The 71,887-nt window shown below is 39.4% G+C and overlaps 2 protein-coding genes across 2 annotated transcripts; one reads left to right on the forward strand and one right to left on the reverse strand.

Annotated features, from left to right (window-relative positions):
* Positions 1-7,029: 7,029 nt before the first annotated feature.
* Positions 7,030-16,102, forward strand: TTC14 (tetratricopeptide repeat domain 14). The gene is made up of 12 exons (XM_050977931.1): positions 7,030-7,232; positions 7,310-7,431; positions 7,650-7,849; positions 8,217-8,301; positions 8,391-8,520; positions 9,096-9,248; positions 9,926-9,997; positions 11,039-11,158; positions 11,240-11,362; positions 12,085-12,202; positions 14,143-14,252; positions 14,678-16,102. Exons 1-12 carry the CDS (start codon positions 7,075-7,077, stop codon positions 15,633-15,635), a joined length of 2,349 nt encoding a protein of 782 aa, XP_050833888.1. The 5' UTR covers positions 7,030-7,074; the 3' UTR covers positions 15,636-16,102.
* Positions 16,103-16,253: 151 nt separating this feature from the next.
* On the reverse strand, positions 16,254-34,515 carry CCDC39 (coiled-coil domain containing 39). Its single transcript, XM_009089055.4, has 20 exons — positions 34,350-34,515; positions 33,901-34,020; positions 32,735-32,881; positions 31,569-31,727; positions 30,534-30,626; positions 30,319-30,447; positions 29,575-29,766; positions 27,890-27,993; positions 27,458-27,590; positions 24,318-24,512; positions 23,488-23,652; positions 22,787-22,924; positions 22,019-22,227; positions 20,688-20,811; positions 19,794-19,953; positions 19,383-19,489; positions 17,951-18,091; positions 17,620-17,799; positions 17,322-17,404; positions 16,254-16,699 (listed from the first exon to the last, which is right to left on the reverse strand). The coding sequence occupies exons 1-20, from the start codon at positions 34,458-34,460 to the stop codon at positions 16,540-16,542; spliced, it is 2,850 nt and encodes a 949-aa protein (XP_009087303.2). The 5' UTR covers positions 34,461-34,515; the 3' UTR covers positions 16,254-16,539.
* Positions 34,516-71,887: the final 37,372 nt, after the last annotated feature.

Below are 71,887 nucleotides of genomic sequence, written 5' to 3' on the forward strand. Positions count from 1 at the left end.
TCGAGTAGCCTGAATTGCGTTTACCAGGCTTTTGTTGATGCCTTTTTATAGAGAGTATGTTGACATTTTGTACAGATGGAAAAATCTGGATTTCTTTCTCCCACTTACTGTTCTCCTACGCACGTACACACAGTCTCCCATGTATATATTTACCAGCTGTAGGAGGATCAGATCATCACAATTACAAGAGGGGAGTTTTAAACACCAGTGGTTTAGATTTGTATGTTTATTTCTCACTCCCAATCAAATCAGCACAGAGCTACTTCTGTAATTAGTTGCGACAGCAAACAATTCCATTTGCATATGTAAAAACTTCATTTGTGCTATACTAATTATCATCCATTCTTAGGCCAGAATCACAAAGATATTTAGATGCCTACTATGTTTTTTTGACTTCTTCTTAGGTACATTCTGTGATTTTAGCTGCCAATATCTTTAAAAACACAATTTGGTATCAGTGTCCTAAAATGTGCTACAAAAAGGGAGACGCATGGAATGCATAACTTGTATTTCAGTTGTCTCTGCATGTGATTTGGGACACAGTATTGAAGGCTGGGCTTTTTGGTTTGGTTTGGGGTTTTTTGTGAGAGAGCAGTTCTGGCCTTTGCTGTACTTTTGGCAGAGGTCCCTTTCTTCTGCTCTAAGCCATGGTCATTACCTGCACACATACACATCTTTATTTCACACTGGTATTTCTTTTTTTTCACATTTCAAGCTACCTCCTCCCATTTCTGCTTTAGATTTTCATCTGTTTGGGAGCCTCTATTCCCTGTAATTATGTATTTTGTTCAACTGCCCTAATAAGACAAGAATCAAGAGGAAATCAACAGCTGTATATTTCTTATATTCCAGAAGCACCAGCCAAACCATGTCTGGATTTGACACTTGATTGCTCTGATTAAATCATAATTATAGACAGCAGGGAAAGAAAAGAAAGTTTAGTTACCAATTTCTGTCTTTCATGCTTGACCTGAAACCTGCTGAAGTCAGTGGGAGTCCACAAAGTCTCCTTCCAAAATCCCCCAGAGGCACAAAACTGCCCATTAAACCAGGGGCAGTTGTTTTTGTCTCAGCATTTGTAGTTTCTTCACTGGGCCAAAAGGCAGACTGGAACAGCAGGCAACAGGTTTTACTTACAGTTTTAGAAGTTTTATGATAGAAACAGGAGGCTTCTAATAATAAATTACAAACCTAAAGATAATTATTAAATTCAAAGCAGATTGGTTTTTTCCACATCTTGCTAATTTACTTGCAAGTAATTTCAGCTTTCTGGATTTAACACAGTGAGGAATTCACCAAATGTTTAAACAAATAAATATCACATCCATACATCAGTTTGGCATTCCACTGTTCCATCTGGCCTCTGCTTTTTGTTGATAGGAAAAACAAACCTGATTTATTGAGAGACTAATGAATATCTACTTATGGCTGTTACTTACTGGAATTATATCGAACTGATAATTCTGTAATTAACTTCTCTTTCTGTTTCTAAAAGTATTCCTTAATCACTGTATCTCCAAAAAATTCTTATTGAGATAAAAATTAATTGGAAATCATATCACACCAATTCAGCTTATCATTTTTAATGAGAGATACACCTGCTAAAGACAACAATAATTTCGGTATATTTTATTTATTTTCAAGGTATGCTCATGCATTAAATTGGAGCAAACATGAAGATAATTAATCTGTATTGGGAATTTTTATTGCCAGCTGTTTAGCTCTTCATAAGTTAATTAAAGCAGTTTCAACTTTCTAGTTTTAGTGTAGTTTAAATAGTGACAAATTTAAAAGAAATTAGGAGGCTGCTAGTTAGTTTGTGAAGATGGTTACATGCCTGGTTCATTGCAAGCCATTGAGAAAAAAACTTTTGATTTTTTTACATTGCTATTTAGGCAGTATTTATTGCTCATGTTGCACGAATTGAATGTTAGAGCAACTGACCATGAGATACATTAATAAGTAGGTTGTTTTACCAGAAATAGAATAACTCCAACTGGTATAGATCTTCAAAATATTTTTAGAGACTCCTTTGGACAACTTTTGAAAGTTCATGCATGTTATATGACAGTTATAAAGATGCAAATTTCTGGAAAAAGAATTTTATACAGAACATGTGAACATTGCTCTACTACAAATGAGAGACTCAATAACTGAGAGAAGTTGCATTCTTAAAGATCTCCCTGGAGTGCTTGCAGCCTTGAGGTCAAACATCCACACTGTATTTTTCTACACCCTGGAAATGTAATTTTAAGCTCTAGGTAGTGATCTACTCTGCTGACAGGAAAGTTTTGATGCTGCTTTAAGGTGCAATCACTCTAAAACTGGAAAACCAGGATGATTCTCCCTTGCTATAAAGCAGGGATACTGCCAGTCTGTGGCATATTAGAAGCTGAAAATCCATGAAAACCTCACAAAAACCTGTCTGCTCAGCATACCTGCTGCTGAGCCCCCATGTATCACAGGAATTTGCTCTGCAGGCAGGATTTCTAGATGTATTGCAAGCTGTACAGGTGGGTGGGTACATATTGTCTGTGTCATGATTGCTGCTAAGTTGCCTGACTGGGGTTCCTGCCAAATAAGCAAACTTTCATTCAACACAGTCTGGTTTTCATATTTAGGGTAAAAAAATGTCGAGGGTGATGTTTCCTCCAGTAACTTTTTCAGTTTCACCTGGAACCTCTAAGCCCTTGTCACTTCTGTGCAGGCACAGAACGCTCCACTGAGTGCACAAGCTGAATTCCCAGCGTACAAAGGCTCAGCAGTGCCTCTGCCTGCAGCCTGACAGAGATCCACAGGACTCCCAGGGGGGTCTCCACTGACATTTCTGAACCATTATTCCTGTTGGACTCCAGCAGGCTCTAACTGTCAATTCAGAGCCCAGGCAGTTCCCACACTCTGTCTCTGTATATTTATAACATGCAACTGACTATTCTTTGTCCACATGTTTCTAGAAATCTGAGAAGTGCAAAGGTCCTTAACACCAAAAACAGGTGCTGAGCACACTCCAGGTAAGTCTACATCACTGAAACTGTACGCTCTTACAGACCATGCCAAAGCTGGTCTGAACAATGAACTCATTACAAAGGGAAATGCTTGAATGGCCATGGCTTGGGTTGCTCCATCACTCAGAATTTGGGGTTGTCTCCACATTTCCTCCATCATATTTGGTGATTATACCTGCAGATATCTTGTTTTGCTCACAGTAGGGCTATTAACTGGCTAACAGTCATTCTGTGCTGAAGGCCCCTTCATCAGTCTTGATATGAAATCATATTTTAGCTATTGGACAGTCTCTTTGCTGCTTCATAAATTAGCAACTCTAGGCAGCAGGACTGCTTTTGGCAGAATTTTCCATAAGTATAACACAGCTGGAAGCTCAACTCTTCATGTTCCTTCTCATTACTACTATTAGCTTCCTCTTTCTTAGCCCAAAGGACATATTTCCTTGAATATTCCACTCCTATTTGCATCAGGCTAAAACTTATCTTCAAGTGTGCCCAACATTTACAGAGAATAATACTTTGACGTGTATGATCTTAGAGAATCTAATCTTTTTGTCAGTCATGGCTCTTTTTGTCAAAATGTGGCTCTGGGCACAAAGTTCTTTCCTGCAATGGGATTTTCTTGTAAGCTTCACCAGTGATATTGGATCCTTGGAAACATTTGAGAAGCAGCTTGACCTTGTTGCATTCAAGCTGTGCTCACTGGATTTGGATGAAAATCTGCTTAGTATTTCACATACCCCCTTTGAAGTTCTATCATGCCTGTTTGGCGTTGTTCAGGGGCAATATCACTGTGAGTTTGACCCTGGGTCCAAAGCTGGTGTGGTGTAAATTCATCATGGTTTTACTGTGGGAGCTGCAGGATGGATTTTGTGAGCTGCCTTTTCACATGCACCGACCGGAGCCGTCAGAAGATCCACACCGAGCGTGCTCAGACACGTCTGGTTTCAAAGTATCCCGAGTGTTCCTCCTCCAGCAGGGTGAGATGTAGATTGCAGCGCTTTCTCCTGCAGAATCAGGACACTCCTGCCGACCCTGTGTTTACTCAGCAGATGGGATCAGGCACTACGCATCCAGGCAGTTCCTAAATCAATGGAACAGAGGATTAACAGCATATGGAGCATGCCCCATCCTCAGGCCTGGCATCTCCTGAGCAGTGTATATAGCCCTGGCTTTATTCCAAACTCTTGCATTTATCATTTTTCCTGTCTGAACTGTGGTGGCTGCTATTCTCTTTTATCAAAAGCATTTTCTGTTGAGCAACTGAAGCAAAGCAAGCAAAGAATGAAAAGAAAAGCAGGAAACTTCCACCACTGAAAAGATGGAGAGCTGTTTTTAAAATCAGAGTGAATATCCAGGAATTATCCTGGGAGAGAAAAGGATGTAAAAGCTTGTGTGTGCCCTGGATGAGGTGGAACAACAGCATGTCACAGTCTGACATTACTTCTCAGTTCATGACTAAACCCTGAAAAATAGGAATAAAAATTACAAGTTCAAGCACATACTCTGCTCTGGCAAAGCGGTTTCTGAAGCTGGAATTATTTGGGGTAATTTAGTTTGATTGATTAAGATAATTCTGGGATGTGTTTGGCCCTGATAAAAAATGGATAAACAGGAAGTTAGCTCTCATGTTCAGGGGCAACTAATCTACCTTCTGTAGAGGTAGATTAGTGTATATAAATTATGTGCTCAAATTACTGAATTTCCTGAAATGGAATTGATTTTATTCAAAGAAGAAAATGTCTGTAAGAAGAATCTGCTGTTGTAGGTGGTTGTGCTTTCACAGTGACTTTTGGCTGCTGTTTTAAGTCCAGAAGTTGTAACACACGGGAAGTCTATTCATAATGCCTAATTTCTTGTACATTATGTGTGTGTGTGTGTGTGTGTGTGTATCTCCATATGAGGCTGGGGAAATGCTTACACAAGCAGAGTTCATGCTTCAAACAACTTTTTTTTAGATCTTGTATTTGCTAAGCAACACCAATTAAGTCTTACTCAAAATACCATTGCCTCAAATAAAACTGTCACTATTTGCAGTTGTGCCACACTGCTCAGGACACTGCACTTGCCACAAAACTCACCCAGGAAAGGCTCCTGTTTGCACTGCATCCATGCAGGTGCATTAACCTTCCCGTGTCAACCTGTGTCTAATCACTCTTAATGTCTAGAAATTTCCATCTGGTGTTAATGGTGTTTCCCCACCAGCAATCTAAGAGCACACCTGGTCTCATACAGATCAGGAAGACTCTAAATCAAAATCTTGGCAGCTGTTTGGTACATAGTAAGTGTTGTGCCTCCTTTATTTTCTTTTATATTAAAACAAGGGGACGTGAAATGAAACTAAAATATAAATTTGCCCTTCCGGTGTCTTCCCCAAGTCTGCTACACCAGTGATATTCCTTTTGGCTTTGAACTGAGCTTCTGAGACCAGAGTCTTTGATATGATCCTTGCCCTCTCAGTCATGCTACTTCCTAGAGGAGTCTGTGTCCCTGATCTGCTGACAGCCAGATTGCTATTTTTTCTTCAGCATTGTACTGAGGGGAGAAGTGACATTATGTGGTTTGCAGTGGGTTCCCTCTCGCACCCACCCCCCCTTTTAAAATTAAATTATTAAATGTGATGCCAGGGACAAATTATTCTTGGGAGCTGAAAAACTGCGATCCTTCTAATAGGCTTGGATTATTTCCAGCTGGTTTTAAGCACCTTTCTCCATTAGCTGGAGAGGTGATTAGCATGAAGAGCCTCCTGAGTGAAGTGTCTTTTTAGCATCTAAAGTTAGCTCTGGGGAGCAGGGCGGCTGAGCCTGGCGCCAGGCCCGCGGCAGCAGCTTGGTCGTGCCCTCAGCCCATCGCCTTCTGCCGAGGGAATCGCCTGCGCTCCCTGCTTCAGTAAAGCCAGGACGTGTCACCTGTGGGCTGTGCCAGGGGACCCTGGCAGGGACAGCACAAGGAACGGGCATTAGGAACACTGTGGAGCTGAGCCCAGCCCCGCGCTACTGCACTGGCTCACACTCTCTCCTTTTGCCACAGAATCACGGAACCGTGTTGGAAAAGACTTCTGAGATTATCGAGTCCAACTTGTGGCCCAACACCATCTTGTTAATTAGGCCATGGAACCAAGCGCCACATCCAATCTTTCCGTAAATGCCTCCAGGAACGGCGACTCCAGAACCTCTCTGGACAGCTCGTTGCGATGTCTAATCACCCTTTGAATGAAGAAATTCTGCCAAGTGTCCAACCTACACATCACCTGGAGCAGTTTGAGGCCGTTTCCCCTCGTCCTGTGGGTGGTTCCCGGGCAGCAGAGCCTGACCGCACCTGGCTGCACCCTCCTGTCAGGGAGCTGCAGAGTGACAATGACCCCTCTGAGCCTCCTTTCCTCCAGCTGCGCTCCCGCAGCTCCCTCAGCAGCTCCTCACTGCACTGCGCTCCAGCCTCTTCCCCAGCTCCGTGGGCTTTCCCTGCGCTCCACTGCCGTAGCTAGGGCCCGTCACGGCAGCGCTGGCCGAGGCCTGACCGAGAGCCGCCAGTGCGGCTCCAGGCTCGCTCCCTCGGAAGCGAACACGCTCCAGGCAGCGCCCGGAGAACGCAGCGGTGCCACGGCTGCGCCTCCTCGAGCGGCCCTGCGACACGCCCAGTTCGGGCCCGCGACACGCCCGGTTCGGGCCGTGACACCGCCGGTTCGGGTATGTGACACCGCCTGTTCGGGTATGTGACACCGGCGGTGTCACCCGCTCTGTGCGCTCCGGGCCGGGGCTGGCGGGGGCGCAGCGCCCCCTTCCGGCAGCACCGCCGCGGGCGCTACCTGCACGGGCCGCCGCTGCCGAACCGGGCAGGATTCCCGCGGGGAAAACCTGTGAAATTTGCGCCGCGTGTTTTAACTGCTCTCTCTTTAATTACTGTCTGTTTATAAACTAGAGACGGGCCCGCGAACAGGGCGGGCAGCGCCGCCGCCGCTCAGCGCGGTCCTCCCGCCCGCCGGGGGCGCTGCGGCCGCCCGGTCCCGCCCCGTCGCCGTTGCCCGAGCGGCGGTTCCCGTTCCGGGCGAGACGGCGGCGTTGGCGCCGGGATGGATCGGGAGCTGCTCCGGCAGGCGCTGAACCACCACGGCCCCGCGCTGCTGTCGCTGCTCCGCGCCGAGCAGCACGACAACCCCGACTTCCGCGGGCTGCTGCCGCCGCCCGGGGCCGCCCCGGAGCCGCCTCGCGGGGCCCCGCCGGCCGCCTGGTGAGGGGCGCCGGGGCAGCGGCCGGGCGGGCGTGAGGGGCCGCGGGGCGCGACTCACCGCGTTCTCCTTCCCCCAGGAAAGAGAGGGCCAGCATCGACACCGAGATAAAGCGCTTCATCGCCAAGAAGGCGGATCTGCTGTTCGCGCACTCGTGGAAACCCAACGGGCCGATCGAGGACAGCATCGAGGAGAATGAGGGTGTGTGAGTTGGGGGCGGTCACTCTGTAAGGACAGCGCTTGAATTTGCGGTGTCTTTAAAAAGAGGCTTAAAATTTTTCCTGTTGATTGTTATAGGCTATGCGTGAGCTTCCTGTTAGCACAGGAAATCATATTTTCACGTGTTTTGCTGTCGTCAAATGTTTTGTGGTCTCGGGGTGCAGCTTGGCCCTTTGTAACTGGCTGTGCCCTTGTTGCAGAGTGTTACGCTGTCATGCCACCCCTGGAGAGGTTCTTGGAGGTGCCCAGGGAGGAGAGAAGAGAGCTGTTCTTCCGTGACATCGAGCGGGGAGATATCGTGATTGGGAGGATTACATCTATCCGTGAATTTGGCTTTTTCATGGTGTTGATTTGTCTGGGAAGTGGTGTCATACGGGAAATTGCAGATTTGGAAATCACTGTAAGATACAGCTTTGGTCAATAGTTTATTTTTGACACTTATTTGTTGCCTCTTGCATCTCTTAATGGAGTGGAGTGTGTAAAGGTGTAACAGCTTTGGGGTGATGGGTAGTGCCTGACTTTGTGGGCAGCTTGTGATACTTTGCTCAGCCATTGAACGTCTTTCACAGCAGTGACCCACATTACTGGGTTGAAAAGTTCATCATTTGTGGATGCATTAATTTTTACTTGAACCAAGCCATATTTTAAGAATTGCAGTTCTGATGTGTGTTAAGCTTAAAGTAATCTTTTTTTGGCATGCTCTTGGGGAGGAAAAATCCCCAACCCTATGTCTTCATTTATGACATTCCTGCTCTGTTCTGTTGCAGGCCCTGTGTCCTGTGAGGGATGTGCCTCCTCAAAGCAACCATGGAGATCCTCTGTCATATTATCAAACTGGAGACCTTATTCGAGGTGAGTAGCTGCAGAAGTTGTCAGGAATGGGTTTGTCTTGGGTTTGAGCCATTTCTGTGAATTTATCCCTCCCTGTGTTATTTCTGCAGCTGCGCTCAAGGACGTTGACCGTTACCACGAGAAGCTGGCAGTGTCACTTTACAGCTCAGCTCTTCCACCCAAGCTTTCCAGTACAAAGCTGGGCGTGATCACCTCTGATGACTTCCCACTGCATTATAAGTAAGGATGTGCTGTTTGGCTGCACTGGCTGGGTGCAGTCAGGGTGTCTGAAGAGCATCTCTGACAGGATGGCTGTCCCTTAAATTCCTCAGTGGGCTTTCTGATTTAATTGGCTGATGACATCCCCTTGTTCCTCTCTTTAGCATACTTGTGTCTGGATATGTAGGTGTGGTTGGCCTTTTAGCTTCTTTCCAAAAATATAAGGAAAGCAAAAGGCAGGGTGAGATATCTGTTGCTTTTGGACTGTGTTAACAAACAAATACAAAAACTGGAATGTTAATTCTTAGCATTTTAAAATTCCCCTAAGAAGATGGGGACACAGCTGTCTGTGATATTTGTCATCTGTTTGTGTGTCCTGGCAGTAGGGGGTGGGTGCCCAAACAGGTTTCAGAAGCTCACTTGGGGTAAAGGACATAAGGGTCTGCAAATAGCAAGAAAATACAGGCCTGTAGAAGAGAGCAGTTTGTGAGCAGTAATACAGATACCATATGGGCCTTTTTATTGTAAACATAAGTGTGATGAAATATTCACAGAGCCTGAGGTCTCATTTGTGTACATTGGTGCTGTTTTTGAAGGCGAAGCCTGGAAGTTGCCAACACAGGAGAGACATTTGAAGAGGTTTTGCATCGTTCCCCAGGATTTGCTAATCCATCATTAGTTGAATATTTAGCAGAAAAACTGGGACTAAGTGAGTCAAATCCACCGTCTTTGCTGAGAAGTCTTCAAATGTAAGTGATTTTTACATTGTTCCTCTCCTGCAGCTCTGTGGAGATTATTCTAATCCACTGAAATAGACTAGTGAGTGGGAGTCCTAGATCACTTAAACCTTTTACATTTTGACTTGCATGACTGCAGCGTACACGTCCTTAAATATTTAAAAGCAAACTCCTCTAGAGTAAAAAATTTGCATTTGAAATCCTATTGCTCTGAATAAGCAAGACACCTTACCACACACAATGTTTAATGTCAGATACGGAATTTATTGTGTAGCTGTTGTCAGTATCTGTGGATTGAAATGCAGGATATTTAGGTTTTAATGTCTTCTGACCGATGTTTATTCAAAATGTTTATTTTAGTAATAAATTTGACCCCTTTTGTAAAATAAGAGTCAAATATATGCAATGACTGATACTGTGACCCCTATGTATATTAGGCTCAAAGCAGGTGTGGACTTTGTATGTTTTTGTTAAATGTACTGCAGTCATACTGGTTCAGTTCAACACTCCTAGAATGGTTTGGGAAAAACTGGTTTCAGAAATATGAAAGAACAGACCTGACTGAGGGAGAGCAGTAAGGCATGGACAAATAATATTTTAGCTTATTTCAACTCCATTGCATACAGTAATCTTAACTTTGTAGACTCAGACAGCCAGCTTGATGTTTTTATTTGTTTGTTCCTTAACAGTAAAAATTTCAGTGAAGAAGATTTTGCCCCTGCATTGAGGAAAAAGCAGTCAGCATCTTGGGCCTTGAAATGGTATGTGATACTTCTTGTCAAAGCTTGTTGTTAGTTTGGGTTGCAGATTATATTTCTGCAAAAAGAACACACATTGAAACAGTTTTCCACTGCATGTGTAGCAATATAACCAGGATCTTATTGAGAATAAACCTATCTGCCAAGTGGGAGTGTGACAGATAAAGTCCTGAGATTCAGTTCCAAAATGTGTGTCACGCTTAAGGGAGTTGTTCTTAGAATACTTTTAATATCCTGAGCCATTCTAGAGTTGAGAGCAAGATTTGTGATAACACCAAGCACACAATTTTCTCTTTTATAATTGAGTGTTGAATGACCTCATACTTGTCAAGCCATGTGAGCCTCAGACTGTAGATGTAACAAGTGTAACAAGTGCACTTGCTGTCTTTGGAAAGTTAAATGGAGCAGCAGCCCTGGATATTTACTTTTGCTTTTACACTGTGCTGTGCATTTGCCATGTTACTTGCAGAAAAGGTTGCACATAATGTTAAATTAAATTTTAATTTTTAAGAAAAGTCTGTAATAAATTGTTTTAAAAATTAACTTATATAAATTCTCTTCTTCTAAGTTAATCTCTTGGAAAATGTGCAGGAAATGTTCAGGGAATATGAAATGTAAAGCCTGAAGATATTTGTGTTAGGTGAGCTGGTTTGAGCGTGTACCATCTGCCCATGCCACCTTGTGCCATTGCTCTAATGGGGATTTTTAGCTTTGGATATAGTTAAGCCTGTTCAAGGTTAATAGTGATAGGTCACACATAGTTTTGTGCAAAAAACTGCTTAAACAATAATTCCATCAATAAAAAACAATGTAATATAGTAGCCCTGTCTGCATAAATGCTCTCGAATGCCTTAAGACATGGGATGAAAATCAATACATTTTTGTGGAATTAGGTCAGTATCACCTAACTGAAATGCCAGTGTAAAGTACACAATAACAAGGCCAGGTTTTAACTGTTCCTTGTTTGGAATCACAATTTGTGAGTAACAAAACAATCTGCATAGACTAATTGTACATACCATTTTCTAACTATTTTTTCTCCAGTGTAAAGGCTGGGGTGGATTATTTTAAGGTTGGGCGCCACGTGGAAGCCATGAATGAGTACAACAAGGCTTTGGAAATTGATCCACAAAATGTTGAAGCTTTGGTAGCACGTGGAGCTCTGTAAGTCTGCTTGTTTCACTTTTTTCCCCTTTTGTGAAAGAGAAGCATCATTGTTTCATATGCAACTTTCTGTTGTTCTAGGTATGCAACCAAAGGAAGTCTGAACAAAGCCATAGGGGATTTTGAAGTTGCTTTAGAAAATTGTCCTACCCATAGAAATGCAAGGAAATATCTGTGTCAGACCCTTGTGGAAAGAGGCGGGCAGTAAGTGTTGGGGTTATGAGTTTGGTTGGCTGTTAACAAGTTTTCCCAAAATATTTCTTTTCATACCATTCTAGTGAGGACACAAAATGGCATCTTTCCTTCCTGGCTATGTGTTTAAAGAAAAATTAAAGTCCTTGGAAATATCTGTCCTTGTGTAATTTGTTTACACTTTGTTCTCTGTCCCAGTTAAAATCCTGGCAAAATATTTGAGGTTTAATCCTCGATATCCTTTTAAATCCTGGATACCCTTTCACTGGTAGGATACCAGGCTTGCATGAAGTCCTGTGAATTGTTTGAATATATTCCAAAAGGTTGAGGGTTGTTTGGTTATTTTTTTAAAAAAGTTTTGTAACAAAATTCCATTCTGTTACTCTGCTGAAGTATTAGTGACCCGCTCAAAGGCAAAATTTTAGTTTTGAATATTCAGGAAATAGGTTTCTTTTAATCCCTGTGATAAGAAGAGAGAGAAGCAGTATTTTTTAAAGTGGAATTGGTACTTCAAAGAATAGTGTTACAGGTCAGAATTAGGAGTGATAAGGTCAGAAATATGGTTTTGTGTTGTTAGTGAGGTGAGCTGAGATGATAGAGGGGGTCTCAGAGGGATGCAGTGGTAGTATCAGAGTGATAAGAAGGAATAATTGCAGATAAGAAAGCCCTGAAAAAAAGAAATAGCTGTCAAAATCTGTGTCCTAACTGCATATGAATTATCACTTGAATTTCAGGTTGGAAGAGGAAGAGAAACTGCTAAATGCTGAAAGTTACTATAAAAAAGCCTTGAGCTTGGATGAGACTTTTCAGGAAGCAGAAGAGGCCTTGACAAAACTCCGTAAGCACATGCAGGTGATTCTTTACTTTCTTTTCATATGGTGCTCTCAGTGACAATAAATGAACATCAAAAATCATATTAAATCCTTTGAACAGGGAGGGGTTAAATTGATGGTTTGTCTTATTCTCTGCTTCCCTACTCCACAGTAAATGTTTTCTAGTGAGCATTATGGCTGTACCTACCAGAAGAAAGGTACCTCTTGGTGACCCCACTGTTTTGGGATAGTAAAGAAATGCCAGACAGTGGAGACAGGGAAAGAGCAAAGCAGGGATAAGAATATCCCATCACAGAGCATGTTTAATGAGCTTTATTTAAAACATTCTCCAAATACAAATGTTCAAACTCTAAAACACTCCACAAGCCAAATAAACATTGTTACCATCGTCTGGCCAGACGTTTGGTCCATGGGTAATTAGAGAGAGTAACACCAGGGAAAGCTGAGGCACAGGGAGCTCACATGAGAGGGAAATTAAAAGGTAATTTGAAGGAAAACAGCAGGAGGTGGAGGGTGGGCGGGCAGACAGTTTGAATATCTCAGCTCTCTCCTCTGTTGTCTGGTGGGTTTTTTTCTCTCTTCCCTTGCACGCAGCATGTTTCCCAGGTGAGCCTGCTGGGTCTCTGTGCTAATCTGAGTTGTCATCTTTTCCCTTTTATTTACCTCCTTTGCTTGTGTTGTCTTCCAGAGTGGGTCAAAGAGTAAAATAGAACACTGAGGAACAGGCTTGTGTTGTTCTGTGCTTCTGCATGTGAGGATGTACACAGGCTGGGGTAGATGGCCTTAGTCAGCAGTTCTTCAGTTGGTGGAGCCATAATGCTGACAGGATGTGTGGAAACAAGGGGGAAGAGGAGATAGGACAATCTGATAAAACTGAGCTACACCAGAGATAAAGAGGTGTAATTTGAGCAGTACCTGCATTTGGCTGCTTTAGAAAGAGGTGTCAATTGAAATGATGAAGAATATTCTCAGCAAGTAGGAGATAAATGTTACTCCTTGGACATTCTCCTGTGGTCACTGATGCAGCAGATAAAGAATATGACAGCTGTTATTTGTTGCTATGCATGGCCTTGGCTGCAGTGAAGGGTTTCCTTTAATATAGCTGTTAAGGCAGTTGCTGAGCTTTGAAAAAAGCTATAAATCAGACTTCCTGCTCAGTCTAAACAGAGTGACTCTGTAGGGCTGTAAGTGGCAGAAGGCTGATCTCTTATGGACTTAAGTAGTTTGAGGATTATTTATCTACTTAGATGCTCTCCTGCATTTACCTGTAACTTAGTACATAAGTCTGATGCTGTCCTTGCTGTGTAGAATGGCTGAAATAACTGCAGTGTGTTTTCCTGTAATTCTGATTATGTGTTTTTCTCCAATGCATTTCCCTCTGAACGGAACTGTTGTTGCTGTGCCTGCGTCTGGTGCTGCTCATCACCACCCAACCCCTGGAACTTGATTTCTTACGTAAACTATGCATCAAACTGCTCTGTGAAATTGTTACCAAATGGTTTGTATTTAAACATGGCCAACTTGAATTCATCTTCAACTGGGTTCTGCCGTGTTTCTGTTGTAAACTACAATAATGATGACACTTTCCCTCAAACTCTTCTCTCTGTTTTGGTTGGTTGGGGGTTTTGTCCTTATTTTTCTACATGTTGGTAATGTTTGGGTTTTTTGCATATTCTATCTATAACCTTTGGGCTCTATGCTTCCTGGTGTGCTGGATCATGGGTACCACTGCAATGACTGGTCAAATATATTTTTAATGGAATAAAAAATGCAATATGGTCCTTAAATATAAACCTGTCACAATGGCCAATACCAAATTCCTGAACAATATTCATTTTTGGTCTGGGAATCCTGGTTAAAAATTCCTGGTGTATACATTTGGATGGGGTTGAATGGGGGTTAATACCCGTGTTTACACTACTAATGTAATCTTTTTTATGATGCTTGGGTTCAAAAAAGAAATCTTTGGAAATGAGGGAGAAACAAGCTGCCAAAGAAGAGAGACAGAAAGCAAAGAAAATAGAAACAAGTGCAGAAAAATTGCGTAAGCTCTTAAAAGAAGAAAAGAGGTAACTGTTTCATTCAGTGTACTGGTTATGTGGCAATAAGTGCAGATGAGACTGTGAGCAATCCATCTCAACAAACAGCAGGCTGGGGAGAACTTCTCCCTGGGTAAGCTGCTTTTCCCTCAGAATGTTTTTGTGGATAGTTTCCTTTAGTGCATAGAATCTTTAATGGAGATGTGTGGAGGAGAAGTTGTTTAAGGAATACTTTGCAATGTGACATATTTGCAAAGCGTAATGCCACATGAAATTGGGGAAGTCTTTTTGTGGGTTTAATTTGTTGATGAAGAAATGACATGTGAAATTGTCATGTCAGTCAGGCTCAGTTTCTCTTCCCACCTTACAGTCCAAGCTGGGGTATGCAGATTAACTTTCTATGTGTAGTTTTTGCCTGACGCTGAAGGTTATCTCACAGGTTCATTATTTTTTAGGTTGAAGAAGAAAAGGAAAGTATCGACTTCCTCCTCCTCTTCTTCTTCTTCATCCTCCTCCTCCTCCTCATCATCAAGCGATTCATCATCAGACGTATCAGCTTCTTCCTCCTCCTCTTCCTCTGTTCACAAGAAATGTAGGAAAAAGCGTCGGCATAGATCTGAGTCTGCTCGCAGCTCCAAAAAAAGCTCATCTAGAGCTTCTTCCCATTATAAAGATCAGAATAGGAAAGAGGAGTGGTATTCCCCTCCAGCTGATACCTCTGCTTCCTTTCTTAACCAAAGTTTTGAAGTGGAAAAGCTGCTGGAAAGGCAGGACAGCGTAGCGTGCCCAAAAATGGAGGTAAAAGAGAAAGACAGACACTGTTCTTTTTCGAGGACTTCAGGTGATGATGAAGACACTTTTGGAGGTAGGTCTGAAGATTCAAGAGATTCTTACAGTAGCTCCAGAAGTCAGCCAAGTCATAGCAAAATTGAAAAATACAGTAAACCAGAGAGATTTTTCTCCAGTTGGAGGGGTCCTTCAGGTTCGTATCATAAATCAGATTATAAACCCAGGATGCATTATCACAGAAGATTTGAAAGGGATGGAGAGTGGAGAAGGGAGCAGTTTAAGAGACATGGCTCAGGTCAAGACAGGTATTACATGTCGCCAGGGTCTGACTATTATGGCAGGTCAGGGGGGAAGTACAGGCCATATTCTGGCAGCTGCTCACATGAAGGTGACAAAGGTTATGATAGTGACAGGCAGCATAAAAATGAAAGTGAGTCTAAGAATAGAAAAATAAGTTATGAAGAGACTGATAAAACAAAGGAACCAGATGAAGAAGTGTCATTAAATGGTACAGAAGAAGCAGAAAGTGGTGGTAAAAGAAACCTGCCCCAGAACTTAGTTAACATTTTCAATCAGATAGCTGAGTTTGAGAGGGAAAAAGGAAGTAAGCAGAAGAAACAGTGAAGTACCTGAGAATACACTACTTGGATGAGTGTAGTTGTGTCAGCTTTCAACTTAGTATCTTGTGAGGAAAGACACACAACATGTGAGAGAAAGGCAGAATTTTTTCTGCATTTCAGATTGTCAAAGAATTCTAAAAGATCATATGGTCGAAAGAGATGGAAGAATATCTTACATAAAATATCAGTTATTTAAAATACAAGTTTCCTGTGCTCTTAATTTGAGGTGTTCCTATACAATATTCTGATGGGCTAAAATCCCTTGATAACCCTGGGTGTAGTTAGCTGTGCTCACATCAAATATGCACTTTAACAACAGCTGGGCTTGGTTTTCCTTGTCCCTGGGGTACTATTGACTGTTGATATTCTTCTATCAAACTTAACTTCCAGCTCTAGAAAAGGGATAACAGAATGAAGTCACGTGCCATCAATGTATAGAGCCCATTTGATCATTAAATTTTCTTAATTTTTTGTGTCTGGGTTTATCTGAATGTTGCTGGGATGTTTCATCCTTGTGCACTGTTACATTTGCTGTCTACTCCAGGGAACCCTGCTGTGTCTTTGAAGGCAAGTGTATTGCATGTTTTCTGAGACTAATGTAAAAAAAAACCAAAACCCCAACTTGAAGCAAAAGAGCAAGTTTTGCAACACCATTTATTTCTAGATAAGCTCAAGCCTGAACCCTTGGTTTGAGCAGTGGGGGGGGGATTTGCTTACAAGTGCTTGGAGGCAGCAATTGTGTTGCTGAAGAAAAGGTTACATAGTTTTCAGGGAAATCTGCAAAGGTGAGTGGCAGAACCACACAATGACAATTATACTTCAGCTGCGAGTCTTCCAGGTAACTCCATGGATATAAGTTTGTTGCAGAAATTAAGAAATCTCAACTACTGTGGCCTTCAAAAAATGACTTAAGTCTTCCTGCGTTCAGAAATTCCAGAGGTGCTGCCCCTGCTGGCTGACTGTGAGCCAAGAGCTGCTGCTTCCTCAGGGGTGGGCATGGGCAGGGTCAGCTCCACCACTTTGGCTGGTGAAACCTCACTAGAGGCTGAAGTTCTTCTGCTAGGACCTCTGAAAGACAAAAATTTACTAATTAGGATACAGAAATCCCTGCCTCTAAAGTAGTGCTGCCAAGGGTGGCTCACAATGAAGCCACCCAGTAGCCGTGTTCATTCCAGAAACCCCCTAAAAAGGTCTCTGTAGCCACCACCACTAAATGGCTTCAGTAACCCCTGGGAATGTTGGATCATAACTTGTCAGCATGACACAGGTTCTATTTGAGCATACATTGAACAGGGGAAAAAGGTACCAGTAAAAGCATCAATATCTTCTCTATTTAATTAGGAAGGAATGTTCACACTACCAAGTGTGAAATGTGGCTCAAAATTGTCCTTTTATAACATCAAACCACTTTTTTTTTAGTTAGAGCACAGTAAAGAAAAGTAAATGCAATTATTCTGTAATTATTGGGTTTTCTAAAATGTGATGGATGCTGAAGTAAACTTCCTCATGCTAGAAGAATGTAGTAAACTTGAAGGACAGAATATGGAGAAAGTTTTTACAGAGTCTTCCGCAAAAAGAAAATTGAGATGACCTTCAAGAGTAAAGAATTCTTTCAGTTATGAACTAATTTTGCTGGTTTAAACTTTATCTTATAAAAACCTGAAAGCAACCCAGGAGTGTTAGAACTTACCTGGTAGAAGGTAGTGAGCTCTGTGGGGTCTGAGAAATCTGACTGCCGCTGGGAGAAAGAGCCACAGGAAGCTCTAAGTTGTACTAGAAAATTTGGAAAGAAAAAACAAGTTGACCTGATGGATGTATAAAAGGATTGGGATATCAGGAGCATTTATAGTGCTTGGCATTGGAAGAGATGTTGGAAGCAGGTGAACACTTCCCTGCTTTCCCATATTCTGAGCTGTCCTTGAAAGACACTCAGTAATAGGCTAGAGCTCTCACTCAAGATTTTGGTGGCAGTTAAGTGGAAAGCTCACCTTGTCAAAGTACATTTGAAAGGCTTCAAATAAATCAGGGTTTGCTTCTAGAACATCAGCTATCACTTGGTTAACGGTTTTGTTGAAGGCTTTCAGTTCCCGAAGATGAATGTCTTTCTCTTCCAGTGTTTCTGGTCCACCTTCCCTCTGAGACTCAATTTCTCTGGATAGTTTGGAACACTTAACACAAATATTTTTACAGCATTATTCTTAAGAAAATACAACACTTTTTCAGAAACCTGCTAAGTTAAAACCACAGAGTTTAACCCAGCGCGCTTAACCCACACTACTGCCTATAAAGTTAGAAGTTCTCATCAATAAACACACAAACCTGTTTGATAACCCTGTTTAGTTTTGGCTTCTGTTCTTCAATGTCTTTCTTCAGCTGGAAAATAAGAGCTTGTTTTTCCTTCTTTTGCTCTTTGAGGAGGGCTTGCTGCGTCTGTATCACATTAAAGTGTTGTTGCATGCTCTGCAAATCCATTTGAACAGTAATATTAGTTTATAAAGCAGGTTTGGTATCCTTTCACTTTTTGTATTTGTGGAAGGGTCTGTTGTCATTACTACTTGTTTTTAAAAGTAGCTCAAGCAATTAGTGCTAATGTTAACTCGAAACTTTATGCCAGTCCAACTGTTTGGTGGATACAGACCTGGACAAAGAAATTCCCAGGTAATTTACATCTCTTTTAAATGCACTGGTAATGAAGTTACAGGTATGTCTTTTACTATATATCTCATAGTGGCCACAAACTATTTACTTTGCACCCTACCAATTTACCAACCTATCCTGAAAAAAACCCAACATTTTTTCCTGTAGAAGAGGGATAGAGGGATACCTTTGACTGGAATTAATAAAATCAGTTCCATAAGGGCAATTGGATTTTTTATTAAATAAATAAATGGAACTTTAAAAAATTAAAAGTCAGGAATGGATTTGCTGTAACACCTTATTATATACCTCATTATATACCAGGACCTGCTCCCTGGTGAAGATCTCTGTCCCTTTTCTTTACCTTAAGAAATAACATCTCTGAAATGAGAGCTGTGTCCTGTGGTGGTAGAATAAGCAATAGGAATGATTATTGACTGTAGGCAGTGACTCAAGCCTTAGAACAATCATGTGGAATATGACCGTGTGCCTTTGCTTTTTCTGCCTAATAAGATTATAACTGAAATGTCACACACCAGAATTAAGTGTTGGTCTTTCCTAAGGTCCAAGTGACTTTTTGATAACCAGGGGAACCATGAGTGATTCCTTGCTATGGAGCCTGAGACCAAAAGCTCTCATTTGCCTGCATTCAGTCCTCAGCCTGCTAAGTTGCAAGTCAGCTAATTTAATCCTGTTGCACTGAGGCACCCACAGTGCTAATAAAACTTTTCCAGAAAAATCCCAGGGTGTAGATGCCAGAGTCCCAAGCTGTGTGGAATTTTATCTGTGGTGCTGGGCAGGAGGGTACCATGGTGCTGTGTGCTGCACATGTGGCTGCTTTAGTGGCTGCCAGAACAGCAGCTGTCAGTGCTGTCAGTGTGGGATTCTGAAACTTCTAGCTGAAAGTAACTAAACCCCTGAAATTTTGGTGTGCTTCAAGGAAATTCAAATAATCACTTTTTGAAAGGGGATGTAGAACCTTTTAAAATTAATATCTTAATAAAAGAGCAGAAAAAAAATTGTACCACAATTTCCTATTCTTCCTCTAGGATGACTTGCATGGATTTAGCTACATGTTGCAGTCTTGTCTGACTTAACTTTACTTGTATTTTACCTGGATCTTTTCTTGAAGTTCCTTGATCTTTCTTTTTTTGTATTTGTATTTTTCATCAGCATCCTTTTTGTCCTTTTCTAGTTTCAATTTTTCGTCAAGTTCCTCACCTGCAATCCAAAACAATGAAGCAGCATTATTGCTGTGCATACAACTCAATTTTCACTTGAAAATAACTGCATCTCAGAATATTATTACTACATTGGTGTTGGCAGTATTTCAGTGCATCAAGGTTTAAGGAGTTTTTAAGTACTCTCCTACTAATTCTAAATCACTGTGAAAAAGTAACTGACTTCATAAGGGAGAATGATTTTAGAGCTACTGGTTACAGAGCCAGCAGAGGGCACAAAAGTTAAATAATAAGTATTATTTAGAATTAAGTTATATTTTCTATCTAATTTCTATTTCACATACTTGTCTCAGGGACTGCCTTTAAAGAGTTTTTGTAGTGTCTGTTCCAGTTTTTAAGTACACACAAACTGTTTTCCATAGCCATGATTTCTTTTTCAGCTTTGCAGATCTTTGCATCCAAATCATCCCCTTCTTGCTGAAGTGCTTCCTTTTCCTGTGCAGCCTGAAAGCAAACCCACTATTTTAGGTGACTGCAGACATACTGAAAATATTAAGATAATTATACAGAAAATATTTATTAAACAGCAATAGTTTAGGGTTAAAACCACTTGAACTGAGATCTGGGTGCCCAGGGAACTAGAAGGAGGAGTTATTTACAGTATTGAAGTTCTTTGAGGTGTTTCATTATGGATACCTGCTTCTCTGCCTGAGCTCACTTAGTTCTGCCAGCAGCATCTATATTTTGTGGAGATCAAAATAAACAGATTTTTGTTCAAGAACCAGGGTATTGCATTTTGGATACAGACAGACTTTTCTCTTTTTTTCCAGTGAAAAGCTGAAGTATACATAGGTGATTGGTAAGTGAAAGGGGAAAGGAGATATTCTTCAAGGTATAACCCCATATGGTAAAATGAATACCTGGAAATAACTGACAAGTAGAAGAACTTAAGGTCCTGTGAGATTCCAATAAAGTTCTTTCCAGTTCCTAGTGGATTATTACCTGACCTCTAATTCTTCTGTATTTGTAAAATATTGAGCATTGAAGTGAAGTTTTCAAAGTGCTCAGAATTAAAGCTCCACATAAATTCTTGTGAAATTACTGTATCATTTAAATAACCAGTGGTGTCAGATAACATGAAACAATTAGGCTCAAAGTAGGCAAGGAGGTTGTCTAAGATCCCAGGGAAATCTACAGCTTAAATAATTGAATTATAATGAATGATGTTGATAAAATACCTTAATTGCATAGTAGGCCTGGCTTTTCATCTCCTCTCCTTCAGGTGGCATCATGGAAAGAGTAAAAATTTCATATTTGCGTTTCAGTTTATCAATTTTCCATAGGCGTTCTTGAAATTCAGCACTGATTTGTTTGGGGAGAAAACAAATGGGTTGAGAAAATGTTTGTCTGGTAGTGTTTTGTGGGCAGTTCTTGATGCAGCAGTTTAAATTCCTGATGTCATTCCAGCAGCCTGTGCCAGGAATTGTGCTGCACCAGGTCTTGGTTGTTTTCTGTGCTCTCCAAGCCACAAACATCCCTTGTTCTGGTTACCTATGTGCCTTTTGAAGTTCTAAATGGAGTCAAATCTGTTTTCACATCCCACATCACTGCATCCCAGGAGGCTGTGCCACAGTCCTTCCCCAGATTTACAGGTTTGGCAATGCACTCCCAGAAATGCCCCAGCAGCCCTTGCTGATGGTACCTTAACATTCCCACTGCAGGATGAGTGTGAGAACAGCCAGGAACAGCCCCAGATCAGACTCTGGAAACCTCCAACAGCTAGGTGACACCAAAGGAAGAGGGCCACAGTCTGTGGCTCTCAGTCACACTAAATCACTCTAATTACCACTGTGAGGGGTGTGGTCAGCAGGGCAGCTCAGCTGCTGAGGTGTTCATTTTTGGCTGAATCTAAATACTGGGATTTCAGGGCCAAAACCATGCCAGATACTTTGGATTGATTATTACAGGAGGGAAATGATGTCTCTATGTCATTGCTTTATAAGAGGGTGCAAATGTATTTAATAAGATTTAATTTGTTGTATAGGACACATAATGGAAAGTTCATTAGTTAAGAAAAAGCCCAATCAAACAAAATACACCACAAATGAAACCAGTCTTACTGTTTGAATCAGAGAAATTACACTTTTTTCAAGCAGCTGGGAGCAAACCCTCTTGAAAAGCAACTTTTCTGTTTCAAGTATTTTGGCATACCTCCAGACACATGGTTTCACATGTCCAGACTGCTTTGAAAAAGGCAGAGTCACACACAGTGTTAACTGTAAAAAGATGTCTGTGACTGAGGTTTCCTCTCACTTCTGCTGAGGCTCCTCACTCCCAGCAAAGCCACTGATCTCCTGTTCACCAAAGGGTTAAAGCTGCAGCCTGGGGGGGTCACAGATGGGATCTCTTGTTGGCCTCAGCTGTCTTGGTAGATAACTTAGAGCAAGATTTATTTACTCTTCAATTTCTCTAATGGTGAAGCTGGGTGAAATGCTTCTCTTTTTAGTAAGTCTCCATAAAAAATGCACTTGGTCCAAGTTATAATTTGAATTTCTGTAAGAACAGTTACCTCAGGTGATGCCGTTCCTGATCCAGAAGCCTTATCTGGGAATCCAGCATTGCCTTATGGATCCTGATTTCCTCAGTTCTTTCTGCTATGACTTTCTTTAACTCCAACTGTTGTTTTTCCAGTGTTAGAACTTTCTCTGCTTTATTACACAGAGTATTTCGAAGGCGCTTCAGTTCTAGTTTTAAGAGGTTATCTTCAACCATCATCTCCTAATCAGTGCCAAATGGTATCAAAATAAGAAATCGTTTTAATTTAAATTATTTACAATTTATTAAGTTAATATTTACTCATTGTTTTACCTTTCATTTATGCACAACTTGAAAACTCTTTTTGCTCTGCATTTAAAAGTTTTGTCATTTTCTCATTTGCCAACAGTCTAACATGGTGACTATGACAGGGGTAGATTGTTTCCTGAATGGTTTTATACAAATTCATCAGACTTTCTAATTCAGGGTGAGTTTTGGATTACTAGACTTTTCCTTCCACAACTTTTTCAGTTTAGGTGGTTTCAAATAAGAGATCTTACAAGGAGCTTTCTGGAGCAGTTAATATCTCACTTGAACCATTAAAACTGTCTTGGAGTATATTCTAGATTCTGTAGGCCTGAAAATCATGTTGTTACATGAACAAACACATGAAAGAAGTGTAAATTAGAAAATTAGAGAAGGTGTACTAATGTTTGTAATGATGCAACACTGTGGAAGGCAGATGACACCCCAAACAAACAAGAGTGTCCTGTATTAGTAAAGCTGCAAAATAATACTGTACCTGCTTAATGTGTTTTGCTTTTTTTAACTCCTGAAGTGATCTCTCATTGAAAAGAGTTAGTTCTTCTATCTTATCTATCAAACCACTTGTTTCTTCTCTTGTCTTATCAATTGTTCTCTTGGTGATTTGGACATCATTCTGTTTCAAAATAAGTTTTATTGAGCTTATTTCAGTGAATGTAAATTGCAACAAAAGCTACCAGTTAATTTTAAATGAGAGGAGATCCTGGAACCAGGAACCATCACCATGATGTGTCCAAGATGCTGCTCTGCATCTGCATGGCAAACTGCAAACTGCATGGCATGACCTCATTCAGAGTGCTGCATGGGGAATCTGGACAACTCTAAATGTAACAGTACTTAAGAATTTATGAAAACTATAAAAGTAATAGGTTTACAAAACAGCATTCTCCTATTTCTGCATGGGCCTAATGATAGACATTTGCAAGCAGTCAGTCACGTTGATGAAAGCTTGTCTTTCAACAGTCAAGGCTTGTCTTCATGCTAAGGTGTCTCACTTGGGCAGTAATGATGTATTTTTCTGGAAGTTATAGGGAATTTATGAAATTTTCCACGTGGGCTACACAAAGTTCTGATACCTTTTAATCTAATACCAACTTCTTAATTACTAAGACCCAATCTCCTTAATTTGCTGAGGTTTCTAAATGATACACAGTCAAAATGATATTCTGAGGAAGTTACCTGAAGTTTCCTGTACAGTGACTGCAGAGCATCATATGCCTTTTTCTTTTCTTCTAAAGTTTTCTTAAGTTCGGCAACTTTTCCTTCCAAAACTTCTTTTTCATCTGAATTAACCTCCCCTTCTAACCGTGACAGCCGTCTCTGTATTTGCTGAATATAAAAATCCTGTTAAAATAAATTTGAAGAGAATTAATAGTCTGAGATAAGCAATAAACTTGGATCTAAATGTTGGCTTTAAGACAGTCACCCAATTAAGCTATTGTTCTCTGGCTTTTAGACCTCATTAGCAAAATATCTCAGATGACTGATGAGCAGTGATGGTTTGGGGTAATCTTCTAGAAGAGTAACAAAGCACACTCAGCACAGGCAGCTGTAGGGAGGCTTACAATGGAGTTGCCATCTTGTTGCTACCAGTGGATGCTGATGTAAAAGCAAATTTTCAAAGCGGTGCATAGGAAATATGCACATAATCCAATTAGTAAATAACAGGATTTTGGCATGTACCTCTTGTATTGCTTTAAAAATATACCCTGAGGTGTCTGTGGTTCAGAGGGATCAAAGTAAAGAATGGATTTTAGGAATTAGTTGTAAAAGCAGCAGATCCAAAAAAATAATGAAACACAGAAATACAAAATGTAGGTGATATACTTTGTCAAGTTTCAGTAATTTCAATTTTATCTGTACATCTAGAAACAGAAATGAATGCAGACTTCAAATGGTACTGCATAACATTTCCAAAATGAAAACTGTTCAAGATCACAGAATTCAAGCAATGTGCTATCAGTAGACTCAAGAAACAATCATAGTATGAAAATACATTATTATTTTACCTGGTTATATATTAATTCTTGTTGTTTTAACAGATCTGTGTCAAGTTTGCACAGTCGGCTCTTGAGACTTTTAAGTGATTTTTGACCTCCCTCAATTTCTGCCAGAATAATCTTCTCCTTATCACTCTGCACTTTTAACTCCTGAGTCTTCTTGAAAAGTAGGTCCTTTAACTGTCTCATTTCATTTTCTTTTTCCTGGTAACAAATAGATCATTAAGTAGAAGAAATAAGTAATTCATCCCATCAGAATTAATTTCTGAGGAATTGTTTTTATTAATCATAGATAGAAAAAATATTATTACAATATCCATTAATATGAACATGGAATGTTGTAAGTCTTCAAAATGGTTGGCAAAAAAACCTATTTGACTTAAAGAGGAAGTAATACTTTTTATTAATTTTTTAAAAATCTAATCCTACCCTAAAATTAAATGACTTTTTTTTCCCAGTTACAGGAGGGTTCTTTTTTTCAGCCTTTCAGAAAACTAAATTCCTGTCATTCTTTTCAAAAATATCTCCTTACTGCCTCCAGCATCTGTGAATCTTTGAGGAATATAATACAAAGCTTTCCAATGGTTTATTAAATTTTGTAACACTGTGTGTGCACATATATGTACATGTGTGTTTATCTAAGATGGAATAATTCTGAAAAATAACACTTTCCAAAATCAGTCTCTCAGAGGGAAGTTGCCATTAACACCTAAATCAGTGCAGGAAATGAGATTTTAGCAGGATAAAAAACAATGCTGAATATTTCAGGTAACCTGAAATGGACTGTAATTGAGTTTATTTTATTTTTATAACCCTAATAAGGAAAACAATTTTATTCTTTCCCTCCCTCCTTCCACCTCTCCCACACAAGTAGCCAAAGACCTTCCAAAGCTCAGGCCATTGAGCATGCCAGTTTCCATCCAACAACAAGTGATGTGATTTCCCCTTCCTGTTCCAAAGGACTCATTTACATTCAGCTCAAGTATGGTACAGAATTTGAAGATGAAGATTTAAAAGAAAAGTGATTGCATATTAATATGCAAAACACCTGAGAAATCACTTTTCTACATTGATTAACAATGTGTTTATTCTGGATTGAATATGTATGTAACCATCTTGCTGGCTTAAATAATTGTGAAAGATAATTTAATTTAATAATTTAAACCTTCTCTAAAGGTTTGTAATCACATTGCCCATTCTACCCAATAGAATCTTTTTGTAGTTGAACTGGCTGTAAGTGCAATTCCAAATTCAAAACTCCAGATGTAAAAGGCAAGTGTAAGTCTAATATGAAATTATTATGGACTGTAGGACATGTCAGTAGGCTTTGCATCTGGAAGGAACTTTCTTCTGGAAGCAAACTGATTTTTAAGCATGTGCCAAATGCTGAGCTGTATTTCTGAAGCTAATGACAATTATAAATTCATCCACTGACACTGGATCATGATTTGACCTACACTTCATGGTCCTTATTGCATATCTGAATTAATTTTTTGAACAGAAATTGTTGCTCTCCCTTTAAGTGAGGTTGTTAAAAGAGATGAGACATTCAATAAGCCTCACTGTTCAACAGTGTTTTGCCACAAATTGAACAGGGAGAAGTACCACAGAACTAGAGAGCAAAACAGTGACATTTCATCCCCATTGTTCCTGTAAATGTCTCTTCACAGTAAATTAACAGATGCAGCAAATAGCCATGTGTGTCTAATGGTGATGGAAGGAAGGCTTCTGACTAATACATTACAGACATTGTTCAAGAACAGTTCATCCTAGCTAAAATATTCCCCTGCAGCTGTGGAGCTGCCAAGCTCAATGTCATCTTAGGTTATCTGCCACAGACATGGGTAAAGAAACCCTGCTAAGGCTTTTGCCACCCTGGAAACTGTCTAAAGGGGAAGAAAAGAGTTTTCATTTTAATGAAATGCTACATCATTACTTGTTTTCAAATTATCTGAAAAGCCAAAACAGCAAGGCCTGTAATTTAAGAAACTCTCTATAAAGGAAAGACATCCCATCTCTAGTTTCTGAAAGTGTATTTAAAATGTGTGATTAATGCCTGTGGAGTTAAAAAGTTTGAAAAATGACGTTCACTCTACTGCAAGGCATCATTTCACATGCAAGCTCTAGGAAACACAAAATGGAGAAGAAAAAAGGGAGCACACAGTGGTGTGAGAGAGCATGCAGAGGTGCAGCTTTGTTGTCAGTCATGTGGGACACCTGCTGTCACATTAATTTAACCTGGTCATTCTGGAGCAATGAAAGCTTCAGCTTATCCAATGCTCAGATGTCCAGCAAAATGTAAAAGAATATTTCTGTCATGTTCAATCAGAAGCTAAGTAGTGAAAATACTTTAAGAGAATTAGTAGCAAAATGACAAAACAGCATAAGGATTTCCTGAAATGCAGGAAAGTTCAGAAGATTGCATTACAACGCTGCATTTATTCAAAATCTCTTTACAGCTAAGCAGATGATAATGAATTTTTTCCCTATACTTAGTTTTACTTAATTTGCAACCTAAGAAGTGGGTTTTCAATTTTTTAAAAGTATTATTAGGCCCTATATGTTAAAAAAATAGTCACCTTATTATAGCTTGTATATTCCACTTCCCAGATCAAAATCTCTATTCACAAAAATGAATCTAAAGCAAGCCAGCAATTATTTAACAGTCCACAAGTTGGATGTGTCAGACTATCATGTAGTAGAATTAAAATAATGAAGAGCAGACCAGGCCAGCCAAATCTGATTAAAAGTTTTCTAAATGTTTTTTAAACTATTTGCCAAAATCACAGCTCTTTGCAGGTTAATAAATTTTGGTAGTGTTTTACTAAAGCCAAGAAGTTTTTCTTGGCAGTGATACTGAAAAGTCATCCTGACAAGAGTCTCACTCTTTAAAAACCTTATTGAAGCGTATTCAGTATCCTCAACTAATACAGTTGGAATTACTAGGATCATTTATTTTCCTCCAGAGTTTTCTCAGCACAGACTTATCTACATGCATAGTTCAATATTTGATGAAATAGCTACATGTCCTATCAATACTTTAATTTCATCTTAATAGAAAATGTTTACATTAAAGAGATAATTTTTAAATGTAAAGCTTGCAAATTCAAACAACTCCTCATTTCTAAAAATCATGGAAAACATTTTACCTCAACACTTTTTTCTTCTTCTTTCAATATTTCTTCCAGCTTCAAAGCCTTCTCTTCTGCTGTGAGTGTCTCCTCAATTGCAAGCTTCAGTTTATCAGAAAGACTTGCATTTTTTTCATTAAGAAGTTTTAATCTAAACAAAATAACAGAAGTTAAATGTAGGTTGCCTAGACAATGCTGCCAAAAGGAAGCAGCAAATCTGACTGAGCAGTTGCCTCCGTCTAAACTTCAGTCTATGATAAGCAGAAGGCCTGATTGTTTTTCCCCCGCCCTTTGTATTTTGCCTAAATTACACAGTCCCAAATCTATGCATGAATAACTAGAAAGTTGGAGGTTTCAGTCATCAACATTATTTAAGGTTCTTGTCTTTCTCAAGGATTTGGTTGTATTATTAATCCTTACAAATGTTATCTTTAAAGGTCTGTTTCTTACCTGGCTTGTTTTTCCTGAATTTCTTTCTTCAGATTGGTTATTTGTGTTCTCAAAGACTCCAGATCAGAAGCAGTTTTGTTCACAATAGATTTCAAATTCTGCAGCTAATAAATGAAAAAATTGAGCAAGAAAGTTCTTACTGACTTTGGTACATGTTAAGATACTTAAAATTATATTTTCCTATTTATTGTTAAGTATTCCATTGCTTTTAAACAGTGATCTCCAAATGAGGAGTGGTGCAAATTCTGAGGCACTGTAAATTGGCCCAGCTAGTAAATTCAATAGACTAATTACACAGTATGAGTACTGGGAAAAAGTAATAATAATTAAGAACATGAATTATGGAGGTGCTATAGACTGCAATTCTTGTCCAACAGCATCTTTTTAGTGGAGCCATGGTTTTATATTGCACAGTTGACTTGGCTGAGGTTCTTTGTGGATAACCTTATATATCTAATAAACATTTCTATGTCAAACTTTGCTGGATACATAAAATTATTTTGATTAGGATATCACTGTGACAAAAATACACAGATATTAAATTTGGTAAAAAATACATGACAGCATACACTCATTAAATAGGATAGGAATACAATCAGTAGCTCTTTCATCTTCACAGTATCACTTAGCAGCATAAGTTTAATTGTTTTCACTTTCACAGATGAAGAAAACTGATCAGGAACATGTATAGCAGGTTTGTTGGCTGAACTTTCTCCTTCCTTCCTTGTTTCTCACATGCATCCCACAGATATTCTAATAAGGGGAGACTGTTCTATTATCCCATCATAGAGCATTAATCGTGAAAAACTTCAGGCAAGAATCTCACAGCTTGAGATGAAAACCGACCAATTCTACAAACCCTCAAGCTTGCATGAATTATAGGGTAATCTAATAGCCTACACCTTGTTTGAGTTACCTACAGTTTAATTAGGAGATCAGTCTATGAAGCACCTGCTACAGAAAAGCTATCCCAAAGTTAAGGCAACAGCAGATGCAGGGCTTTTCAAAAATCACTGAGCTTGCTGAGAACCCCAGTGTCACCATTCTCTTGTTAAGAAAAAACTTACTCAGGTAGTACAAGTGTATCCCCCCTCGGCAGAGCCATGAAACTTGAATTACTTCTTAGAAATACTTCTACAGACATTTAAGTAATTAGCAGTGCAGCTCATTCCCAAGCTTAAGTGCAAATTCAGTATGGACAGCATCAAGCATGTCTTTTTCACAGGGCAGCCCTATCCCATTGCCTCTTGATTAGAAAGCCACATGAAAGCACGGGGTGTTTTCCCCAGGGATTGTAACCTCACTACCAGGCCATCAACCCACACCTTTGAGAGCACAGGACAGGAATTGTTTGGAATCTGGAAGAGATTTCTCTCATCTTGTGAAGTCTATGTGAAGCCTCCTGAGTCATCTAATAGTGTTGGACCATTTAAGAGAAAATTCATCCATTTTACACCCAGACAACAGAGAATAGATTCCAATCTTTTCACCACTCTCAATGACAGGATTAAGCTGACGGCTCAGATCCCAATAAACAGGACTTGGCTGAGAAAAGCAACATTTTGCTGAATTATTAAGACCCTAGTATAAAACCAGAGAAAAGGAAATGCTATTGCTGTATTTCCTCCATCTGGTGCTGAGTTCTAGTTTCAGTCTGTTTTCCAGAATTGTTTGGTCACCCTTACCTCATCCTGCAGCTGAGTCCTTCGAGTATCCTGAGCCTGGAACTCCTTTCGGAGGTTGTTTGCTTCCCGCTCAGCAGTTAAGATTCTCTTTTCATATTCCATGTTATTAACAGTTTCATTTACCAAAAAGGCAGTCTTCTCTCTCAGCAAAATTTCTTTGTTTCGGATCTCCTGTTTTATCTCTGCAATTAGCTGTCAGGATAAAAACTTTTTAGGTTTGCTTGCATTAGTTGTGTTAGATTAATAAAGGGTACAACCAGAAGATCCTATTATTCCTATTATGATTACTACTTTTCTGAGACAGCCCAGTTATCATTCTTAAAATTACTTTATTCCATGTATACATCACACCAGACACTACAGTGGTTTTGGACAGGAAACTTCCAAAATATTCCAATAATTTAAAAACAAAAAGACACTGTAAACTGTTATGAAAATAAAATAATTCTTTATTGATTGAACTGGGAAAAAAAAAAGCTAAGCAGAACTTCAGGTAGACTTGAAACGGATGAAATTAAACAGGAAAATTACCAGCATTAATGATGCTTACTTTACCTGACAGATTTATAGTTACTCAGGGAAAATTGTGCATTTTGAAAAGTTTTGTAAAACTTTTTTGAAAAGTTAAGTAAAACAATTAGCTACCCAGAAAATTATACTGTAGTTTTGATGTTAAGAAAACCCAAAAAAAACATGCCACATCACACCCAAACCCCAAAAATGGATCAGTTACAGCAGCTTTACCGAAGCACACTGATCTATCTCCTGGTCTCTTTTCTGCATCTGATGAATTGCATTCTCCCACTGCCTGATGACTTCTTGTCTTTCTTGATGAACCCTGCGAAAATCTTCAGCTGCTCTGTCAAGCTCCATCTGTTTAAAAGAAAGCACCTCCATGATTTCTGAAGTTAAAAATGCCACATAGAAACAAGGGATCTTTGAGAACCTCAAGCACAAACCTGAGCTGTGATGGTTTCTGTAAGCTCATTATCCAGAGCTCTGCGCTTCTGGTTTGCTTCCATGGTCAACTTTTCTATCTGAAGGTTTAATGACTAAAATGAAAGGATATGAAAATATTTGAAAATGAAGTATTTGAAAATAAATAGATCACATTTTATAAATTCTTAAAGCCCTGCTACAATCAGGGCTTAAATTATTGAGGCATCAATTTTATTGTGTTTTAGAAAACAAAAAATTGACAGTGTAGCCTCCCAAATTTTCAGTCAATACAAGTGGCCTTAAGAACCAAACTTCAGCAAGGCCAAAGTAACCCTCGACTGATGTGTGCAAATATGTGTGTGGTGTCCATGGCATACAGCAGTGAGAGTGTTTGTGTAAACCAAAGTTTTGGGATTAAGTATTTATTGAGTAAAAAATAGAATTTTTCCTCACTCTATTTAAATATTTTTAAATAATAATATTAATAAATAAAGAATAAAGAATATTTTAAAAGAATAATAACCAGGGTTACTTATCTCTATATTAATAATATACTTGGGAACTCACCCTTATAAACTCTGAACTTTTGACTGGAATTCCTCTTTATACAGACATATATGTTTATGTCTTCCATTATTCCAGGTAGCTTTACTGAAGCAGCTGTAATTTGTTCTCAGCAATATTAATAAGTTCAGTTCTAAAGGGAAATCCTACACTATTCACCCATACTTGGTGTGAATTTTTGAACAAACTCCTCTTAATTCAATGGCACTGTTTCCTAGACTTTATTATCTATTTGTGCACCCTCTCAAAAATTTAGACTTAAATCTTACCCAGATTAATTAGGAAATTAATGTCTTCAATTATGTCTCTCATTATTGTAAACTTCAAAATGAGCCTCATATGGAATTGTTATGCCAAATGGAAAACAGGCTCAAACCAGTGTTGTACAAAATCTTGTCTTCATCTTATCTGACTTGATAACATAACAAGGTCTTTGAGTGATAAAATGGTTCCTCCTTTGGTTTCTGAGAATTGCTGTCATTTCTACTTACTCCTAGTTTCCCTTCATCTTGCAGTGCATACTTCTGGATTGCACTGGCATCATTATCTGTACGGTTTAATTCCTTTAGCCAGGTCTCCAGAAGTTCCTCATCCCAGTCCATCTGTTGTTTTAGGTTTTCCAGCTTCTTAGTGGTTTTTTTAATAGTATTCTAATAAAAGAAGAGAAAATGAAAGGTTCCATACCAAATGTCTAATATCCATTGAATAGTAATTGAAGCAACCGCTTCAAGCTACTGTTAACAAGTTTACCCACATCTTGTCCACAGAATTGATAGTTTTCTTTTTTATTAATTATACTTGAGGAATGCTATTGGACATCCTGGTCTTAAAGAAGAAACAAGCCAGTAGGTTGCCACAAATTTAAAATGCAAATAATTTTAAACAGGAAAGTCAACCTCTGGCAAGATATACCCATATTTGTTCCATATAATAAACTGATCTGAGGCCCCCAAAGGTAAAGTTTCTCTCTCACTCACTGAGGCCCAGTTGTTAGATCCTTATCCTACATATCAATTTTTAAATGTGACCTCTTCACATGACTGTGAAGAGACATCCTGACACAAAAATGAGAGAATCTAGATCCAAAAGAACAGTGTGAATATCTTCATCCTGCTACCCGTTCTGAGAGACTGGAGATTACAAACAGACTGAAGAAGAAAAAGAGCAAATTTTTTTAAAAAATTAAATAATGAATAGAAAGAAAAAGAGACAGTTCCAAACCTAGAAGACCACCTGTAATTGAGTAGCATTAGATTATTTTGTAACTTAAATCAAATCTTTGATCTTAAAATCACGACCTAAAGTTTATTTCATGTAGAGAAGATTTGCCACCAACCATTTGATTTTTAAACATTTAAGAAAATACCTGTGAGAATTAGAAATACAGTGAGATGAATGCATGGCTGTGTATCTGGCATTAAGAACAGAATTCTTTCTATATCTAATTAATATTTGCTAAGTCTTGACCAGTCTATGCAATAACATTCTCAGTGTCACTCTACTTGCCTACACAGGGGAAAACCCATCCAGATCATATACCACAGTTTATAACCTTTATTATAATTAACCATTTATGACTTATACTACCATGAGCAAGTGAAGACCAGCCATAAAATTTTGCAATATAGGTGCTCCCATCCAAAAATTCAAACCTTACTTCTTGAGTGTTTTTCTTTTCTCTCAAGGAAGCTATCTCATCTTTCAGTCTTTTAATGTCGTTTTTGAGACGTCCATATTCTCTCTCAGCGAGGGCTTTAAAGTGATTTTCAGTTTCAATCTCATTCTCTTTGGCTTTGTAAAGAGTCTGCAGAATAAAAAAGTTCAGTATTTTACAATAAACAAAAGGCATACATCAGCAATCTTTTATATATACTTGAATCCCAAGTCAGAGGTGGTTTCACCATGTAAATGAAGGAATTCTCAGAGAAAATTTATTGGTTTGATTTTAGTGTCTCGAATACACATATTCTTATATATACATATGTACACATTGTATCAAGTATTCACAGATCCACCTTTTGTAGCCCTAAAAACTCAGTTCTTAGATTTTTCACCCAAGATTTAGAATCTTAACATTTCAACATCAAAATCTTGATGCTCTTGATCATCAGTGACTTTATCAGTGATCACATCCAGAAGGCACAGCAAAAAAAAAATATTTTATTGTTCTGTGCTGAGACCTCCCCTGCTGGCCTAGAGCAGTACCTGGATATTGCCAAACCTTTCTTTCCTTTAATTAACACTTGAACCTGGCCAAAAAAATTAAGAAGTTGTTCAGCTGCAGGGAAGTTTCTTAAGACTTTTTCACCCAAGATATTTTATCTGGAAGGTGTAAATATTTCTCTCAAGACTCTTTAGAAATCTAAACTAGCCCTTTTGGTCAGTTAATTCAGAGTGTAGGTAAAGACTTGACCATCTCACTTCATTTTTCATGTCTGTGAATTAAGTCTTCACCAGCATTTCACAACTAGTTCTTCACCATTACAAATATTATAATCTTTTCCCCCTTACTCTGGTGTTTTCCTTGACCATTTTTTTTTTGGTATTAATATCTACAAAAGTCACCATTCAGGAAGAATTCTAAAATTCACCCTTCCTGGCTTTTTCCTAGGTATGGCAATTTGAATTTTGATGGTCTTAATGACCATCAAATAATATCACTGAAGTACATAGTTTAACTTTTGTTTCCTGTAGAAATCCTGGGATAAAGGCCTAGCAAATCTCTAACAAAGCTGGCAAAATAGATAAGGACATCAGCCAAAGAGTGATTCTCAGGTTACAGATCCGTCTGACTAAAGGGACCTGCTAGAGGGGGGGATTTACCTGCGAGAAGTTTATCTCTTGTCTCACGTTTTTCAAATGAGACGTCATTGCCTCTATGCGCTCCTCACAGTTGGTCAGCTCATTCTGCAGCTCCTCTTTTTCCTTTCGCAACTTGTTCAGCTGTTTAAGAGTTAGAATCGTCAAGTTACTGGTTGTGGTTAAGCGCTTATTACCTGCAATTACCTAAAAACAGCCACTGCAAGTATTAATGAGAAAACAACGTAAGAAGTAGCTGCTACATCGCTCCAAAGCAGGGAAATGAGGGATTTCGGGAGAAAACCCGGAGTTTGCGGAGGGAAGGGACAACTCGCTGCTCCTGCGGGGCTCGGGGGATGCGGGGATCGCCCTCCCGATTCCCCAGGCAGCTCCGCGGAACCCGTGAGCTCTCCTTCCATCCACCCCTCCCTCCCCGGCCCGGGGCAAGGCCGGGCTCCTCTCCCCGCGCTCACTTCGTCCTCCAGCGCCTTGTTCTCGGCGTTGGCCACGGGCACAGCATAGCCGGGCTCCCATTGCAGATCGGCCAGCACCAAGGCGGCGGTGGAGCTGGACAGGTTCTCCATGGCCGCGGAGGGGCCCACAGGGGCCGGGGCTGTGGCAGGGCCGGGCTGAGGCAGGGCCGGGGCTGCGGCGGCTCCGGGCGCTTGGCAACGGCGGCAACGGCGGCTCCGCCGGGAGGGGCCTCGGGCGGCACCGCCCGCGCTGCTCCCGCGGGCCGGGCCGGGCCCGCTGCGGATGGCCGGGGCTCGTTGGGGGTCAGCGGGCCGGGCAGGGGCTGTGCCGTTCGTGGCCGTGCTGCGGAGGAGGGTGTCAGCCCCAGAGCCACCGGCAGCCCCTCAGAGCCCCCCGCTCCTCTGCCAGAGCCTGGGGCCGGCAGAGGGGCGGCTCATCTGGCGCTGGGGACACCAAATAGGTCTGGGGCGGACAGCACCTGCCGCAGGTGACACCGCCTGACAGGTGTCTGGGACACTACACTGTACGTGTTTGTGAGCAGGCCTTTGCATTATCTACACGACCAGCAGGTGGGTTTCCCGAGCCACGCTGTGCTCAGGTGACCATAAACACTAATGCCATGTCCTGGTGAGCTTGCCTGACACCTTGTGAAACCATCGGTGCTTCTGGGTGTAAATTACCCTGTGCCCCTGAGTTCCACCATTCCCAGACCAAGGCATACACAACACTCTTGGCAGGAATCACTGAGCCATAGAATGGTTTGGGTTGGAAGGGACATTAAAGCTCATCTGGTTCCAGCCCTGCCGTGGGCAGGGACACCTTCCACTAGCCCAGGTTGCTCAGAGCCCCATCCACCCTGGCTTTGAACAATTCCAGGGATGGGGCAGCCACAGCAGCTCTGGAAAACATATGCCAGGGCCTCACCACCCTCACCGAAAATGGCTTCCTCCTAATATCTACTCTAAATCTACACTCTTTTAGTTTGGATCCATTCCTCCTTGTCCTGTCACTACATGCTCTTGTAAAAAGTCTCTAAAAAAAGGAAGGGTAGCCTTGATGCAGAAGCCCTCCGTTGGTGACAATTGTCTGGCTAAAGCATCTGAAAAGACATTAAATGAAGTGTTCAAAGTGTGATTCAAAGGTGACTGAGCCAAACAGCAATAAGTACTGACAAATGTTTGGGAGGTGGTTTGGAGGAGCAAGGAGTTTGCAGTGAGATTTCTTACAAACATGAGCCCATGGCAGGCTACTAACATGAGGAGAAAGGTGAAAAAAAGCCAGAAGACATTGGTCTTGCTACATATCTATAAATGTATTAAAGGATATTTTTAGAGAAGAAAAGTTTGCTGACGGACAGTGAAAGTCAGGCCTGATGAGGATGCACCAAAAGCATGACTTGAAGTATTGTGCAGATTATTGCACTGATCATCCCCTGAGAACAGTCCTGCATTATTCTTAAAGTATTGAAAAAAAAGAAACAACAATGTATGGGGGCAGCAGTTTTTTAAAAATAAAGGATTAGTACAGGGTTCAGTGCCTCAAACTACCAATGAAAAAAATACAGCTGTCCTGAGGAAGATCTTTTTTGCCTCTTGTCTTGCCTGGCATGGCTGACTGCTGATGCTTGTACAAAGCTCTGAATAATATTTTTGAAGCATCAAGGGTAACGCAGTGTCTTGAGACGTAATTGTCAGCAAGCAGCCCCCTGCCACCTTCCTGTTTGCCCTCTGGGATGTTTGAAGTTGTGATGGCCAGTGACCTGTGTTTTGATCTTGCTGTGTACACTTTCACAGCTCAGTGATGATTGTGAGAATGATGTGCTGAGTACAGTTAGTGTCTTCCTGAGGAACGAGGGATGATGGGACCTTCATTACCAATGTGGGCAAGACAAAGATGCAGATGATGCAGAAAGATAGCTGGGATATATGGCCATTAAGAAGAAGGGAAACTTCTGTAGGCAGAAAAATTCAGATTTAAGATATATATATATATATATATATATATATATATTCCTGATTCTAGCATACATGAAGGAAACATCTAGAAGCTGGACCTGTGAAGCTAGGTGTCTTTTCAAAATGAAATCTTAGGACCAGCAGCTCGCAGCAGAGTGTCAGAAATGGGGATTAGCACAAAGGGATCAGTGCAGAGGTGATGCAGGGGTGTGATGACAAGGAGGGAGCCTCAGCTGAGCCTCAGCTGCTTGGACAGTGTCGGGTGAGTGCCTGCAGAGGACTGAGCCTTTTGACCCCCTCAAGGGCTGTGTGCCAAGAGCCACCTATTGCAGAGAGCAGGGGGTTGACCTGGCTCAATGGGAAGGTGGAATTCTAAAGACACTACAAGCTACTAGAGAGACAGCAGAGACTACAATAGCACATCCCTGTGTGCATATAAGGGCCCCTTCCTTTCCTATCCTAAATGAGAAGCTCCTTTTACTCACTGTATGTGAAGAAGAAATGCAACTTTGCAAGGGCTTTAAACTGACACCTGTAATTCATTGTGGCTTTGCTGTGATGAGCACCTGATAATCCTGTATTATCCAAGCTGAGCTTTTGTGGGAAAGAACATGAGACTATATAGTGCCTGAGAAGAAGAAAGAAAATTATTGGAAAACTGTTGTTAGGGGAGCAATCAGTTCTGTTCCCTAAGCAAGACTTCCAGTGAAAAATTAGTAATTTATAAACATGTGCCTTAATGCGTGCATGATGGAAATCAAATTAAATAAATCTTGAAGCAGTTAGTTAAATTGCATACCAAACTTTGGAATTTTTGTCATCGTAAGTGTACTCTTCACATATTTTTGTGTCCAGATTTATACATACTGTCTGAAAAGTATGAAGTGTTATATGAGTAAAGAGTATTACTTCACAATTTCCATGGAAATTCCACCCTCCTCACTTTCTCTTGCCTGATGCTAGCTAAACAAATCTCCATGAGATGCTTTTGTTCCTGTAGTTTCTCCTTTCTCCTGCCTGTGGAAAGGTATTCAGTAAATGCAGAACTGTTTGCCAGACCTGCTAATCCACCAGATGGTGCTGCGTGTCTGTGAATTCAGGGGGGTTTTGTTGGTGTCTCTTTTTAAAATAACACCAGTCAGTTATCGACTCTTCAGTTAAAAGGGAATATAAAATTTCTCTTCATATATATATATATATATATAATATATATATGTATGTATGTATGTATATGTATATTCACATACACAGAAAGTTAGAGGTTTTTTAATTTTTAAAATTATATCTCTTAAAGGTATTAGAGGAACAGGAGTACTTGTAGCATGAGAAACTGTTTTTCTTTTAATATTCCTTTTGGGCTGAATTTTCACTTATGTAGACCACTGTCCCCATTTGTTCAAAAGACTTAACTGTAAAACCACCATTTCTAGCCTTCAGAAGAATTAAAGCTCCTCTTGTACCTGTTAAAGACCATCACTTTTGTTTATGCCCAATCTCCTTAAATAGTGATCTGTGTGAAAATAAAGATTTCAGTTATGGATTTCTTTCTAATGCATGATACTTTTGCTATATAAAATATGGGGAAATATTTTTTCCTGACTATGCATCTAAGCCACCCTCTGAAAAAAACCTCATTTAATGTTTTCCTGGATTATTTATAACTAACCCAGTGCAGACAGTTGGTGTCAGTTAATCATTGCTGATAATCAATTTCCCATGTGAACCTGCGAGTGGCAGGGTTTTTGATGATGGGATGTAATGGCCCACACTGTATCTTCTCTTTCAGATGGGTGCACTAAGGCTGCTGCAAAATGGAAGAGGCAAAAAGAGGGAGAGAGATTGAGGGGACCACACAAGTGAGTGTGAGATCAGGACATGCAGGAAGCCTGAAGGATGGAGGATCTGGCATGATAATGACTGAAGTATTGACTAAGAGCCCAATGTCTTTATCAAAACCTGGACCTCCTGACTTGGGTAGGAGAAGCACAATGGCATGAAAAAGTAGAGTTGCTCATAATTCAGGTCTGATGTGTTATCAATTATGTTTATCACTAACGAGTAAATCATATAAATTAACAGCAGTTTAATATATTGCTCTTGGGGAAAATAAAAGGACAAATATGAGCCAAAATCAAATACTTTTGAAGTCCGAGGAAGCCTAAATTTATTCTCTTTATCCTGTTCTACACTTTTTGCACAGTTGTGCTGGCAAAGGCTGCAATATTGCTGGTACAGAGCAGTGGCTTTTGTGTGCTGGAGATGGGTGAGAAGGAAAAAACCTCGTCCTTTTGCTGCAATATTCAATTGAAAAGTTACCATAAGACAATGTGCCATAGGGTACTTAGTGTTACTTGTAGGTCCCGAGTTTCAGCGAGCGCTGGGAGGGCAGCAGTGAGAGCGATGCCTTTGGCAAGGCAGGAGTGGTTCCGGAGGGGCAGAGCAGCCCCTGCGTGCCCCGCCCGGCAAAGGCGCTGCCCGGCGGGGCGGGGTGTGCCTGCTCCAAACACTGCTCAGAAAACGTTCATGTAAAACCATTACCAGGTTTTATTTAATAACCTCCTAACCCTCTCTCTCTCTCCTCCTCCTCCCCTCTGTTCCTCTAATGCCTTTTACAGCTCTTGCTGCACAGCGTGAAGCCTCAGAGCTGTATTCATCAATGACTCACACCCTTGCTTAGGGGCCAATTTTCATGGAAGCTATACAGGAAAATTTTGAAATGCACCTATCTCATGCAGGGCACAAGATGATTTTGCTATTCATTACTATTCCAAAAGGACTTGTTGTCCTTTGGAAATGTTCATATATTACTTACATTTGTGTGTGCGTGCATACATGTGCAGAGCTAACTTGCCTTTAGATTGGAGTGGTCAAAAAATAAAAATGTATTGTTGTTATCACTGACACCAGTCAGCTGAAGGGTAACTGAGGGCCTGCTTACACTCAGTGAAAGCAGGCAAATGCAAAGGAAAATACAGCATTGTGCATTAGGGGAGCAAATTCTACAGACTCAAGCACAGAACTTGTTAAAAATTACCCTTTTGTTTGATGCTATGAGTAGTAGCTTTCTGAGGAATTTGGGAGTAAAGCTAAGGACTTACTCTGAGAAGCAAAACAGCAGCTTCTGTGTTGATCAAGGTAATAATACCTTTCGAAAACACTCCAAGAAAACATGTTCCTTTCCCTTAAGACACCACGAGTTAACTCAAGTTTTAACTTTGAGGGGAAAGAGAGGTAAAATCATAGAAATTATTATCCAAAATGACCTTTCAATTTAAAACCCATTTGACAGGAGGGGAATCATTACTGCAGAATTGCCAGTCATAGACTAATTGCGTTCTCAGGGGTTGCTAATTATATCCAAAATTACTTTAAACAATTTTGGGGAAGAGACTGAGACTTAGTGCTTAGCATAAAGCAGTTTATTTACGCATGTACAAAGTAGCTTACATCCCTAAGGGATTAAATTTCAATATTTTACTGTAAGTTGTTGCAAAAATTGTGCCATGCAATATTGAATCAGAAGCGGTAAGGAAAAAGAGGGCAAAATATACTTTTGCTTTTCATAATTTTTCCAACAGGCATTTCAAATTGTAATTCTAAAAATAGATTTTTCCTTCATTTTGTTTCTTGAACAAAATGGAAAAATCTCTTTCTGCAAATCAGGCCCATCCACTGACATTTATTTCTACCTTCTGTCTGTGCAGACGAGTTCCTCAAGAATGTGTTAAAGATCAGATTTGGGTTTTCCTTATTTATTGATGTTTTGCTGAATGGATTTTGCTAACAAAACTTTTTGCTTGACAGATGAGCTTTGTCTATGGCCTAACAAGAGAGAATTGTCTTACAGGAATGCACAGAATGTGCAAGCTCCACATGTATGTTACATAGATCAGAAAAATTCATGGCCCTGTCAGAGCTAAAAAATAGCAGTGAGTCCTGTGAAGGCAGTAGTGTGACCCTTGTTTTAGAGATGACAAAACAGAGGCATGGAGAGGTTAAGTAAATTCCCTCATATTGCCCAGAAAAACAAGTAGGAAATTAAAGACGTTTTATTTGTAATTATTTTTCATTTTTTATGTATTTTATTTCCAGGTGCAGCTTTAGCACCTCTGGGGAAGTAATGGCTGTTTTGTTTACAATGGGCAGCCTGGATCCAGTTCTCCCTTCTCAAAGTGCATTTGTGCTGCAGAGAATATGTAGGGATTGTGAATGTACTCCTAAGTAGCATTCCACAGTTGAACTAATTGCCAGGCCAAGCGAGGGACCACAGTAAATGGGTGAATAATTTGATCCAAGATGGATTTGTACTCTACCAACACAGCCTGAAATCTTCTAATGCTTTTGGATTTCACTGTGAGCTGTTCATTGTTGTTTGAGCCTGTTCTTTTCTATTACCATATTTTCTCTGGATATCATTTCTGTGTACCTTATCTTTGTATAAAAGGCCGCATCTTTACCATATTTCCAGGGAGTAGTCAGTAGAGGCATACAAAATTTACTGCTGTAGACCAAAATATGACAGATAAAGGTAGTGCATTACAAAGTTCTTGCCCTCAATCATGCAGAAGGCTCTCTATGCTTCTGTGAGCAGTGGCATGAGTGTGGCTGCACTGTAATGGGAGAAGGGTTAACAGCAAACCAAGACATTTTCTGCTGCAAAAAGAGATGGAATCTTCTCCAAGCAATTGCCTTTTATGTAATAAACAATGTCAGTGGTCAGCAGAGGGAGTTTTCTTACCTAATCCCCTTTCATTTAGCTTAAAATAGAAGTGCTGTTAGTTTGACTAGCAGGTTGGTGTATCATGAAGCCTGGTCATACCTGGTTGCATGTTAAATTTAACTGCTAGCAGAAATGTTCCTCCAGTAGCTTTTGTCTATGCTTTCCTTGAATAAAATACAATAATGCATGCTAGAGCTTCAGTGGTGTTAGATGCTTTTGTCAGATGTGTCTATTGATATGCTGCATCCTTTTGGAATACAGAGTGCATTGCTTTTTATTACAGATTTTATTGGCATCATGAAGTTGTGAGTAGCTTTTCCTGTACTTTTAGCTTCTACTGGCTCTGAAAATCCAGCTCTAATTACTAATGGATACTTTCAAAAATAATTTCTTTCTGGTAAAGGATGCACATAATCTGTTATCATTAGATATCTGCTGGCAGTGGATATAGCACAGCTTGTGCTTTGGCTATCCCTTGAAGGAGGGGAAGGTTTGATAAATGAGAAAAGCCAAAAGCTTTTGTGCTTATGTGTGCTTAAGGTAATGAGGAATTTAAAGATTACACCAGCATATCTGTCCTCCAATGGATGTGATGTTCCTCATGGATGGAGGGAGATGTGACAGAATGGTCACACAGCTGAGTATTCCATGGCTGAGTAGCCCTCAGCTCAGTTACAGGACACAGAAAGCAGAGCTTCAAGGCACCGTGTTTCCTTTGTGTTACATACATCACCTCTGTCTGCTGTCCTTTCTAGTGGAGGGCAGCTACTGTGATCTCTTTCCTGACCATCAGTTTTCTTGTGTCTTCTTTTTTGCTTCAAAAATACATTGATTCGAAGAAGAGTCGAAGTAAAAAAATAAAAATGAGGCTCAAAATTAGAAATACAGGAAGTTAGTCCTACTTAATATGAATACACAAAAGCAGTAAAAACTGCTAACCTTTTAAAAATTCTTTTAGTGTTGTTTTAATTTTGTTTTCATTCTTGTTTTTATCACCTTCTTTACAAAGAGTGTAATGGTACAGCAAGGGTGGTGCCATGGAAGGCCAGAGGTCTTCCAGTCCTAGAAGGGTGATCAAAGAGAAGAGCCTTAGCCTGACCTTAGCCACAGCCATTCCCAGCTCTTTGCTGAAATCTCAAGCAACTGTATTTTCTTCTGTTCCCTACTTGTGTTTGTGAATTCTCAGTGCTTGAATCCCTCTGCTTCTGGCTTATAAAATCCCGTGTCTGTAGCAAGTTTCTTCATTTTCTCTCTGCTTTTGGCACTACTGAAGGAATCAGAACAGTTTTAATTGTTTATTCCTTAGCAGTATTTTGTAGAAGGAAATTGGCCTTCCTCCTGCCAGCATCCATGGAGCCAGAGAACACCCCAGAGTTGTCAAGGCAACAGCTTTTGCTTGGGGACTGCAAAAGAGAAAGGGACAGGAACGTCCTCTGGGCTTTTGTTGCAGGGCACAGAAACATGTGTGGTCCTTTACTGCAAACACCTTCTCTGGCTGGGTCAGGGAAGGTAGAAGTTACTCACAGTAACATAATGAGATGGAGCTGCTGAGAGCAGCATCCTCATGTGCACTCTGGTCTGGAATCACAGGCACACTCTGGGCTTCTCTTCAGTGTGTTTGTTCTGCTGGGCAAGGCCCTACTGAAATAGTGGCATAAATCAGGTGGGTTTAGGCTTTTGCTTGGGAAACAGATCTTGGTTCTCTTTACTACCAAAAATTTTTAGCAAGCAAAGCTTTCTATTTAAAAATTTTATCACAATTCAGTGCTCTAGAAGGGTGTCTATTGGTCTAATTACTAACTGGATTCTTGTGGTGATCTTGCTTGCCTCTGCTGGGAGATTTGCTTCTCATGCTGGGCAAGCCTTACAGTGAACAAGATCCTTAGTTAGAATAAGGCACAGGGCTCACCTGAACCAAGAGACCTGTGCTAAAATTTACCTGGTGCACACTGTGAGCTGCATGATCCCAGCACAGAAAACGCCATTGCAAGAGCTCTAGAAATGCATAGACCATAGCAAAAGTTCCTTCATTCTGTCCCAAGGACAGGATCCAAGGATACTGTCTGCATTGTAGTATTCCTGGTATTTCTTCTGCTTCAACAGCCAGCAGTTAGAAAATCTTACTCCTGTATATTATAGATTAAACATACAGTGAGGCTATCAAGGGTTTAACCAAGTATTTTTTATGGGGAGATCAGATGGCCCCAAGACTTGTTGCTGTGCTTAGTATTTGGCATGCAGTGTCACCCTCTTCATGCAGTAGCTGCTTGATACCTCTGAAGTGCATATTTGCTGTCATGTTACTGCTATGTGCATAGTAAAATGCTATATAGGACATAGCATAATCTTGTTTGATATTATGATCCTGTAATTTACTTTAAAAAGATTAATCTTGTAAATACTTTAAAGTTATATTAGTAGTTGCAGTAAGCTGTTTAAGATTTACGAAGCAGCATTATTTATATTTATAGTCAGTGACCTTGATACCTTCTACTTAGAGTTGAGATATTTTTATGACTTTGTTTCTTTATTTTCTTTGCCTTTGTTAAAAAAGAAAAGCACCCCCAAAAATGAAACAAATACAGTGTTAGATTTTTGATTTTCAAAGGATGTCCCAAACTTTTATAAACTGGGATCCGTGGAGGTTTTGGAGGTTATTTTAACACTTATTGCCATTGCCATTTCATGTAGTCATTTAAGTCATTAGGGCATGAGTAAGGTACACTTAGAGAGGCAGGACATTATCTATGTATTAGCCTCTTTGAAGTGCATTTTATTGTTGTATCAGTCATTTCAGGAAAAGGTTCTGAGCCTAAGAGCACAGATGAAAATATATACAATCCCTTTAAAAGGTGGAATATTTGAATTTAGCTTGCAACATAGTTGCATGAAATTATCACTCCTGTCATGTCAGCTGAAATATCAGAAATCCTATTTCTAATCCTTTCCATGTAATGTGGCACGGGGACACAGATACATATCAGCCACCAAGGGAGCCAGCACAGCCTTTCCAACATGCAGGCTGCCTACAATTCAATTCCCCTTCTCCAGCCTCCCCACCCACTGGCTGAGCCTCTTGTTGCCCTTCCAACACCTAATGCACTCCTGACACAATGGAGGGAGGGCAGGAGCAGTGTGGTGAAAAATCAGACTCTGCAGACAAAAACTTGACAGACTGTCTTCCTCCCAGTGCCACAATATGAACTGGCCAAGTGAAAAGGGATGGCCATTATCCTGTCTCACTGAATGGTTTAAGTGACTTACAGCCACATGCAGAGAAAGTTCTTTGGACTATTTCCATGGGGGTTTTTGATTTAATTTGCATGATAAGATGTACAAGGTAGGTTTTACAGTTTGAGGCAGCTTCATTTTCCTCTGACTCCTATGTAAAGTAAGGATAATTTCACTGAAGTCATTGGAGTAACTTCATTATCAAATGGATGTTGGGAGAGCACTTTCACAGTCCTTAGGCAGCTTTCCAGTCATTGCTCCTCAATACTCACCATAAGCTCCTATTTACATCTTCCCTGAGGCTGAGGATTCTGGGCAGGCTGGGCACTCATCCAGCACTGCACATCTCAGGAAAGATGGCTCCTGATGGATTGCTTACTGTTGTACAGGACATAACCTGAGTCAACAGCCAGGAGTCTCATGCACCCAAGCAAGTTCTGTATTGACAACAATCTGGAAAATGAAGTGTCCTAATAAGCAGAGTGTTGTATTTACAACTGTGCAAATGCTGCCTCAGGTTCACTTGAATGCTTTGTCTTTGACATTCCAGGCTGGTAGCTCTATCCTGGGATGCTGGCCATACATCTCTTTCTTTGCTTTGTCACAAATACTGACTTGAGATACTTTCCTCTCTGAAAGTTTTGCCAAAATGGATAAACTCTGGTGAAAAGTTCCAGTTCAGAGAACTGATTTCTTGCAGTATTCCCAGCAAGTTCTTTACAAAAGCTCTGACAAAAGCAACTTCTCACTGCCTCCCTGTCCAGTGACTCCTGCTAACTCAAAAGCATATCCATGAGCTTGAGAGGAGCAGCTGTAAGAGCAGAAGCAGCCAGAGGCTAAATGTAAGCAGAGAGGAGACAGATCAAAATCTGTGTACTTCTGTAATTGTTGTATCACATGGGAACTCGAGGCACCAAGCCTGGCTGTTCCCTGTTGTGTGCTACAGCTTCTGAAGCCTGGCCTGACCAGTAAATCCTTTAATTATTTACAATTGGGCCATGCTTTTTTACATGTCCAAAAGCCAGGAGAAGGCTGCTTGGACCCAGTCACCAGTCGCTGTCAGTGTGTACAGCTGGTAGAAAGACAGAGAGCAGCCAGGAAGTGTGACTTGAGAGGCAACAAAAGATGCTGCTTGTCTTATATTTATCCCTGAGGTACATAAGATACTGTAAATAATGGCAAGCCAAAAAGAAAAAATTCAGATTTTTACAAGTGCAGCGTACTAGAAACTAGTTTTTTCCCTTTGCAGAGGAAATGCATTTAGCAATCTCTTCCCAGTTATTATTTCTGATGGAAGCAAAATCTTACCACATAATTAGACAATATTTCATATACCTGAATCCATGTTCATTCTTGAAGCAGCAACATCCATCTTTTCACCCTTCCTTTTCTTTTTTTTTGGAATTTGTGGTTAGGCAGTACTAATAGTAAAATAATATTTTTGTGAATTATTACTTGCAGAAAATCAAATAATAATGTGTACTCTTATACATTTTTTTCACCTTTTTTCTGATGTGCTAAAATCATGTTTTGGCAGTTGAGCACTCTGTTGATAAAACCTGAATACATGACAATATGAGTGAAATTCATTATCAAGCAAAGAGTGTAGTGAACTTTGCAGCAAATCATCACAAAGTAATCTTGCTTTTCTCTCTGGTCTTACTCTAAATGCTATTTGCAGTCTTATGGAAAGGACTTTGTGCTGGTTTTGATGTTACATACAAATAGTCTTGCTTTGTAGAATTCCCATTTTGCCTGTTTACATTGAGCAGCAGTGCTATTGATTCAAGCTGTACTGATTGGAAAGCACAAGTTGTTAACGCCAAGCCCCTTCAAAGTTTTTCAGAAATTTGTGGCATTTTTCCAGCCTTGCTCACAGAACAGCATAAGCTGCTGGAAGGAAATGCTCCAGCTGCAGGGATAAGTGGAGCCAAAAAGTAACATCCAAATAGGAATTATCCAGTTCGTGATTTCACTTTGATCACCAGATGTTTGCCATGTGACTTCTAGAACACGAGAGAGGAGAATGTGATGCTGTGGTACTTAGCTTAAATCTAACAGAAGGGCTCATGGCTCAGCAATAGATATACACCAACAGTTACTGGCTTTTTCCATTTTTTGAGACATTCCCTGCTTTATCATGATATTGATTACAGCAAACTATGTCCTCATGCCAAGTTTTTCTTTGGTTTTTCAATTGTTAAAGCTCTGAAAGACTGTGGAAGCAGAGCAAGATGCACTCCAGATTAATGGTAGAGTTTACTCTGGTTGTGTTGGTAATTTGTCTCGATGAAGAGTGGTTAGTGATGTTAGCAAATCATAAAGAGCACTATTCTCCATCTCTAAGGGTTTCTCATCTAGATTTGAATCTTTTTCCTAGTTTTAACACTAGCAGTCATTTGATTTAACTGCCTCCAATACTTGAGGGAGGTTTTTCAGATTTTCTTAGTTAAGAATTAGTTGAGGCATTTAAAAATGCACAGAATTGAAAGGACAATTTAGAGTTTTCAAGTTGTAACCTTTTATCACCTTTGTCAACCATCTCATTAAGTGCAAAGCTCCATCTAAAATATTTTTACAATTTTTGCTCTTATTAACCTTACAGGATGGCTGATGCAAATTTTGGGGGCTTCAGAGATTAAAAAGTGACTTGAAATATCCATTCTAAACTTATCCAGGGTCTGTTTATAGAATGCCAGAGAATGCATGCCATAGAATTTTTTCTAAGTGAATCTGGATAAATGACTGAATTTCTATGTATGACTTTTCCCAAAGCAGGAGTTTTTCTCCCTCCATCCTCTCCCACATGGCCACACATTTGTGTCTCTTGCTGCCTCAGGTATTTCCAGTTCCTTTACTGATCTCTGTCAGTACTTACTGTGCCTGGTTTTGAAGGGATGTTTTTATGCTGGAATAGTGAACCAGGACAGCTCAGCAATGGCCTGAGGAACACACAGAGAGGAAGGGCCTGGTAGTTACACTTCTGGTTTAGCTTGCTCTGGAACTACAGCCTCAATTCTAGATTGAAAAGTATAATACTTCTTTCTTTCCTAACATTTTGAATGATAATTCTTCCTTTTCCAACACTTTTACCAAATCCTCTTTTTAGATTTTAAGTTCTGCAGATCAAAGACTGCCTTTTAGTGACTTGCACTGTGACAACCACAGTGGATCCCCACATTTAGATATCAAGACAGTGCAGGTACAAAACCACCACAGAGCCTTTTTGATTGCTGACCTTCTACCCCCCTTTTTGTGTTGTGCTTCAAATGTATCCAGCTTCACTGAAAACAGGTTATATTTTCTGTCATTGGCTTCCAGCCTAATATTTATCATTATATACAATATAATGTGGATTTGTAATTAAGTCAGCTTCATTTTCCGTTAGTGCAACAGCTTAGATTTCATTACCTAAATAAATTCCCACTTTTCTTTATTACATGGAAGTTTCTTACTTGTGAACTTCCTTGACCTACTTAGCAGTCCTAACAGTGAATAGCATTGATCCTCTTTATCTATTAACCTCTGAAATGTGTGATATTGACTTACAACATAGGTTTTAATGTAAGATGAAATAATGACACTTATCATTTTGGAATCTGGGAAAAAATGTTTTATAATAGGTTCTTTTATGTGAAACAAAGTGTTCTTAACATTTTAGCAATTTCTGAAGGTACTGTCTCCACCCTTCACTACAGTGTTTTGCATATGTCTGGGATTTCTGGGTCTGTTTCTCACAGCAGTGTTGAGAAAATTTCATGCTTTCACATTTTTTAGCTGTAATACTATTTACTTTGAAGAGAACTGAATATCCCCTAGTATTCTGCCAGGTCCCTCTCTAGACTTCCACACTGAGGTAGTTTTATTTGATCCTTTTATGTGAAAGATTAAATTTCCTTGTGTTATATGGTGAGATACCAGTGCTTATTTTCAGGGAATTATCTCGTGGAATGTTCTGTGTTCTAAATTATTTACACCCAAATCCAAAATGCCAGGAGCCTTTGTTTCAGCAACAGAACATCTGATCTCCTCTTGCAGTTCCAGGGAACTTCCAGTTCCATTCTCCAATATTTACTCCATCTTCCATTAAGGAGTTAATGCCTTAATTCTTAGAAAATAATACAAGTAATTATAGTTATTAATATACCAAAGATAAATGGATAAACTTACATTGAGTGGATTTCTGTGAAGGAATTCTCTGAGAAATTTTGAATATTCATTGGTTTTCAGGTATATGAGCTTAAACTGAACTTAAGGCATTTATTCAAAAACTTTATGCAATTTTGTAATTCTTGACTTTCTGAAATGTTCACTTAATTTACTGTACAAATGCCATAGATATTTCAGATCCTGAGCCCACTTTCTGTGTTCAGACAAATATCCACTGTCTGCAATGAGGAATTTTACATTGTGATAGGAATTTTGACTGAGGAGAGGAAGCCGGATCAGTCCCACATGTTGTAGAGACTTAAAATCAGGAATTAATATGCAGCACAGCTATGACAGTGGCTTTAATTCTACTCACATTAATTTTCACTGTTATTATTAATTAAACCCTGAAAATCAGGGATTTAATGGAAACTCTGACAGACCTTTAATTATAGCATTTCAACAGACTTATAGTATAGGATGTCCTCTACTAGCTCACAGGACATTCTGTACTTGAGAGGGTATAAAAAGAAGTCATAGGTTTTGGTGTACTTTATGTTCAAAACATTTTTTAATTCTTGATAGGCTTTTACTCATTGCTGTCTGCTGCATCTGGCTAAGTTACACAGAGTGAATACTTTTACTGTCATGTTCAAGAACAGTTTGGAAACAGAATTTTTAAATGTTTTTAATGCAATTGCTCATTATTGTTCAAAGCCATCTGTCATTGTTTTAGGAGAATGGATTTCTCACCAGCTATTTGTGCAGCACAGTGCATTATGCTCATGAATACGTCTACAACTTTAATTATTTGGATTGAAAATTTCTGACAGGAAGAACAACCTTTTTTTTTTCCCCTTGTTTGTGTGCCATCTACCAGAGTGGGGTCCTGACCAGAATTCCTATGTGTACCCCTAAAACAAGCCATAAATTCCAGTCATTCATCCCACATGATTTGTGCCAGTGTGTCAAGTCTTTGCACTGTGTGTGCCATTGAGGCCTCCCCATGAGCCTTGGCTGTGCAGGGTGAGTTCAGCTAAGTCATTCACAGGGATGGAATTGCCAGGAGGGAGAGGAAACTGTCAGATACTGTGGGCAGCAATGTTCTCTAATGTTTTCTACATCACATTTCAATTTGTCCAAGCATACAACCATATAATGAGCATTTTTGTGTGTAAAATACAGAATTATATCCTGCTAGCTAATTTTTACAGTTTTACCATGAATTTTGCAATATATACTTTTCAACAAGGAATGTTCCTGGATTCACAGGGAACCATGATAATTGAAAATGTCATTGAAGAGTGGAGAGAAATAGATGTAAAGCTCTAACCCTGGAAGAGGTACTGTCTAAAAATGAAGGAGGTATAGTCTAAAAATCTCAGTTTGAAATATTTGTAGCTATAATTTGCAATATTTATAGATAAAACAATGAATGATTTTGGAGAAGCTGAGTAATGAGTTTTCAAATATTTTTGATATTGATAAAAACTGGTGTTTAATCAGTGAGCCACCTGTACTCTTGATTAGATAACCAAACCATAAGAAACAAGTGAAAAAATGTGTATGTTCTAAAATTAATAGCAAAAGGAGTTTGAGGAAGTTCCATAATAGAAAAGATTTCAACTTTTCTTGACTAATGCTGAGATTCATAAATTTGTACAATAGACAATAAAGTTTGGATTCATCTATTTGCTTTTACATGAACTTCTTCTAGAAGCATTTTAGGCAGATAAAAAAGTACTTTTTGCTAGGAATCTAGTGAAAACTGTGTGTATTTGCTTTGCATGTTCTACCCAAATGCAAGAGGTCTGTTCAACTTAGCTCACTTTTATAGATCTACACAAGAAGGAATGTGAGTCACTGAATAGAACCAGTGATTCACTCTGCATTGAAAACCGCTGCTGAGAGGAAACACTCCTAAGAGTTAAAAACTTCTGGGTTACCTTAAGGGTGATGAGCACATGAGTGGCTGTGATCAGAAGTTGTTCTCTGAGATCCCAGTGCCAAGCACTCTGGTTGGCTTTTCTGACATGGTTACCCTGAGTGAGGCAAATGTTACTGGTGTAAATAAAGCTCAAACAGACACATGCAGGCAGAACTGCTCTCTTCTCCACAGGCAGGATTTCTGCTGGCTGTGCACAGAAGTGGCTTAAAACTCAGAAATTTTTGAGTGCTGGCCCAGGGGCTCCCATCAGCACAGGGCAAGATTGCCAGGTCCAGAGACCCAAGAGGGATCACAGTGCTCTGTGCCACCAAGCCTGAGGGAGAACCCAGTGCTGAGCACCTCCTGCTACCCTGTGTTCACGTCAAATTTAGAACCAGAATCCAAATTTACATAAACAAATTATTCATTTGACTATTTTCTTCTCCCTAAGCTTTCTAATGAACCCTGCAGAGTTTCAGAGCTCTGCAGTTTATTTGCAATCTATGACTATTTTTACCCCCACTGATGGTTTTTCATTCTGCTGTCTATCCATAGCCTTTTTTAAAAAAATGACATTTGAAATACCTGTTGTGAAAGCATTTGTTCTTAACTGACAGCCACATGATCTCTCTGTTTTATTATCCTACTCTGGCATTTATTCAGCCATCTTCTTATTCAGGTAAGGAATCTCAATTCTCAGAAAACTAACCTTACCAAAAAACTGAATGGTTTTCTCCTGGTTTATTTTTGTGAACTGAAATATGGAGGTAGAGGAAGAGCAGGAGGGCTCCCCGTGGTGGCAGGGAGCTGCTGGGTTTTCAGTGCTGTAGTGTGAAACAGCAGCCTGAGAGCTGGCCAGCATTGTGTGTCTCTAGTCCCTTCTGAGAATGCAGTGTGAAATAAAATAATGCCTATGGCAGAAAACAAATAAATTTGCATTTTATGTAAATTTAGGGGAAGAAAGTCCTCCAAAATAGTTGTTTTGAGTCATTAGGAAAGCTGCTTTAGTGTAGGGACTACAGAGACTTAGCAGGAGCAGCATTGCCTGGCTGGGTTTAGCCAAGCACTGGGAATGTCAGCTCTGGGCTGAGTTGTTGTTAGCATTGGGAAATTGCCTGCTGTGTGGATGGGCTTAATGCACTATTATACGGTGTGGATGCAAATTTAATGGGCTTGAAAATAGAGAAATTGAGCCTGAAACCTGTGGGGCATGTCCTTGGCCCAAACTAACCCACACCACTTCTAGGCAGAGTCAGTCTGGTCTGAGAAGTGGAAGGTATTAAACCAGTGGCTGATTAGAATCAGGATCCATTACTTAAAATCGAGTTTTGGCTGGGCAGGTGACCACAATGGCTTTTTGAATTTTTTTTTTTTTTTCATATTTGTATTTTTTTCAAGGAGCAGAGCAGCCATCCATTTAAATGCACATGAAATACAAACCCAAAGTGTTAAAATGACATTTAGAAATAGCATAACAGTACAGACAATGTTAAAAGAATGCAATTTGAGAAGGTGTCCTTCCTCACACAGTAATGGGATTGCCACTGTTGCTCAGCACATCCCAAGAAAGTTTTATCTTAAAGAGCAAAATAATATCATTAACAGAAAATTAAACTTAAAGTCACCATGAACTATGGACTTAAAAGACCCTCAAGAAATGAAAACCAATTGTCTGTTGGAAAACCAGGAGGTCAAGTAGTCATTGACCAACCAAAAGCTGCACCGATTGCTGAAACATACAGTACTTTCAAATCCAATTAACTGTTTCAAGCAGACAGTCCTCATTTTCTCTTTCATCAGGAAGGGAAATTTGCAATCATATATTCCAATGAAAGTTAAGTTGTTTTGATCTGATAATTGTCAGATGTATTTATCTTAATTTGTAAGTTTTTAATGCTAAAGCTCCAAGCTGTTCAGATATAACAGAAGTACTGGGAAATGAGGTACAAAATGCTGGAATTCAAATTAACCAATAAATATATTTTAATATATATCAGCAGGACTCTAGAGGATTCCATTAATGTTGAAAAATAGAAAGGATTTAGGTTAATTTGGTAAGAAGGCAGGTCAGAACGTTTACAACAGTGGCATAGAATTGTATAGAGATGCAAAATTTTTCAAGAGAGCAGAATTTTTTCAAAAACGCTGACTCTAGCTGTCACAGCCCTGCCTTGGTTAAATCCAGTGGAGAGATATGAGGACTTTCTAATTTGCTTTCCCTCTATTTTAATAATAGCTGTGCATAAGTAATTTATGAAAGGCCAACCAGGCAGTGGGCAACAGAAAATTAAACTCATTTTATCTGAAAGCAGGTGGATTTCTATATATCATTAGCATGCATAGAATTCTCACAATGTTATTTCTCATACTGATGGAATGTAACCAAATAATATATGAGTTTTTTGCTTATGCACGAGTGAAATTTTTAGATAAAAGTGCCAGGCCCAATGGCAATTTTCTGCAAAACGAAAACTAATTCTGCGAAGCTTCTTATTACTGGGAAGACTCATTTGGCTTGCATTAGAGACTGACATAAGTGACTTTAGGATTTTACTAACAGATTAGATGAGATGTGCTATATGCAGTAATATCATTAGAGAATGTAGCAGCAGAAGCAGAAGAGTTTGTGGCACTTAAGGACACTGGCACAAGTAAATTGTTTTCATTTATGACAAGCTTTTAAATGATTTTTTTTCTCCTGATGAGAATATGTTTTAGTTTTAGGTTTCCCTCATCCTTCCCTAAGACTGAAAAAGAAGCTTCTGCCTGAACTACTGCTCATATTATTTCAACCCCTAATACCAAATCTGTTGGATGTGCCTGCCTTATCAGCTGTATCACCTTGAGGGGGGCTAGATTTTTGTGAAGAAAACAATACTAAAACTAAATAAATGTATTGCAGTGTTATAATCTAATAAATGTATTGCAGTATTATAATCTAAATAAGGAGAGGGAAGCAAACCACATATTCCCCTACTTGCTGTGTTTTCACTATTGGTTAATAGAAATCCATTTGGGATCTCTCCACATGTCATTCAAAGTGTTTTAAAACAGAAGCAGATATGCTGCAATCATTTGACTTAAACAAATGCAGCTTTCCTTTTCTTTCTTCATAAAAGTCTGTTAGGAGTTTGGTTGCTTTTAATTATGATACCCAAAGGTACATACTGCATAAGACTTTTTTCACTCTTACATCTTGTTTAACAGTAAAGGGCATTGGCCAAGCAGTATTTTTCTCTGAGGCAAGAAGCAGTAAAAGACCATGCTAATTCCTATCCCATATAATTTCATTTTTTATGATGCGGATGAAGGTGAAACTTCCAATTTTTTTTTTTTTTTTTAATTCAAGAAGCAGTAGTAGCAGCTACTGGGTGTTAGCAGTAACTACTCTTCAATGGTTCTATTGGGTTGTACTGCCAACTTTGTAGTTTGCAATATATTTTGTTCACATTTGAATTTCAAAAAAGAGGGAAGATATGGCTGTGTTGTTGGAGCCAATAGCACTGGCCCAAGTCGTGTGACAGAGATAGTCCTTTGTAACCCTGGCCCATGTGAGGTGACTGTGTCCAGCTGTTCTTAAGCTGTTTATTCAGTTTCTTCTATCAGCACTCATGTTTGTCACACTTACATGACTTCTTTATATTACATGACTATTTTATTGGTTTACTTAGATAACAAAGTTTATATTGTCCTCCACAGTCAGTACTTTTACAGAGCTATCTTCACTACCAAAGGCCCTGAGGAACAGGAAAATAAAATCCTGAGGTAAACTACATGGGTGTAAATGTAGAATGACTGAGTTTACCTCAGTGAGGCTAATCTGGGTATGTAGTGCTCTGCTAAATAAAGCTGAGTTTGACCCAATATTGAAAACAGATTTGATACTAAAGAGAACTCTAAGTTCTTTTCTCAGGGCAAGTAGACTAAAAGAAGGTGTACATTTTTCTCAGTTTGCATCTTCTTTTTTATGGTCATATTTTATTCCCTACTCAGAACATCAAAGTCAAAACAAGCAATATCTTTATTTCCCCCCATTTTCATTTCATATACAATATTTGAGGGCATTCAACTTTCTGCTTTTTATTTGCAGCCAGCAATCAAAAAGTATTTTCACTGTATTATTAAAAACTGAAAAATAAATACTATATTTTTAATCTTAAGCGTTTTAAAAATGGAAGGAGATACCACTGAGTGTCAGCAAGTCTAGCTCTAAGTTGCTTGTGTTGACATACTGCTGAAGGCTAAAAACAGCTTATACAGATTTTATTTGTTTATAGGGCAAATTATAAAATGTTCCACTGAAATAAGTAATGACAATTTTTGTCTACATAAATGTGCATGTAAATGTAATGATGTTTGTTGTCATTTCAACATGACTGCCATTATTGAAATAGAAGAGCCAGTACTAATTCTTGCTGTCATATTTCTTAAAAAATGAAAATAAGGCATTTAAAGAAGCGTCAAGGTTTTCAGTGTAGATCATTCATCTCCTGCATGCTCTTAGAATAACACCCTCAGCAAAACAGACAGACAAAAGCTAACTAGAGTTCTGCTCTCTAATCTTTTTAAGAAACATTCATTTGAAGATACTTCCCAACTTCAGAGTGTTCTGGAACTCAGCAAGACCTTAATGAATAAGATGTGAAGTTTTGTCATTGTCTTAAAGGTTGTGTAACCTGGGCAACAGGGTAAAAACCTGCAAAAGTCTGCCTTTGATCTCATCAGCCAAAAGAAACCCTTGTGTTTTTTTGCTGAATATTTGGATGTGCCATGCTGAGCTCTCAGTGTGCCCACCCTCCTATGGGACTCTACAGGATAATAATGGACAGCAATATCCAGGTCAAAACCCCCTCAACAATGAGCTTCTGTGGGATTTGAACATAACACTGCTTTTACAAACGCCTTGGAATTTTTTCCTTTTTACCCCTTCCCTCATCAATCCTTGCCCATGGCCAGTTGGCTTCAGCATGATCAGGAACAGAACTGAAAAGTATCACTACTAGATAATGATGACTATTTTGAGCAGGTTCTATGGCTGAGTAGATTTAAGAGTTGAGAAATCTTGAAATCTTATCTTGCCTCTTCCACAAAAGTGGCCCATGACTCCAGGCAGGGATGGCAGGGAGGGTGGTGTCACCTGTATTTTGAAGCCACATCCTAATTTTTTGTGCCTAAGTAGCTATGACTTTAAAAGGCCTGAGTATTCACATAGCTTGTAAACAATTTCAGCTTAAAACTGCAATCATGCAAAGTCTTTGAAATGAGATGCCCCCCATGTTCTAGAAATGAAAAGCTGAGTTTGAAGCACTTCCTTTTCTCCATGCCTCAGTTTCCCCCAGGTTTCAGCAGAATGAGACAGAACCTATGACACAAGGGTAAGAGGGATACTAATTTCTTAATATCTGTGGGAGGCTTTGAATATGTGAATGATATTAACTATTACCATGTGCTTTTCCATTCCAGGGGCTCACAAAGTGCAGTGGGACAGGCAGCAGTCCCTGCACCACCCTAGAACATATTCAATGGCAATTTCTGCAAGGTAGGGGCTCCCTCTGTCCAGTGACCTTCTGGAGCAGCAGAGCACAGTCAGAGATACAAGGCTGTTTCCCTCCCACAGTAAAAAGCTGGAGGATGAATCTGTAGGTTCATCTGAACCCAGGAGTTCTGTGATGTGTTCTGTCTAGGTTAATCCAACAGAGCTTTTGCTAACTATAAAACACATCTGTAAGAGACAAACAAACACAAAACCAGCAGTCCACACAAAGTTATGAGTCTTATTTTGGGGAAATAGTTCTGACAGAGGTTCTAGTCATAGCTCTGATCGTAAAACTCGAAAAATATTGGAAAAGTTTTCTTCTACCCTTTTAAATTGATTGAGTCCCCAGACAGTGCTTTAATTATTCATGCAGATGATGCGGTGCTTTGTGCAGCAGTTTCTGGGAATGCAGCACCAGGGAGTGCTCCCTGATTGTTACTGTCATCACAAACTGCCCACCAGCCTTCGTCTTATGGAAATTTAATTCCAAACACACCACTTCATGCTTTATTATCTCACAACAGCAATTGCATTTGGCCCTTTGATTCATCTGTGGAGAATGCATTATGAAGCAAAGCATAAATATCATAAAATGGTTAGTTCATGGGGCTTCTAATTTCAGGAACATCACAAAATGCTAATTCGTAGACTTCATACTAGCACAAAAAATTTATTTCAGTGGATGTCGTGAGGGTAAATCCCTGCTTTCGTCCTTCACTTGGAAAATGCTGCAGCTTAAAGAAACTTAAAAGCTCCAATAAAACTTAGAGCAAACTAACTTGCTGGAGTGTTCAGCTACACTTCAGTGTATTTGGAGTTTTAAAAAAAGAATATGTAAAGAGGCTTCAGAATGGTCCAAAAAGGAACTAAAATAAAGGAAGAACAGGTTGCATTTTATTCTCTTTTACCTGCCACATATTATAAGGTGCAGTTGTTACCCTGTTGGTGCAGTTCTTCTTAAAAAGTGGTGAAACTGCACCTACCCAGTCATTTGCTAATTGTAATGCTACTGAACCACAGCAAAATCAAGTCAATTTTACCAAGTGTTGTTCAAGAAAGAGAAAAGGCAGAGCCTTTAGGCAGAAGCCAGTGGCAGCTGTGTGCATTTCCAAGTGGGGACTGTGTGGTCAAAGCAGAAAATCTGGGCTGGGAGAAAAGGGTATATTGAAGAGAAAACATGAAGTACACTGCTTACAAACAGGACTCTTGTTCAGTGTTTTTTCACTTTATGATGTATGTGTGTTGTGGGAAAACTTCATCCACAGATGTTGCTCCATCAATTTGTCCCTGTTTTCAAGAATAATCCATTTGGAAGATGCATGGGCTGGACAGATACATAGGTTTATTTTGGCTTGAATGTAACACCATAAGTAGCAGAAAAAGTTTAGGCAAAATTTCCCAGCTGTTAGAGGCGAGTGTGGGTGTACCTGTGTGAGGGAAAAAGGGGATTGGGGTGGGCTGGGCTGGATATGGCCAGCCCATGAACAGGTGTTAGTGCCTTATGAGGATTTATGAAGTGATCTTTGCAGTTACCAACCCAGGATGCTGAATGCTACTTTTCTATTTTCTGGCTCGATTATGCTTAATTCCTCTTTTTCTGCATTTTAACAAATATGTCATGATATTTAGTGTGGTTTGTACCTTCCAGCACCAACCAAAGGTCATTTCTGTGACCATGAAAAGCCCTGGCCATATCAACCATCTCAGTGTGAGCTAAGTGAATTCAGTTCACTGGAGAAAGCCCGAATCCCTGGGATTCCTGCCCGCTGCCCTGAAGGAGCAACCTTTACACCATCCCCAAACATGTCACACTACTCATGTCTCCTTTGGTCCACTCACCTGCCCTTGAGGTTGCATTTTAGTCCTGTTGGCCATCCATCTCTGTTGACGGTGGGCAATCTGGGACCTAAGATCCTTTACAAACAGCAAAGGACTTGTTAGCTTGTCCTTTTCTTGTCCATTAATTATAAAACTTTTCTAAAATCAGAATTAACTTATTTCGCAACACAAAAATTTGTCAAGTGTTTTTGTGTTGATTTCCATGTCAAGTTCAGCCTGTGGATGTGTGTATAGACATGGTTCTTTCAGAAAAAAAAGAAATTGCAAATTTACCTAATTTGTTCATATTTCTGGAAGTATAAATCTGAAGTAATCTGCTCTTAATCATAACTTTAACATTAAACCCAACATTGTTTTCTAGCTCATGCTCAGAATTACTTGAAAATTAATTAAGTTAGATTATTGACTGGTGCAGACTGCACTTCCTTTTGCTGGGGTGCAGAGAGATCTATTGATTTGTCTTGGTGAGATATAGTTCCTTGTCTCTCAAGACTGTTTATGAAGCAGGGCCATTGCATTCCTCAGGAGGAACTCTGATAAAAGCACCTCCACTCCTGCTCTCCTGAAGTCAGTTGTATTTATATATGCAAGTAGGAAGACACTAATTAATCCTTTTTATTTTTTTTTTTTTTTTTTAAAGGGGAGATGATAGCAATTGGAACAGGGAAGAAATGGGGTCCTGCACCTAGCACAGGCAGCACTATTTTTTTTAGATTTTGGATCCTGCTTGCTTAGGATCAGAACATTTCTTTGTGTAATGTGACAACCTTGACTTTTGTAACGGCTATCAAAACTGTTGAGTTTGTCATTTTAGTCTCTACAAATCGTCATCATTATTTCCTCCTAGATGAATAATTTAGATATGTTACTTTTACGAAGACTGGAAGGAAAATTGAGTCTGTATCTCCAACACCAGCAGAGAGTTTGTAAATTGTATTAGGATGGAGTTTCTGAAATCCGGTCAGTGCTGTAGATTATTTCATATATGAATGGAAAAAGGTGAAGTATATTTATTGCAAGGTGCATTTAAATTTTCAAACCTGTAGGTAAACTTTAACTTCTTAATATTAATAACATTACATTGGTAGGAAAACACACTTGCTCACCTTGTGTTTTTATATTTTCTTTAATTTTGGATATTGCAAACAACATAGGCATGGAAAGCCATAATAGCCCATGATTTCTAATATTGGGTAAAGCACAAATATAAAATATACTTGAAGCTCAGCTCTAAGTAGATTATAAACATTTAATATAGAATGTTATCATAATATTCAGAGCACCAAATTGCAGACTTCTGTCACCCACTTTCAGGCATGCTTCTGAAGATCATAGTTAATTCTGCTGATTTATGGTAATGCTGTAGCACTATCATATGCAGCATCAGAAACCACTAACAAGCTTAGTATAAGCTTGGACTGAAATGGTTTGAGGTTTAAATTTCTGTAACGATTATAAACTAGAGGGAGTGAAATCCCACTTCAGCAAAAAAATAAAAGTGTCTTGTTACAATTCAATATTGCATCCTCTCTCTCTCCCCCTCTCATTCCAACCCCCCTCACTTTCTCTTCTCTCTTTAGCTTCTCTGAGGAGCCATATTTGAGAAAAGTAATTTTAAATTGTGACTGGCATTTTTAAATTTAAAAATAATCCTTTTTGTATGGTAATGCGCTTTATAATTAGGAGACACAATGCTAGCATTTATTAGAAGTAGAAAAAAAGCTCAGCTGAAAAGTATTAAAATCAACTAGATTTTTTTTGCCCATTTCATTTGAAATGATAGCTATTTATAAAACAAATCTGATGAGTTTGCCAACCCTTTCCATAAACATTTTAATAACATGTGTCATATTTTACTGTCTCAGGGATACTATGGACTGCAATTACCATAAATCCGTTTCAAAATTCATTTTGAACACAGGGTTAATAGGAAGGTGTGCAAAGAGAAAACATTATGAACCAGAACTTTAAAGAACGCAAATCACAGTGCTGTTGCTCCAAAATCCAGCCAAAGGAACTGCATTAACTTGGAGCTGTTGGGAATCTACTTTTGGTGTTCTCTGCACACCTTGGGCCCCTCTCTCCTGTGCCTTTGTGAGACCTGTGCTCAGCAGCCATTTCTGGCAAAGGGCTGATGCTCTACATCAAATACAGAACTTCAGGAACCTTTTCATTGGTTTAGACAATATACTGCCATTTTCAAATTCCAGATTCCCCACTCCCATCAGCCAAGATTGCTTTTCTCTCTCTAGCTATGTGAAAATGTAAAAATTGGCCAAGCTTTTGAAAGGATTTGAAATGTTTATGTTTTGGACATCAAATTTGATAGCAACAATCAAATTGTGATTTCTGAGTATCAAATCTTAAAGAAGATCTTAAGTTATCTCAGTTTGAGCAGGTAAAAAATATTACAAACCACCACTGCCATCCTTCCCATCCCCCAGTGCAGCCATTCATCAAAATTAAGGTCAAGTAAAACATTGCAAGGAAAATCAGCTACATTTCTCAGGGTTTTTTGTGATGCTTGTACTGAACTGATTGCTCTACCTTGGTGCAACCTGTTTGATTTTGTAGAGTTCTGTTAATTGTTTCTTATCTCTTAGAAAGAAGTCATTAGGAAGCAACAGTGATAAATTCATTATATTGGGTCAAACTCAGGCATAGCTCTTGAGGTCAATGGGAATTTGTGAAGGCAAGGAAAAAATCATTATCAGTTCTTTGTAATTTTTGGAAGCTGAGCCCCATCTTGCTTCCAGTACTCCTAATTGTACCTCCATATTGCCTTTTTCATTCCAAATGCTTTAAAAATGGTATCATGAGTTAAGCAAAGCTCCTAATCCTTTGTACTATCACCTTTTCCCAAAGAAATTGTAGAATTTTTCATCTGAATCCAACAGTAGATGACTGTATGGCAATGAGTTTTGTCCCCATCATGGAGAAATTAGTGCCGGCACCAAACTTATATGTTCAGAGTCCACAAGAATCGTGGGCTCACACACTTCAGCACACCTCCTCCTTAAAGAGGCATGTGGGTTCCACTGCCTGTCTGTTCAACAGTTGAGAAAGGGAATCAGCTCTTCTGGGATCTGAACCTGTGTCTCTAAGTTGTTCAGTTGGCACCTCCTGCCAAGGCTTCCAATGCATCCAATGGTCAGAGATTTTACTGTAAAAACAGATCTAATGGGTCTAACCTCATCAGTCTCATCAGTCAGACCTAATGTTTCTTTTTCTCCTTCAGCCTAGCAGAGATGTGAGAAGGAAGCCACCAGGTTCTGTAAGATTTGGGAGGGTTCATCATCCGGTGCTGAAATACTGACTCCACATGCTACAGCTTTCTTTTCAGGATGTCACTCTCCCGCCTCCACACTCACCACCAAACAAACATAGAAATCTACTACTGTTCTCCCCATGCACTCCATTTTCTTCCAATCTGAGAGCCATTTGTGTGTATAATTGAAAATTAGCAGTGCAGCTGTTTGAAGAGAGTAATTTATCACAGCACATTGTTCGCTCCTGACACTTTAGACCTGGCTCTAACAAGGCAGTGGTTGCTGGGGGTTGAGCTGCAGAAAGTGATTCGGCTGTAATGCCGCGTTTCCCCTGCTTTGTTGCTAATTGTAGCCTCTTTTTCTCCATTGAATTGGGAGTTGAGTAAAAGAGCTTGTTTGCTCTGTGCAACGAGGCTGCCAGGGCCGCTTGGGCTATTATCACAAGATACTCTTGATCTTTTGAAAAGCAGGAAATAGAATTTTTCTCCAACAGGGAAAGTAATTTGCGATGCGTCCATTAGTTCTTCATTAAAGCAAGATTAAATTGCATGGCAAATCACATCTGTGTTTGGATGATTAAAGGGTGGCATTTTAGAGGCCAAAACTAATTACTAGCCAAAATGAATGGGAGTGAAAAAACAGTCATGTTTTTACATTAGATAGTGTGGCTTGTAATTAGATTCAAGCTAATTCCACTATTTCTTCTCATTTAATGAGATGAGCCTGTCCTCATCTTTTTCTAGGCCATGCTAACAGCCCCAAATGTATAATTTTGATAATACTGAGAGTTTACTTTATTGAAATTTCTTAGCTACCTGCCACAAGTGACTGTTCTGTCTAGTGGTGCTTCATTATACATCAACACAAGCTACTGTGCATGATGGCCCAAGCAATCTCTCAGGCAATCTCTGTACATTTATATATGTGCACATTTACACAGCTATGAGTTTGTGTGTCTGTATATGCACACACATAGAAATAAAATGCCCACGGTATGTGCACGTAGCTTTGTTAGATGATTACAGAAATATTTGAAAGAGTATGGAAGAAAGGAAGGGAGCTCTTTCTGTATGCAGAAAGTACAAATGTCCACATAAAATTCTTTTAATCATGGAGGCTGTGGAGGTAGTTTTTCTTTAGGCATGAGAAGAAGGAGGTAAATAGGGGCATCAAGTGGTGAGTGATTGAAATAACACAGCTATTTCCTAAATTTAAAACAAAATGAGGTTTTGCTTGTTTTTACAGCAATAGCTCTCAGTAGATCATAGGAACTGATAACTAATTCTAAATGGCCAAGTAATTCATTGACTTTAGGATACATTAGATTTCTAAGAGCAACATTTCTTTTTTCTCATAAAGACATGCTGCCAATGAAATGCAGCGCTATTTCTTCTCTTTTTGGATTCCTGTATTGAGAAGGAAGGAGGTGTAAAGGCCACAATTTGGATGAATATGAGGCCCAGAGTACAGATATTGTCCCTTGACTCTTCTCCTTGTGGATTCTCTAGAAAACTATCAGTTTTTAACAACAGCTTTTTTAAAAATAGTTACCTGTTCCATAAAATTTCACTGCAGTTACTTCCTGAGAGAGACCCAGACATGGCCAAGTGTCTGTTCCCAGACCTCAGGTAAACACACTGCTGGGGGGTGTTGAGAGGTAGCTGGAGCAGGGTAGAGGGGGAGGAAAATTCAAAGACTTCAAAAAAAAAAGACTTCAGAAATTCAATTGATAGTAGACCTGTTCTACAAAATCTTCTGGCTGTTGCTTTATTTTTGTGAGCTAATTATGGGTATGTTACTACCTTTAGTGTAAGTGTGTGATCAGTCAATTGCAAGGACTTAAGTACCCTCTTTTGACCATATATTTGATGAATAAGTGGAGTGAGTATTTCCTTTTTCTGCCAGTTCCTAAACTGGTTTTTTTTTAGATATCACCATGCCATTCTAAAGGGAATTTGCCTTTGTCTGTCCTTACTGTTTTCTGAACCTTTGCTGTTGGCCACAGTCAGGAGACGGAACTACAGAAGAGACCTTTCATTCAGTCCAGGCTGGCAATTCTTATGTTCTTGGCACTCTCTGGTGGATTAGTCACTGCAGGATGCCCCAAATATGGGGCTGGTGTAAAGGCTATAAACTAATTTATAATGTAGAGCTGTACTTTGATAAAGTACTCACTTGAGCAATATCAAAGAGTTCCCACTACCTTCAAAATTCTTTTCATCCTCACTAATATATTAGGGTATTTTTCCCTAATTTTTCTTTCCATCCTTACTGTCTCTTGTGAAACTTAGCAGAGGTCAGTTGTGGTCCATTTGTTGTCTGCATTATTTTCACTGGATCATTCATTTATATTCCCTATATCAGATTTCCATTAAAGATGATACTTCAAAATAAGAGCCATGAAACTGCCTCCTGGCACCATACCACAGAGGTCATTAAGATCACTTCTGATTAATTTTTAGAGATTTGGGGTTTCTTCTAGAGAAACAATGATGTATTCCAGGATTGCCAGTTTCATCTGAATTTACTATGAACATTATGCAAAACAAATTGTGGAAGTGATGCAGTCTCCCCAGCAGAGCAGGGCTCCATCAGCCGTGATCCAGGGAGACAAATGCCATCACTGAACATCCCCTGTTCCTTCTCCTCCTCCAGCTTTATGTGCTGAGCATGATGCCACATGGGCTGGGGTATCCCTTGCCTCACTTGGCAAAGCTGTCCCAGCTTTGTCCTTTCCCAATCTCTTCTGCCCCCCCCAGCCATGGCTGTTGGGATGTGGGGAGAAGCAGGAAGGGCCTTGGCTCTGTGCAAAGCTAAAATATCCCTGAATTACCAGCACTGTTTCCAGCACAAACCCCAAACATAGTAACCCCATAGTAACCCCAAGTTTTGCTTGTCAATCACCCAACTCTATGCATGCAAACAATTGTCCTCCTTCAGCCTACAGAGGCTGAAATGCTAAAGAGATGATAAAACAAGAAATAAATTTTTTGTCCATAAAAAGTTAAAATTAAAGCCAATAATAGTAAAAGGCCACATTATCTCGCTTCTCCATAAACAAAGCTCAATCATCCAAAGTCTCCAGTTGTTTCTCATTGTTTTCCAGGGAAAGAATAACTGCTGAGATGTTAACACCACTACATCTCACTGTGTGTATACACATATAATCATAGAAATCATTGTATATGAAAACCTTACAGTCTAAGGGAAGATAAATATATATAAGACTAGTAAATCACTTGATTTATTCAAAAGCTTATAAAATCACACACAAAGTTACTACATTTCACATGGGAGGAATAATATAATCATAGAATATACTAAGTTGGAAGAGAGATAGCCAACAGAGGAATTGGTAACAGTGACTTCTTAATCTTCTTCACTATCAGTATTTGTATGATTGTGTCTGTAGGATGGTGAGAAGTTTGGTTATAGCCCAAGAAATAAAATACTGTGAGTTGTGAAGAGGAAGTTGCAAGAAAAGAGGTTTTATGGCCTGCAGCAGAAGGAAAGGATCTCTGGGCAAAGGCAACAGGAGTGGTGGGAAGAGGTAGAATAGATTGTGAGGATGCAGTTTTAGCAAGCCAGAGACAAGATTTAGGTGGAAGCAAGGAGGGGGAGCCAGCACCATGTGACTCTCCAGCCAGTGTTTGCTGCCACTGGTATTGCAAAAGAAATCTCAGGAATAAAATTCTGTTTGAGGCAGAATAATATATCTAAGTCATGATCTTGGCTTTTGGTGGAGATACTATAATTATAAAAACTTGATCAGATCTTGCAGTACGAAACCCTGTACGATGACAAGTAATATTCAGGTCACACTTCTCCTTTGAAGTTTTAATGGCCACTACAATTTTATGTTAGTCACTCACTCATGTTTGAAGTAGGTGTGCAAAGCCTTGGCTGGCTCCATTTGTCTATAACTACTTTAGAAGCTTCTGAAGGCACTGAACTCATAAAACTGCAGGCTTCAAAGAGCTTATTCAAAGATTCCATTCTGCTGCTGCCATTTATCAAAGAGACACTTTTAAAATATATAGCTCTTTATAATAAAGTATTTTTTAAAATATAAACCTGACAATGGGGATGATTAAAACAAAATCTCCGTTGGCTTCAATGGCAGCAGAACTGAGTTCCATAGCTTTAAATATAATATTTATATTTCTACAAATAATGTCATAGTCAAGCAAGTGCCTAATATAATGAAGCACTGTTCATTTTCCCCTCTTTTTTTCCCCTCCCCCCAATAATTTTTTGGAATTTTACTGCATGTTTAACCTTGAACTTGAAATCAAATTTTAAATTTAACCCCACAATACAGAAAAGGATTGTCTCTCCAAAAGAAAATAAAAACTCATTGTTTCTAAGTAGAATTAATTCCATTTTCTGATGCAAACCTGAAGGGTCAGTAGAATGTTGATATTAGATTATAATTTCTTTTAAAATGAAATCCTAATGTATTTTATTTTACCCTGTCATTTATCAATTCCATGATAGATCTTTCTGAGTTCTAGTACATGATTCTAGATAAATCACATGACATTGAGTTATTTTTTTATCCCATTTAAACCAGAATAACAATACTTACCTACAGGACATGGTCTCCTGTCCAATCCTGCTCCCCAAAACACAGCAGGAGACTTTCCACTGACTTTGTTAGATCAGCCCTTTAACTCCTCATCCTCTATAAAGCGTCATGGCCTGTGGGGGTGGTTGATGTCTCTGGAATGGGTATGGTATCAGTTAAAAATAATTTCAGAAGTGCATCTTTAGGGTTATAAAGTGCTGCTACTCCTTCCTTAGTCCAGTTCAGTTGCCTGTTTTGTTTGCTCCAAGAGAGGACATCATAACATCACATCTGTTGCCATGGGAATGGCTGTGAGTTTGCAAATTCGGCTCCGTGTCTTCATGGAACCAGGCAGAACAAAAGAAATTGGCAATAGGGGAAAAGCTGCTGTTTAAGGACAAGGGCAATTTGACTCTAAATTCAGGCCTAAACCCTCTGTCTTTCCTGGGGTAGCTCCCCATCAAGCACCTTTTGAAGTTACTCCTTTTCTGTTGTTTCTTACAAGGTTTCCCTGGTTGCTTTGGGACGGGAATTCCATATCCAGTCTGCTTGAGCACGGCCTGCTGGAGTGGCCTGATTTGAGTCTCAAAGATAAAATGCTAATAATGATACTGTAAACACAGGTAATAGCACTTCACTTTTCCCACTCTGGAGTAATTCCCCATCTTTCAAATTACAAATTACTTTATTCCGAAATAATTCCTCTGGTTTGGATAACAATAATTTTTCTAAAATAAAATTATTACTATTTTAGACTAAAATTCCCTATGACAGAAAATATACTGGAATATCTAAATGACAAGTATCTGGTAGATGCTCTGATTACACAAAACTTCAGAATCTGGACTTCTTAAATAGGTGTATTTTTTTTTCTTTTGCAGTAACATTGTTGCTTTATCTAATTTAACAGAGGAAGAAATTTGAGGGTTGCACTACATCTACCAATCATTGTTTCCTACGTGTTATTTTGAATTCCTAGCTATTCCTGGAATACACAGTCCTGCTTGGAAAACCATGACTCTGTTAATGGCCTGCTTTAGAAGTAACACAATTGCCAATCAATAAAAATTGGCATAGATGATATTTGGGAAATACAGACAATTCATGGTCTCCATAGTGCAGTTCTGAAATATCAGGGTAAATTATGGACTTTCTGGGAGTGTTGTGCGAATTTCTATTTCATCTTTGCAGAACCATTTAGGAAGGTCAAAATAATGATATATTCCTGCACCTAATGTTTTTGACTGATTTTTTTTTTTCTGGATAGACAAAACTAAATTCCCTGAGACTTACAGTCTTGTTTTCAGAATTATTGTTCCAAACTGCTGGAACTCTAGGCCTTTTTCCTGCACACACAGTGATACCTTTTATAGTAAAATTGATGTATTTATTTGAAAATCCAAAGTTTTGAATTCTGTAATAAGCCATGAAAGGCCCTCTCTGGGGGACTGACAAAATTGTGAAAGCTGAATGCCCTCCCCTACTTCCCCCTCTCCACATGTTAAACCAAAAATGTGCAACTTTGGTAAACTCTGGGGTACAAGCTCTTGTTACTTTGATGAAAAATCTGAAGTGGAATTTATAATCTATTTCTTACAGAATAAGAAAGGGGCTTGGTTTTAAAGAGGGGCTTACACAAATTTCCTCAGATGTCCTCAGGTACTCCATGCAGTTGTAGTGTGATGCTGGAGATGTGGATGTGCCATAGCTGTGCACAATTTCACATTCTCCAAGTTCCTGAAATCCTGTCTGAAGATCTGCCTGTGCATTGTGCTGCCTCAGGGGAGCCCAGAGAGCACAGGGGGTGATTCCTTCTCTGCAGGCTGCTGCAGTTTAGACCTTTATGGAGTCAGAGAAAGAACAAGATGGTGATTTTTATGTTCATTTCCAGTCATTGCAGCCAACAATGTCTTCTTCAACCATCAGTCCTAGGATTAAGTACTGAAATAATCCCAGGATTATTAGGGAGGTGGTACCCTTTTTGTTTGCTGTACAGTGGTTTTAAAGGGAAATGTATTTCAAGGCACCTTTGATCAACATTATTACTTGGGGAAAATATTTTTTCTCTATAATAAACTGTTGAATAAGAGCATTGATTCTTATGGTTTGATCTTGGCTAATGAATTTGTGTAATGTGAGGTTGGTCAGACCAAATATTCATGGTAGACAGAATAACGAAGCCAAAGCAATTGTTGCAGTAAATTGACCAAATATTTTCAGAGCTACTGAAGGATTCTTCTGCCAAAAGATGGTATTAGCAAACAGGTACAGACTTTAACTGCAGAAAACAAAAAGGTAAAAAGAACGACAAATAAGTTTTCAAAACCATGGAGCAACTCTAAAACATTTCAAAACTGCTCCATGAAAAGACGTGCAATAATGAATGTGTCTAGCCAAGCTGGTATAATTGTAAAACTCAGCTTCAGTTTTTCTGTTTATTTCAAGCCAAAAAACATTATAAAGCTGGTCTTTCCCACTTATAGCATTTTTTCTAGTAAATTGTACCACCTTTCTTCACTTTATATTATTTACTTATATAATGCAAACATGCACCACACAGGAAAAATTGTTGAGGTATAGAGCAAAGGCAGATCTGAACAAACAGCTTGAGGACAAAGCTGTGATGAGATGGGAACAGCTCTCACTGAGGCTCTGAATGCATTTTCAAAGCAGGATTTTGTACGTGATTTAGTTGCTGTTTTAAATTTCCAAATAAATATTGGTGTTCAGTGAAAGATAATTACTAGAGGCATTATGAGTCTGTACACAGTGTCAAAAGCATAGGCTATGCTTGTTTAATAATGTGAACAGAATGGGAACCCTTATGTCTGAAACACTTTGAATAACATCATAAGCAGATGAAAATAGCACTTGAAATGATGCAACAGAGATCCAGTGTGAATCTGGGGGGAATCTCTGATGCAGAATCAAGCTATCAACTCTGTGCATTGGGTAGACCTTCTCTGGTGATCAGGATTTGAATGCTTTTCTTAAATCTCATAAGCACTCCTAAAGTTCTCTGTGTGTTTTTAGCAAAAGATTGCACATTGACATAAGTTCCATTGTGCTGAACTGTTAACACCAAGAGAAAGCTAAGCTGCCAAAATCAAACTTACTGAATAAGTTCAGACTTCTCCTAAGGCAAAAATAACTCACTGTTGAAAAAAAAGGATGAAGACACAAAGATAGTGGCAGATACACTGAGTGCATTTTGAAATGCTGAAGTGTTGTTATTTAAGTAATTTAAAAAAAAAGCATGACTCTGAGTAGAACCAACTTAGAAGTGTTACATCCATTCTTAGTAGGTTTTTTCCCATTTTTCTCTTTGGCCTTAACCAAACCCAACTGTTAAAAGCCATCACAATGCCCTGATCTGAATATTCAGAAGTGATTATCTCTGGACTTCTTATGTGAAGTAAAACAGAAGCAGTCTCACAGTTTGAGAGACAGCCTGGACTTCACATCTCAGGGACCAAATGCCAGGAAAGGATTAACAAACTACACAGAAGTTGTATTCACTAGAAAATTGATCAGAGCACCAAAAGGAAGTTGCACAGAGAATGAGCCTTTAAAAAGAGCCATTCCATGCTGAGGTACCTGGGCAGCTGCTGGTTTCACACTCCCATCAGGCTGAAGCTTAGGGACAGGACAACTGGCATGGGAAAAAACCTTCTGGAAGTTACAGAAACAAATTCTTGGGAATGCTTCAAAGCTTCCTTTTCCTCCATTGTGTCAGACACTGTGGATGTCCTCCCAATGCCTGGGCATGCCCAGATCTGAGTCCTTCCTTCCAGCCCCACAGGGACTCTTTCCATGCCCACACCACTCACTCTTCATACTTTGTACATGTTGGACCTTTATGGATCCTTCCCTCCACACTCCTTTCACTCCATTATTAATTCTATTTCTACACTGGGAGCACAAGCAGAGATGAGAGATTTTGTTGTCACACTGCATGCTGCTAATAGCTTTGATCTGTGGGCAATTACAGATCCTATTGTAGCTCTGGGTCTGCCAGCTCAATATCTAAGCTTCATATATTCCCTGTTTAGCTTTTTTTCTCATTTGATTCTGCTGAAATCTGTAAATAGCTATGAATTCATGCCTAGGACATTCTTTGAGAAATGGTGAAGCTGATTGGATGCATTATTCAAAAGTTTCCATGTGACAGCCTAAAAGCCAAACGACACCAACCTGAGAATAAAACCCTGCTCCATCTGGCTCCCTGTTATCTGCAGTAGCTTTCCTGGGGTGAGCTATCTGGAGCATGTACAGAAGCATGTGTGACTTTCATGTTGCTATTAAGGTGAGGCCATTGTGCCAAGAGCTGTGAGGAGTTTTCATACAGTTTGAACAGACAAAACCAGGACAGTGGCTTTGCTTCACATGTGGGTGAAAGAAGGCAAGGGGCACAGCCAGAGGAACTAGGAACCAGGAACAGCCAGCCAGAGAAAGTTCTGTGATCAAAGTCCAAGAAAAGGGTTTTTTTTTTCCATGAAATTTGCCATTAGAGATATTGAGGAGGCCTATGTATTAAATTCCTGAGTTTTGAGGCACTGTAATAGAGCTGTCAAACAAAGATATAGAAAGTGCCACTGTTTCCACGAGACATGACAAGCTAAGGATTCCCAACAAAGTAAGACCACCTGAGGAGGGATAATGAAAGTGATTACATCAGCAAAGAGGAAGGAACAATCCAGGTAAAGAGTTGGTGGATGTTTGATCTTGGAGGGTTGCTGTTACCTCCAGTGCAGTCATCCAAAGCTGTCTAAAAATTAAATAGGCTAAAAGAACAAGAATGCCTAGGATTTCTTCCAGGAATTTCTGTAGTTACCTACTAGGCATCAAAGGAGACTTCTTTTGAACCTTCAAATATACAAGGAGGTCACATGCATTAGTGACTACTGATTTGGTAACCTATTATTCATTACTTTCTTTTATTGATTGTTTTACAGTCCTCAAGCCTTGTGTCTTGCTTTCTGCCACAAAAAAAAAAAAAAAATCTGTAAAATCTTGAGGTTTTTTACAAAAAAACAAGCAGCTGTCTCTCCTTGTTAATGACAATAGCAGCATATTTTTTTTGCCTGTTAATTCTAATTAGGGTGTCTCACATGAATGCTAAGTCAAATTTTTATAATGAATATTGTCTTGTAACTGGAAAAAAACAGATAGATTGACCTAAGATAATTTCTTATATAAAGATTACCTTTAAAAAGGTAAAGCTGCAACAAATTAATTACTTGGCTTAATCACTTTGTTATTTTTTTTTAAAGAAAATATGATGCCATGCGATACTGAGATTATGCTGGCATCCAGGACAAAGACAAGCCAAAGCAATGATGAAATTGTGGAAAAGCAAGGTATCACCCAGAGATAGAAACAGCCACTAATTAAACAGATGCAGTTAGAAAAATAATCTACTTGTTTTATAACTCTAGGTGGCAGCAGTGAAACAAAATAGAGAAAAATTTATGATTATGATTATACTTGCTCCCTGTTAATACAAAATCCATTAATTAAATACTGCTGATGCTATTGCATGACACAGTGTTACTTTTACACTCTAGATGGCAGCAGCATCACAAAATACAGAAAAATAAGATTAATTGTATTCATGCTGTGTCTGAGAACGCAACCCCTTCAAGTTTTTGGAGGTTAAAGTTGGAGAGGTTGAAATGCAGATTTCCTGTAGGCAATTCCTACCACAAAAAAAGAAAAAAGCCCTATCAGTGACTGTGATATATCATGTACAATCACAGGTAAATCTCTTCTGAAGCAAAGTGAGGTTTTGCCATTCTGGGTTTTCTAATGGAGAACAGATGTGCAGAAAACATAAATGACAGCACCTCTGCTGTGTGTAGTACAGTGATCCTAAAAAATCTGTGCATGTGCATACCTGTCATGCCTTTGTGAATTAGGAGAGTTGCAGCTTTTGCCAGAGAAGGCAGTAACAGCAACCACAGCATGTATTCAGTCTTTCAAGTGTAGGTTTTTGCACACATCAGTTGACAAGGACTTCATGTGCATAAGGCTGGGTCAAAAGACTTTGAGGTGAAAAGAGGGCATTTGCTTTAGAAGATACAGAGTTTTGGTAAAACCCATTTTGAGTACTGTTTGACTAGAAAGCATCATAGGTGCCAGCGCAGTAGAAGGCTGAGCTGGGGCCAGCAGCAGGAGGGCCTGGAGATGGAACCACAAAACTCTCCTGCTTTTCTCTCTCCTGATGGAAAGAAGGTCCCAGCTGGATGAAAAGCTCCAGCAGTCCAGTAATACCTTCATATTGAAACCACTACCTGCCAGGGGAGGTTACACAGAACTCTACAGAGCATTATTTAAGTGTCTGG

This window comes from Serinus canaria, chromosome 9 (assembly GCF_022539315.1).
Source record: "Serinus canaria isolate serCan28SL12 chromosome 9, serCan2020, whole genome shotgun sequence".
In the NCBI taxonomy this organism is placed as follows: Eukaryota; Metazoa; Chordata; class Aves; order Passeriformes; family Fringillidae; genus Serinus; species Serinus canaria.

Bases quoted from the DNA above. Each gene is read 5' to 3' on its own strand.
- CCDC39 (XM_009089055.4), bottom strand. From the start codon at position 34,460: ATGGAGAACCTGTCCAGCTCCACCGCCGCCTTGGTGCTGGCCGATCTG. The intron at 34,021-34,349 runs GTGAGCGCGGGG...ACTCTTAAACAG, and splicing joins ACAAGGCGCTGGAGGACGAA to CTGAACAAGTTGCGAAAGGA. The intron at 30,627-31,568 runs GTAAGTAGAAAT...CTTTCATTTTAG, and splicing joins AAGATGAAGGGAAACTAGGA to TCATTAAACCTTCAGATAGA.
- TTC14 (XM_050977931.1), top strand. From the start codon at position 7,075: ATGGATCGGGAGCTGCTCCGGCAGGCGCTGAACCACCACGGCCCCGCG. The intron at 11,159-11,239 runs GTAAGTCTGCTT...CTGTTGTTCTAG, and splicing joins TTGGTAGCACGTGGAGCTCT to GTATGCAACCAAAGGAAGTC. The intron at 14,253-14,677 runs GTAACTGTTTCA...ATTATTTTTTAG, and splicing joins CTCTTAAAAGAAGAAAAGAG to GTTGAAGAAGAAAAGGAAAG.